The sequence below is a fragment of the Beta vulgaris genome, chromosome 2, assembly GCF_026745355.1.
Source record: "Beta vulgaris subsp. vulgaris cultivar EL10 chromosome 2, EL10.2, whole genome shotgun sequence".
Lineage (NCBI taxonomy): Eukaryota > Viridiplantae > Streptophyta > Magnoliopsida > Caryophyllales > Amaranthaceae > Beta > Beta vulgaris.
Window position 1 is genome coordinate 56,003,827 of NC_079203.1, and position 60,948 is coordinate 56,064,774.

The following is a 60,948-nucleotide window of genomic DNA, read 5'->3' on the forward strand; positions in this document are numbered from 1 at the left end:
GACAATTCTAATAGAATAACAGAAGTGTTACGTGACGTGTATACATTTTCATACACGCCTTTCTAATGATCTTGAAGTTATAGAGAACAAGAGGGGGTAGGATTAGCATAAAGAAGAGCAGCATTGAGAATATAGCCTTATTTCGTTATTCGGTTAGTCCTGCTGTGGGCCTGTGACAAATAAAGTCGCTGCGCAGTGAATATTTTGACAATTTTAATCATCATTTTAAAATATTCTCCCTCGAAGTTTTATTTATCAAAAAAATGAATAATATGACCCAAAAGAGAAAGATTAAGGCTTATTCTTTTAGGTTGAAATGAGTTGAACTGAAATATCGAGACTTGAGAGTAGTTGAAGTTATAGCCGGCAAAATAGACACATAACCGTAACCTACCCAAAACCCGTTCTCACCCAAAAATAACGACCCGAAATAGTACCAAAACCCGTTTTTCACCCCAAAATAACGACCCCAAAACAGAACTGAACCCGATCCGAATTAAAATAGACCTGAATATGAACCGAACATGAATTTACCAGATTCGAAATTAACCCGATAATAATGACAACAACCCGAACCCGACCGAAAAGTTGTTATATTAGTTACTTTTTAAACAAATTTAAGGAAAATATTGTCATGAAATACTATACATGATTTAGCCACTGTCCATTAATTATTTAATTTATTTTCATTAGTCTTATATGTGCTTTATTTATTTGGGAGATTAGAACCCAATCTAACCCGACCCGATTTAACTCGAAATCTCATGGGCCCGACATGAAACCATATCCGAACAAACCCGACCCGAACGTAACTAGAACACAAAGTTGACCCGATTATGACCCGACCCATTTTGAGTCGATCTATATCCGTTTCGTATGATTCGTTTGCCACCTGCCCACCTCTAGTTAAAGTGAATTGAAGTGTACTGAACTAAACTAAAACTGTCCAGAAAAAACATGGCCTAATAGGCCTCTTTGGCTGTTTTTTCTGACAAAAAAGGAAAGAAAGATAAGAGAGTACTTTCTCTTGAATAAAGCCACTGGCCACTGGCAAAAGTAGTGAATGATGGAGAGCAAGAGCAAACATCAAGATTCCATGGCAGGTGAAACTTTAGTGTTTGGTATTCATAAAAGATAAAATTCCCCCTAAACATGTCAAGAAATGATTGTATTGGAACTCCAATTAAGGTGTTTTTTTTTTGCATTGACTAGATAAAATTAAATTTGAATCAATATCGATTATTTGAGCAGTATAGGTGAATTAAAATTTTCAATTCAATTTATAATCATCCAAACGTTTTCATATATACATAAATTGAAAAAATCGAGCATGACTCAAATATTACTTAGTTTATCCCAAATTTTTTCCATATAACAAATGTTAGTATAGCTTGAAGGGTTATAACTTGTGATGTTGTAGACTTCTTGTGATAAAAAGAAGGGTGGTGGACTGCTACTTGTACTCTCATCTGTGTCAAACTGTCAATTTTTGATGTATGACGTCTATTTGTTATGTAAATTCTTGTAAAGTATCATTATTATTTCTTTTAGCAAAAAATACAATATATAAGAAAAATGTTCATGAGCTTCTCCTATTTATGATTGCATTCTAGTTGCTAAACATCATCTTGATATTTCATGAGTTGCATAAAGCCAATTTCAACTTAAGAGACTTGAAAAGCTCGAAGAGACATGAGTTAACTAATCGATATTTACTTATACATATAGGGATTTCAAAAATATTGCAAAAACTTCGTAGTAATACAAGTGTTACGAGTCCAATCATTCCAAGTTCAACCTCAGCTCGATCAACTTATGACTTCTATCATTTTGTTGATGGGCAACCTAAATTTAGAATGGAGATTATGATCTACGTAATAAGTAATTCCATTCAAAAATATAATTCTTTTTACGACTGACAATTGACAAACCATACACAATTGCGACTGCTAAATCCACGCACATTCAATTTTCTCCTCCAAACACCCTCTAATTTTGTCAAAGAAATACCTTAACTACTCTGTGCGGCTATTTATTAATAAAATAATGATTTATTCAATAATTATCACAACTATATCATCCTTGTTCCTTTGTGGTGTTACTCTCCTCATTCCTATTTCCTCAATATGGTTAAGGTGCAATAAAAATGCAATAACCACTAACCATATTAGGCTATTAGCCCACTACTTATCTCGTACGAGCTATAATAATTTAAGATGTAACGCATGATAACTCATTTCATCTATAAATGTCAATTATACATTGTTTACTAATCACAGTAGTAGAACAGAAACCACATGTGCATGCCGACGTGCCATAAATTAACACACATTGACATAGCTTTTCTACCTTATTAATTATAATCAACAGCTTTAAGCAATCATCCATGACGTGAAGTTGTTATGCATTCTTCTTCCTATTTAATAAACATAATATATATCAACAGCGTTGACGTAATTGGTTAAGGATCTCTCGCTTCTTAACTATGGTTTCGGGTTCGAGCTTTGGGTATGGAAAAATTCCCAACTGAAAAAGATGTTGCCTTTCAAGATACCCATGCAAACTCTGGCAGGAGATTAATTCGCTCATCAAAGGTGGTGAGAAACTCCTCGTAATAGGACCATAAAAAATACACACAATATATACATCATTAATGAATATACAAGTATATAAATTGCGTTCACATATATTATTATTGACATTATTTTCGGACATAAGAATGAGAGAATACGAAAGTATGATGGTATTTGACTTAAATATGAGTAATACTGAGTGGTGAAAGATATGGGAACCGGAAACACGTTTACAAAAGCTTCGATCGTGTAGGAATCCACAATGAAGTGATTCAATTGATCAAGATGCATGGGAGATAAGAGGACTCGAATCGCTAACATCCGCCATAGCCCATAGGGTAAACCATCGTCTCTCAGGCCCCCCAACTGACTGATTTTACCGAAGAAATCTCTTATAGACAGTAGTAATAAAATTCGATCCGCTCCTCATAAGGGAGAAACATACACACTACATACGGTCCACATTTACAATTTTAATGCTACATCTCCTTTTCTCCTAAGGAGTCTGACCTGCAAACCTGTTGGCTGGTTATATATGCAAGAGGTGTCAATTTAGTTTAATAGGGTCATTCATCTTACCAATTATAAAAAAATATATAAATCTATACAATTTTATTGCTAAGTTTTATTTGTTTGTTTGTTAAGTTTAATTACAACACTAAAAGAGGACAAACTACCTCCTTACTTTTCAACAATGAAGTAGACAGTGGACCTATATTAGTTGATAGTTGGATCTCAAGATTTATTGGTGAACTTTATTTTCGGTGTTCTCTTTTTGGTACCTGAGAAAGTGAGAATTGAGATCCAGAAAATCTTTTTTATTTTAATGGTACCTTCACGGCTTCACCAAAAGGAAATTATATATCTTATTGATGTGGACAATACTTCGACACCAATGCATATTTTGATAAATTTGATAGAACTGTAGGCAATTTTTAATAAAGAGTAGAAGAGTTCGATCCACTTATAAATTTAAAAAAAATTCCCATAATAAAATTAATTTAAAAATTATAAAAGTAACTCTTCTAACTTATAATGCGAGTAATAACTCAAATATGTAGAGTATTCCAATGGCTATAGTCGGATTTTTTTATTACAACATTTATTTTTCAAAGAGCCTATACGGAAGGATGGGTAAATAAATTCTAAGTAAAGCACCAGGATTCTAACCTTGTTTTAGGGGTGAGAGGTGAATAAACTACCATCCACTCCTCTTAAAGTCACACTTTCAGAGTTCAGACTATTCATAAAGCCTAAGAATGGTAAGTTTGTTATTCATTTGAGAAGCAATACAACAAATTACTTTACATATCTGGAAATTTTAAGGAAAAAATATCTAAAAGATCCTAGAAAGCAGTGGCTGATGTAAGCTCATGAAAGAGGGGTCACTTGAACCCGCTTGAGGGAAAATAATACGAGAAAAAAATATAATATTTTATGTATAAAATATAGATAAAAGTGTTAAATGATAGTAAAAGGAATATCACTCAACTTTATAAAAGAATCTCATGCTACATTAACATTACTTTCTCAAACACTTATTGTTACTGACCCCGTTGCATATAGTTTCTAGATCCACCACTATAATAAAGGATAAGTTTTTATTATAATATGAGTATTGAGATTATAATTTGTAAACATTGACCTTATTTTTTTTTCTAATATAGTACCTTTGTTCTACAATATATGCACCATTTCTCATTTGGACACTATTCATTAACCAACTTTGACAATATACCTCTCATCATAATGTAAGAAAAAATATAGTCAAGTGTAATCTTATTAAATTCATTTCAATTCAAGGATTTCAAATATCAATTTTTTATAATTTTTACTTAAACGCAATTAGAGATGTGAATTTTAGAAAAAATCATGTCGTAATACGTGAAAAGGCAAATGATGCATGTATTGTGAAAACTATGGTAATATTATACAATATTTAATTTAAAAATACTATCACTATTTCTCTTAAATGATATCCAATGTATATTTTGAATAACAACAAAGTTATACTTCCTCCGTTTTTTATTAGATGTTACACTTTTCAAATTACGGACTCCTAGGTAATTTTTGGAGAGGAGAGAGATAGAGAGAATGAAAAACAAAAGGGTCTCATGTGAACATGTGATAGGAGAAAGATAGAGAGAAGTTATTACCCAAAATAAAAGTGTAACATCTAATTTAAAACTTCCTAAAATAGAAAGTGTAACATCTAAAAAGAAACGGAAGAAGTAAAAAAATTCTACTATCTATAATTTTTCAAACATGTAATTATTTCCTAATATTCCTTTATTGTATTTAAAACGGAACGGAGGAAGTATTTATATTTATGGTCATATATAACCAACTATAAAAGTATTTGCGAAGTGGAGTGAGTATAAAAATAGTCAAGTACAAGATTCTTAGGACAGCTGAAAAGTTCTCAATGTGGACCACTAACCTAGTATCTCTGTGGTCCAGATTTGAGGGCCCACCAAAAATTTAGGACCAAAGTAAGCCAGCACACTAGTGGGCCAATCAGCCCGTGAACAAATCTCTATCAGCAAGATTATGGAAAATACGTAGTAGAATTTTTAGTACTGTGATGATGAGAATCACAAAATTCACAATTGTGAGAAGTTTGATGATTGATAATCTTACTTGTATGATGTAGTATTAAATTTTGTTGATGAATATTTTTCTTGAAAATATTGCTAGTATTTTTTTTTTCTACTTGTGATGTCATATATGCATCACATAGTAATAGTGATCATTATATTAACACTTGACATCATTTAGTTTTTATAGATATTGAATTATTCACATAAAATATTGAATTATCCACGTACATATGTGGATATCAGCTTGTTTGGTTGGTAAAATCTAATAAATTATTGATATGATATATTGATATTTCACCTTCTTTGCACTAACAAAAAAGTGAAAATTAAAAGCCGTGAAATAGACCTACTAGTGTTAATAGAAAATTAGTGATAAATCAATACAATAGTATCTTATATGAAGCAATTTAAAGTTAGTTTTCACTCAAGGAATGAGAGAAAAAAAGTAGGGATATGATAAACTTTTCACCCTTATAAACTGCTTAATAGTTACGCAACTCAATTCAGCTTATGTGAGTGTGATGAAATCTTTTCTCAACTCTTTATGTACCAATTAGATCCACTAACAAGAAACTACAAGCCGTGAAATACACAGAAAATTAGTGACAAATCAATACAATAGTCATGCAAATGATGTGTGATACAAACTGATTAACCAAATAGTCATAAAACAATAATCATGCTTATTATACTCATTTCACTAAGTATAACAACTATAAATCCCAAATTAAATGACAATTTGGGGCTGAAATTCCATAATTTATGACTAATCACAAATCTGATTGGATCCCAAATAATCTATATTCTATAGTGTCCTTTAAATTATCTATGTCCTACTACAATTTTGGGTCAGTTTGATAGTAGACAACATCTCCAGTATCACTAACATAATGATCTTTCTTAAAGCTGTTTAAGAGAACATTAATTAAATATAATGGAATAGGTCCAGATTTCTTTGGTTCACGGTAGTACTTCCCAAGAACTGGCTTTGCTGCTTCTGTCTGAAAGATCACATTAAATAATTACCAAATGTCAGAAGAACAAAAACAATGTAAATTGAATAATTGAGTTATGTACTCCCTCTGTTCATATTACTCGCTACACTTCTTAATGCACGGACTCTTAGTCAATTTTTGGAGAAGAGAGAAGTAGAGAGTAAAAAGAAAGTGTAGCAAGTAACGTGAAACTTACCACAATGAAAAATGTAGCGAGTATAATGAAACGGAAGAAATTTTTAAAATGAATATGTACTTACTGCTTCAATTAGATAATAATGTGGAATTTGTGGGAAAAGATGATGAATAACATGAGTGCCAATGTCATGGTGGATGTTGTTTATCCATCCATAATCACGATCAATTGTTGTAAGCCCTCCTCGAAGGTAACTCCATTCCTAAAGAAAGGACATAAAATCAAACTTGTAATTTATACATCCTAATATTAGTATATACTCTTTCCGTCTTCTAATTAGTAATTGTTTCGATTTGATTTTATGTTATTGCAATCATATAACTTCGATTATTGATATATTTAAGATTATAAAAATTGATATTTGGAAAATATACACATCTAAAAACATCCAAAATTTAATAACGTTTGTTATTGTTATATGGAAAAGTCATTTGAAAACAGACTGTACTAAGGGGTCGTCAAATAGAAAACAGACCAAATTAATAAATACTAGCTTCTTTCAAATGGTGCAAAGAATGATGGTTACTAAATGAAATCGCAAACTAAAATTGAAAAAGTTGATGAACGAGGTCTTTTGTCTTATTGTATTCTCATTTATTATACTCTGTTTCTTGTTGTATGTTCGAAATTTGTAGTCATCATGTTTCTTATTTTTTAGGTGTAAAGGATGACGTAAAAAATGTTTATTGAATGAAAGAGAAATCTACGAGGTGAATGAGTTGATTTTGTACTAAGTGTAAAGAATAATTCTATTAACCTGATTATGTTAATCCTGACATCATTTAATATACTACCTCTGTTTTTATTTAGTTGCAACGTTTTGACTTTCACGCTTGCCAATGTACAATTTCAAATCGTTTTATCTCTAATTGTATGTAAGTAAAAATTATAAAAATTTGATATTATGAAAGCTTACATCGAAACGAATCAAACAAGACCTCACATGACTATATTTTGTTTAACATATAAAGCAATAAATGTGGTCAAATAAGAGAACATGAATAGTGCAATTTGTCAAACGTTGCAACTAAAAAAGAACAGGGGTAATATATAGTATTTATAATACAGACTACGACTAGTAAAAAAACCATACTATCCTTTTACATATAATGTTACTCTAATAGATTTAAACAAGAACGTACCTCGCCACGGTACCAAGGAAGTTTGTGATCATCAGGGCCATGGTGATGCAAGTAAGTCACCATGTCCAGCCACATGACAAAGATCTGAAATCAATACATATAATATGTGAACAACAATAAGATAAACCATTTTATTCTGTTTACTCCATTTTATATATTGGTAGATTGAAAAAGAATATCAGAGAACAAATATCAAAACTCACCACATAGGGAATACCATAGAGTTTGAGCAAGTGAACAGGGCCCATAACAAAGCACAAACTCACAAGCAAAGCTGCCATTGCAGACCAACAAAGTGTAGAGATCATAACATCATGTTTTTCATTTGGAGTGAATAAATCACTTTCTGAGTTGAAATGTGAGCCTGCTTTTCCTGGACTTCTTCTCCACTGTAGTACCATTTTTTTATATAAATTGTTAATAATTAAGCTAGTTAATAATAGGTTAAACAAAATAATTATCAAGATAATTTAATTGAAGGCTCACCAGATAAATTGGATATGCAAGCAATGGAAATGGAAAGGTGAACCTTAACTTCTTTGTCATAGTGTCCAAACTATTGTACATTTTTTCGGACAACTGAAATAAAGCGCACAAGAATAAATCAATAATAAAATTCGCAAAAGAATCGAGGGGGAGCTCGATAATAGATTTCGTAAGTTAATTGGATATGATATGATTATTTTGTTTCAGGGTTTTCCCTTTTATCAATTTAGTTGGTTGGCATTTCATTATAGGACGAAAATGAGGTTCACTTTTTAAATCCCAGTCTCCAAGAAAAAACAATTTCGATACCAGACTTATACTAAGTCTTATAATGAAGCGTATGTACAATAGTTAACGAGTTTTTCCTTTTAAGTTATTGTAAGTGCGTCTAGTACAAAAGTAATAGCTAATAGCAATAATAATAACTTGAAAATAGAGTTGACAAGCTTACTGGGTGCCAAGATTCATCATTCTCAACATGACCATGGTTTTGATGATGAGTTCTATGACTAATCCTCCTACATTATCACCAAAAGATTAAAGCTTTCAGTTTAAATCAGACATACTTCCTATGTTTCGTTTTAAATGCAACAAATCAATATTGTATATCTCACAAATAATACTCATTTGTTGCATTTAAAACGACGAAACAGATGAAGTATTATCATTAGCCAACAAATTAAGGCATAAAAAATGGTTTTGCAAGATAATTTCATAAGCAGCAAAAACAACATACCATCCATTATATGGTACAAGAATAAAAGAGTGAAGCAAGTGGCCTACTACACTGTTCAACTTGGGATTATTCGAAAAACTTCCATGCCCACTGCCATTACAACAAAAACAAAAATAACTCACATGTCATGCAGAATCAGAAAAATATCATAGTATTATACTATTAATATTCCTGGCAGCATGAAAATAACATATTATAGATTTCTACTACCAAGCAATAATTCACATTATAAGCACTAAACAAAATGGCATCTTATAGTATATACTCTTTTTAAATTACTAAACGAAATAAAATTTTAATTCATACACTTCCAAAAATGGAACTCCTGTTGCCCCACTCCTAAACCTAGATCCTGATTTAATAAAAAAGTATATATATACATATGTTGTCTATGGGCCGACTATATGAAGTAAAAATCAACGCAATGCTGGTTCGTTATTGTTTTCTGTTTCTAGTCTTCAGTATCTTTAATAACCAAAAACAAATATATATATATATAAAAAAAGTGATTCTAATTTTTATTCTCAGTTTTCAAAATTGACATGTTTACTATAACTATAATTAATCAGTTTGTTATACCCTTTAACTTATATCATATGAGATATGACTTTTATATTTCTTGGCCTCTAGGTGAGTAGCCCTGTGCGAGGGCAGCTCAGAGGCAATTCATCTTATCACGGGTTTTCGAAAGGGGCCTAAAAAAAATCTAACACCAAAAACTGAAAACTCACCGTAATGCTGAACATGATGCCCTTACCAAATCGACGTATGATTTTGTCATAAATACATATAAAATAATACTATTTCAAGAAATATATTCAACATTTATTGCTAAAGTAGCTAAAAAAAAGGTAGTAGAAAAAGTAAAAGAAAAACTCACCAATCATGGCCAAGAACAAAGAGAGCCCAAAACATGGTACCTTGTGAAACCCAATAAAGAGGCCAAAGAAACCAAATGTTGAAGAAAGAAGCACAAGTAGCCAATGTAAAAACAACAACAATATCTTTAACAACATAACTTATGGATTTCCAAGGGTTTTTCACCCAACAATGTTTTGGAATTGCATTTCTAATATCTGCTATTTTGAATGGTGGAGGAGAACCTGGATTAAACTCCTTAATCTCATTAACATTGTTGTTATTATTATTATTATCATCAACATTGTTGTGTTCTTTAACAAGTGTTGAGGATGATTTGCGGCCATTGAGCATCTTCACTCTTTGAACCGCCATTTGATAATAATAAAAGTAGTTATGAGAGTGGGGAGAAAAGGGAGAGATTTTTGATTCTTTGGAATAAAAACTCTACAAATGTTAATAGTAGTATGGCATTTTATACTAGTAGTGTACTGGTAGTGCTAACTTGTTGCCCTGTTGTATATTGTGAAGCCCTACCTTATTTATTATTGTATATAGATATATAAGTACGGAGCTCGAGACATTTGTTCAGGCTTCCTTACTTGATAGGATGGTGAGTTCATTCGTCGTATATCTGGGTGTATCATTTGTGTCTTACATTTAAGATTATTTTTTGCTCATTTGGAATAATTAATTATCCTTTTAATATATTTTACTCATTTTTGGATTATTTCAAATGAAAAATGAGAAAAAAAAAATAGTCTTGGATATAGAGATGGCAACTAGTGAGAGCTGGGTGGGCCAGGATGAGATTTCACGACCTAGGATCGGACCGTGAAATTTTGGACGAGCTAGTCCATGAGTTGAAAAATCTTGGCCAACGCCAATCTGTTGTTGGTTTTCACAGTTCGGGGAATGATTATGGTGATTCGTGGGCCTAGTGAACTGGACCGGCTAGCGATGCGGAATGAGAATTTTTTTATTTTTTTTTTTCAAAATTATATATTGTTATATAAAACCTTTAAAATTAATTAAACTATATATAATTATTAATATTAATGAATAATTTCATTATTTTTAATTTGATTGAATTATAATATATGCAATTTGATCAAAATATATACAATTTGAGTAAAAAATATACACAATTTGGATAATTATTTGGTTGGACTGGTCCGATTCATGGGCTAGTAGCGGACATTCGTGGGTTGAGTTCAAAAAATTCGGCCCAAGATCAACCCACCAATTTCACGGTTCGATGCGAGTTGACCCAGGCTTTTATTGGGCTCGACCCACACGGGCCACGAGATGGGCTGGGCTAGATTGGCCCGTATTGTTGGTCATCTCTACTTAAATGTAACATGTTCATGGTACACGCAAATGTATGATAAAAATTGTAAAAAGATGATCTCTTCTAATGATTTGGTTCTCCTTTTAACGTTGATAAAAGAAAAACTTGGGTAGGCATCGTAGCTTTAGACGTACGGTCTGTGGTCAAATTCTACCAAGCATATAAATGTGATTTGGGAGGGAGATTATTTTCCTTATCACATTTATTAAGATGTACCTTTTTTTTTTTGAAAAATATTAAGATGTACCTTCATTTTACTTAGACTAGTACTCCCTCTGTTTTTTTTTATCATTCCTACTTTGACTTTGCACGTTTGCCAATGCACGTTTTAAAACTTAAATATCTTTCATTATATATTAGTAAAAATTATAACTATTGAATATTAATAAAGTACTAATTGAGACGAATCAAACAAGATCCCACATGACTATGTTTTTTCTTATAAATTGAGAATATTTGAGAAGATTCTCTCTATGCATGAATAGTGTCAAGATTCTAAGTGAGAAAGATAAAAAAAAACAGAGGGAGTACTATTTTATTCGAAACGATCGATTTTCTTCCCTATGTTGAAAATACAAGCCAAGAAATTAATTGTGACCTTTTATTGGTGGTTCTCTTTTTGAAGATATACTTTGTATCATTTTTTAAATTTCAAAAACATGTTTATGAAGTGCAATTTCATTTTTCAAATATTTTATGTCAATTTATAGACTTATTACTATTTTATATGAATTGATTTTCATCCTTTTCCCCCTATCCCACCTCATCTATCAATAATCTCAAAAAGTTTAAAAGACCACAAAATATTTCTTCATAGTTTGTTTAATCCGATTAAATTATATATGTGAGAGGTACATTTCCAAAAGTTGAATATACATGGCAAGTAATTTCTAACTAATAAATGCCACAAATTTGGTCATGTTTCAAAAATTATACTCCCTCCGTCCCAAAATATAGTTCCCATTTCCCTTTTTTCACGATAATTTATGCAAGTAGTTACTAAGAGGAATAATAAATATATTTTGTTTATTCAAATAAATGTTGTATGGGAAAAGATGATTTTAGGAGAGAGAATAGAGAGTAATTGGTGAAAGAGCATTAATTGTAACATTTTGGTTGAATAAACAAAGGAAAAAACAAAATTCAATAAGCAAATAAATGATGGGACACGGTTTTTCTAGACAAATTATGGAAAAATGTGGAACTAAATATAGAAATGGGAACTAAGTTTTGGGACACCCAAAATGGAAATGGGAACTATATTTTGGGACGGAGGGAGTATATAACTTTTTTTTTACGGGTGGCTCTCTGGCCTCTCTATTAAATACAACACAATTATATTCTCCTAAAAGATAATAACAAATTAGGAAAATATATTCACAATATTTCCTTAATAGCCACAAGTATTGGCGTGCACAAACCGGTTCAGACGGGAGATTCCGGTCCCCGATCCGCTGAATATCATGATTCTGGTTCACCGGTCCGGTCCGATCCAAACCCGAAAAATTCCGATTGGACCGGAATTTCTATTATTTTAGTAAAAAAAAGTTTATATGTTAAAAAAAATTAAAAGGTAGAAAGTTAGAAACTTAAAAACTTACTATTTATTCTTTTTATATATATAATTTATAAATATATTTAAATAAAATAAAAATATATTTTTTTTTTGAAAAAAAAATCCGGTCGAAGAGGTCTAGGACCGGACCAATCCGAAATTTTTCTGGTTTGATCTCGGTCCAAAAAATGCCGGATTCCGATTCACCGGTCCAGCCGATTCCAATCTGGACTGGTCCTGGACCGATGCATACCCTTACAAGAAGTATTCCATGTCACAAATATACGAGTAACACTTAGAATCTTGGGCACGTACTCTATCGAATTATCGATTAATCGATGGGTGGTTCTTATTTTTGATCCTCTGAAGATATACTAATAGCCAAAAAAATTCAGCAAAAAAAGTTAACATGTAAAACATAGTGATGTCATTGCCTAAATTAACTTGAGTGGATCCAAGATGCATCATTATCATTGGTTGGTAAGACAAAATTGTTCAGGCACACTACATGTGCATCAGATTTGCCATGTATATTTACCATCTACTAGTAAATTACTCCAGCAGGCACCAACTATATACTTGAATCTTGGGTACGTACGAATACGATGCACACTTTTCTCAATTCATCAAATCAGTTAAAGAGTTCAATTTTCAAATTGTGTTCTGTAGGAACAGTTTATGTAACACGTAACTTGTCATTCTTGACAATGTTACATGTCATTCTTAAAAAGTTCTCCTAACAAAATTTTAATTAAAAGATTCAACTTCACATCTGTATAGTATAGTAAGTCACCTACTAAAAAATTGATATCATTTCAAAGATAACGAGAGTGAAAAAAACAACTAATATAAGCAATCTTTGGGGTTAGATCAAACAAAGCCGAAAAAATAAAGGACCACAAGTTACAAAATGTACAGTTTCTTTTCTACGAATATATACTATATAAAGATAATGAGATTAAAAAAACAACGAAGACAAGCAACCTTTTGTGTTAGATCAAACAAAGCCGAAAAAACAAAGGACCACAAGTCACAAAATGCACAGTTTTTTTCTAAGAATATAGACTATAGTCTATACATCTAGATAGCATTGTTGGAATACAAGCCCATGTCGGAGAGAGTTTGACCATAAACAAGGTTTGTAGGGTTTCATCCTAAAACCAATTGGTGACAGGTGGAGTAACCCACCAATCTATATATTAGTCATTCTCTCTTAATTCTTCAATGTGGGACAACTTTTACTAACTCACATGTGGGTTATACTCTTAACCAATATTATAGTCGTGCAAGTTTCTTCGGAGACAAAGTTATAGGTTAATCCCCCAAAGAAGTAAAACAATAAGCTCGCTTTTATTTTGCTTGGTTTAACCCCCGCCCAAATAGTCTTGCATGATAGTAATAGTGAACCATGATATATTGATAGAATATAGATCTATTCCATGAGCCTCAACCACCAGCTTAAACTTTTGGTATGTCAAAAATATGATAAATTGATGATGTGAATCACATACAACTTGGGGATTGTGAATGTGGACGGTTTTATGATCTTGTTTTGATCTTCTTAGCTTTATCTCATACAATGTAGATCAACCATAGAGTTCATTCTTAGTTTTGATCATTTAATAAATAAAACTTATATTGTACAGTAAGATGTAATGCACCTAAATAAGATGAAGGGGACTCACTTGAGCGGAAAATATGAGGAATTCCTCAAATGAGTCGCATGAGGTTTGATTCATAGACCTCGAAAATAAGAAATAGGAAGCCATATCAGTACTCCACCACCTCAACCTCAATACACTTACGTGTATCGGTGTATATGATATGAATTGCATCCCGAAAATAATGAAGTGGGACTACATAGGCTAATTTTCCAGCAAACAGGTAAACGATGGCAACAACTTGATAAATAGGCACTAATTCTTCTCAGTTATTCAACAATAAAGTTGTTATCCATTTGGCTTTTTCATAATACAGTAGCTAATAGTTCTCTACAAGAAAATTCAAAGATGCGTCACATAGTACGTGACATAGGAACATCATGCATATATCATTGGTTGGTTAGATACAAACTTATATAGGTACAAGCTCATAAAAATTGACATTTATTATCTCTACCATTTTCCTTTTGAACAACAGTACGAAAATACAAAGATACCCATCTCTAGCTTAGCTATACTTGCTAAGTTGCTACTTGCTAGTTCGCGGGAACCATTACTAGACAGAAAACGGGTTAGTTGGTGCCTGCAGCGAACCGCCGGATCTTCAACAATCACCGGCAAGCCTGGCGGCTGGCAGCGAATGAGGAAGGTTCTTCGGGAAAGAAGATTCTAAATAGGAACAACAAAAGAAAAGGGAACGAGTACTTTATTAGTACAAGTTTCTCTACCTTAATCAACTAAAACCTCCCGTGAATTTCAATAAAAAACAGCAATTAGCGGCTTGCACCACACAACTTTACGAAAAAACCTATCTACTCAGAGTATAATCCATCCACTCAAGATAGACATTGGTAATTAGTGGAATTCAACTTAGTAGTGTTAGTAATTATTTATTTAATTGCTAATATCTTATGGGTAGCTTACCTAGTGAATAGATTATAGATGTATTAATCTTCCTACTTTATCAATAATAGTCTTAAATGAGCCAAAGCAGAGTAAGCTTTAATTGAGAAATGCATATACATAACAGATTTGTGCAATTAAGGCATATTCCGCCCAACTTATTTTCAGTTCAGTTTAGTTCAATTCAGTTGCAATCAATTCAACTCAATTGCAATCAATCTAGTCCAACACCAATTATCATTTCTCTTAGTTATAATTTAATTCATTTCATTTCAATTCAATTTAGTTGCAATCATTTCAGTTCAATTTAATTCAATTGCTTTATATCGAAAAGAACATACCCTTAGCCTAACTTGACTTGACGTTGCGAGTATGATGCGTTCTTTTCTCAATCTGACGAATCAAAATAGATCAAACATACTTCAAAACTCCTCCACAAACAAGAGACCACAAGACAACAAAAGGACCAGTTCAGTAGCCAACATAAAATCAGCAATAATCTATATTCTATACAATAGACTTGTAAATTATGTGATACATATTGATTAAGACACAAGTAAAACAATAGATATGCTTGTACTCATAATGATAATTATAATTTTGCCTAATATCTAAACTCCCCCCTCTTCCCCATATTTTCATATCGTGATTTCAGTACAAACATGATATAATTTGATCTATTCGCGCGCTACGCCCTCCTCTCCATTACTTGGGACATTGGAGGGCAAGCTAAGAATCGATGAAGCCCAAATGACAATTTGCATAGTAGGGCTAATACTAAATAAAGTATGATCAAACACAAATCTATTTGGATCCTTACTGCTTGTGATTCCAATATATTTACTAGGTTCATTATGATCTCGATCAAGAAAGGATCCGAAAGAATTACTCTATCTGTAGTTCTTTGAAGAACTTGTCAGACTACAGATCTGGGTCTGTTTGATAGTAGACAACATCCCCAGTGTCGCTAACAAAATGATCTTTCTTAAAGCTGTTTAAGAGAACACCAAGCAAGTAGAATGGAAGAGGTCCCGATTTCTTTGGTTCGCGGTAGTACTTCCCAAGAACAGGCTTTGCTGCCTCTGTCTGCAAGATCATATTAATTCAGACATGTCAGATAAACAAAATGATGAAGCAAAAAAATTGAGCTGATTGAGCTTGTATGATATGAATACTTACTGCTTCAATTAGATGATAATGTGGAATTTGTGGGAAAAGATGATGAATGACATGAGTACCGATATCATGGTGGATGTTGTTTATCCATCCATAATCACGGTCAAGCGTTGTAAGCCCTCCTCGAAGGTAACTCCATTCCTAGTGAAATCAAAGAGGCAGACAAATCAAACTTGTGAATTGAACATCTTATATAATGCATAAAAAACTACATCCTACATCTTTGATAGAAATATTTCAACAAAAACTTCTATACAACAGGTGTATTTATCTACAACAGTGTTTCGTCATCCCAAACTACAATATCACCAGTGTAACAAAGTTATCTCATGTAATTTGAAGTGATTAAGCGGATTGAATATTACAAACTTGACCTACTGTTCAACAATATCGAGCTCTAGAAGTAAATGAGAGAGTTAAACGGATAACATACCTCACCACGGTACCAAGGGAGCTTGTCATCATGACCATGGTGATGCAAGTAAGTCACCAAGTCCAACCACATGACAAAGATCTGAAATGAATAGCAATTGTGTAAATAGCAAGAAGACTAATTCAACATATTCATTTACTAGACCATCTTTTTGGGTAATAACAAGAAGAATAATTCAATTACTCAAACTCACCACATAGGGGATACCGTAGAGCTTGAGCAACTGAATAGGTCCCATGACAAAAGATAAACCCACAAGTGATGCCACCATTGCTGACCAACAAGCTGTGGAGGTTATAACATCTTTCTTTTCATTTGGAGTGAAAAGATCACTATTTGGATCATAATGTGAACCTGATTTTCCGGGACTTCGTGTCCACTGCAGCAAGATTGATCACAAAATAAGTAAACACAACATTTTTTTTACCTGAAATTTAACACAAAATATAGTTGAATTGAAGCTCACCAGATAAATTGGGTATGCAAGCAAGGGAAATGGAATGGTGAATCTTAACTTCTTTGACAAAAAGTCCATACCATTGTATAACTTTTCAGACAACTGCAATACAAAGAAAACAATGAATTAATGATAAATTCCCCATAAACTAGCAATAAATTGAAGTTAGAGTGTAAAAAAAAAGGCTTACTGGGTGCCATGATTCATCATTTTCAACATGTCCATGATTTTGATGATGAGTCCTGTGACTAATTCTCCTATATTATCACCAAAAAAGGTTTAAACTTTCAGTTTTAGACTAATTATCATCATATAATTCATCATTAAACAACAAAATTCAGTCACCAAAAATTCTAAAAGATAAGTTCACTCCTATATTATCACCAAAAATGTTCAAACTTTCAATTTTAGACTAATTATAATCATATAATTCATCATTATACAACAAAATTCAGTCACCAAAAATTCTAAAAGATAAGTTCACTCCTATATTATCACCAAAAATGTTCAAACTTTCAGTTTTAGACTAATTATCATAATCTAATTCATCATTATACAACAAAATTCAGTCACTAAAAATTTTAAAAGATAAGTTCACTCCTATATTATCACCAAAAAGGTTCAAACTTTCAGTTTTAGACTAATTAACATAATCTAATTCATCATTATACAACAAAATTCAGTCACCAAAAATTCTAAAAGAGAAGTTCACTCCTATATATCACCAAAAATTCTAAAAGATAAGTTCACTCCTATATATCACCAAAAATGTTCAAACTTTTCAGTTTTAGACTAATTATCATAATCTAATTCATCAATATACAACAAAATTCAGTCACCAAAAATTCTAAAAGATAAGTTCACTCCTATTTATCACCAAAAAGGTTCAAACTTCCAGTTTTAGACTAATAACCATCATATAATTCATCATTATACAACAAAATTCAGTCACCAAAATTTCTCAAAAACAAGTTCATAAGCAATAAAATCAACATACCACCCATGATATGGAACAAGGATTGAAGAATGCAGCAAGTGACCAGCTACACTGTTTAACTTGGGATCATTGGAAAAACTTCCATGTCCACTGCCATAAAAACAACAAAAAAAATTAGAATCTCAAAGTAACCCCTATTACAAGCAAGAAACAAAATGACATGTCATACCATTCTTACTAACTATATTATTTGCAACGATTAGACATCTTTCCTCTCTACTTTATGTCATCGTTGCACATAATAAAAAACGAAAAAAAATCCTTAAAATTGCAAAAAAAAAAAAAAAAAAAGTTACCATCTTTAATGAGAAAACTCACCAATCATGACCAAGAACAAATAGTGCCCAAAACATAGTACCCTGAGCAATCCAATATAGAGGCCAAACAATCCAATTATTGAAATAAGCAGCAGTAACAGCCAAACCAAAAACAATTGCAACATCTCTAACAACATAACTCATAGATCTCCAAGGGTTTTTCACCCAACAATGCTTAGGAATTGCATTTTTAATATCAGCTAATTTAAATGGAGGTGGTGCACCTGGGTTAAATTCATCAACTCCATTAATATTTTCTTCAATTGAAGGTGTGGGGGCCACCCTTGAAGGTGCACTAACCTTAACCTCCCACTTTCTCTCTCTAGAATTAGTAGAAAAAGAAGATTTTGAGCAACAAGAAATTGATTTCAGATCTGAAAAAACAGGGGAAAAAACAGGGGAAGTTTTAATTTTTAAGGGATTTGAGTAAAACCAAGTTCTTGGTTTTGGGTAAATTTTTGGGAGAGGTCTTAAACCACATTCTGAAAGTACCCAACTAGCCATTATTGAAAATTCTCAAGTTTTTTCTTTCTGGGTATTTGTGAAAAACTCTCCAACAAAAAAAAAAAGGAGAGTTTTTAAGGGTTTTTGAAGAGATAGAAAAAATTAGGGTTAAATTGAAAGAATGAGATTTTATCGAGTTTTTGGGTGGATTGAAGAGATAACACAAGAATAACTCTCCACCACAATAATACAATATTGTTGATGAGAGAGGATTCTTCTTGTTATCTCTCTTTCTCTCTCTAAGAAAGATCAAGTTGTTTTAGGTCTTCTATACTTGTGTTGTTGTACTTGTTTGTTGTTTCTACTTTGTATGTTGTCTTCTTTGTTTCACCTTTCTAATGGAGTTATTTATAGGTTTAATTTACATGTGTGTATGAATTCTATGTTTTATGTTTGATAAACTAAAGGAAAATTTCCTCAAAAAAAAAACTAAAGGAAAAAAATGTGAAGTTCTCTGTTTCTGTGCTTAGAGGATATTTCCAGTTGATTTCCAGCAAATGTTTAAAGTGGCCGGAAGAACAAAGTGTGTGCTTTTGTGGGTCATCCGCTATTCAAGGATTGACCTACTTATGAGGGTTTTGTATAAAAAAATAGAAAGGGAAAACCTGTTTTTCGTATTAGTTACTATGTCTAATTTTAGTAAAGAATGAGGTTGATTCAGGTTTAGGGGTGTTTGGTAAGATTAATGGAAACGAAATGGAAAGGATTTTGATAAGGAGGAGAAATGGAAATAATAACCGTTACCTTTAATAGTTGTTTGGTATCCTAGTGGAATGGAAACAATTGAGAGATTTATGATTGAGGAAGGAAACGTGATTTGTTTCCACTAGTTTGATAAGGGTAACAAATGGGGGGATTATGTTTCCCTCCGGTAATGGTATTTGTTACTTAACACTCATACCAAACAATTAGAAATGGAAACGCTTATTTGAATCTGTTTCCTACATCAAAAGTTTTCATACCAAACACCCTAGAGGTGAGTAACTGTTTGAGATAAGAATTTGACATCCTAGGAATGAGGAGTAACGTATTTCTAATTGTTATAACTTATCGTAGAAGATTTTGGAATGAAACTTGTGGAAAATAAGAATTTCGCCAAGCAATCAGTCACATATCGAGGTGATCATAGGTCGGGCCGGATTTTGGTTAAAAAAATGTCCCGTTTCGGGCCAAAGCCACGGGTAAGGTACGAGCCAAAAAAATCCACTCCAAAACCAGTTATTTCGGGCGAGACAGAAATTTCGACTGTTTTTCCGAATCTAGGTTGTCCGTAGCCTAGAATTTTTGCCCAAAAAATCGAGCCAGGTCGGGCCTGATCGTGGGCCAAAAAGTTGTGCCCAAAACCCACCCATTTTCGGGTTGGGCCAGGCTCACCTTGATCATCTCTATTCTTATATAAGATCGTCTTACCATGGTCTATGGTAAGACGTGGGTAATTTGATGTTTAAAAGGGTCGCTTATATAGCATAAGTGGCCCTTTAAAACATAAATTGACTCATCATCTTAGAGTGACCCTTTTAAGTTACAAAGTGACCTTTTTAGCTTATAGGGAACAAAGTGAGATGAACTTACACTGATTTTATAGTAAGGCGGTTTTATGCAAGGCTTACTATTTGCAAAGAGTGTAACAAATATAGAGTGTTGTGTTGTAACTTGTAAGTTACAACATATAGAAAGTTTTAAGTTTTACTCTTTATGTTTTATCTTATAAGATGCCTTATTTTGCTTTTGAAAAACTAATTTATGGCTAATAATCAAGTCTAATCATGATAGATCAAGTCTACATAGTTCAATTCTTGATATAATCATGTCAAGAGAATGCACCATCAACTGCTTTTAGAGCAACTCCAATGGTAGAGCAAAATGAAAATTGGCTTAGAGTGCCACATAGATTTTTCTAGCTAATTTCAATTTAAGCCAAAAGTCCCCCGATGGTTAGCCAATATGAGTAGGTCCCACATGAAGTAAGATAGTCTTTTTTTAAGAAAAGAGTAGAGACATTGTTCACCAAAATTCCCACATGGGCCCACAATTTTTGCTCAAGCCAATTGGCTTAGTTAAGCTACATTGGCTAGCAAATGAAATTCTAGCTACTCACTCCAATGGTTAGGCTAATTGCTTAACTTTTTATTTATTTGCTAGCAAGTCCCTAATATTCACCATTAGTAGTCAATCCCTTCCGTTGCTTACCCACCAATTGCTTTCAGCCGCCTCTTTTTTTGTGGTTTTTTATAAAGAAGGTTTCTTGTTAAATCCCAAGTCTTTCTATTGCTTTCTTTATTTGTTTTACGATTCCGCGAAAATTTTCTTAAAAAATACAAACTACAATTCACCTCCTTTCATAGTGTTCCTCTTAAGAATAATACTAATAATAAAAAAAATCACAAATATCTTTCTCCTTCCGTTATGCTAAGTTGCCAACAGTATAAACACACACATATATGTAATATAAATTATAATTGGGACTAATTTGACAAAAATTGATATTTGATTTTTGTTTTAATAGTTGAAAACAAAATTAAAACTGATGCTATAAAAAGCTTTACTACTGAGTCATACGCAAACTTCCTTACTTACATGCTCCGGTTTGATGTAACATTTTTTTTTTTGAAAGACGGTTTGATGTAACATTGATATAAAGAATAAAGGAAAAATTGCCTCACTATATGAGTATATTCCATCTACTAATGTTTTTTTTTTTTAACAGCGAGAAAACAACCGGAAAGAGGCAGAGAAGGAAAAAGAAAATCTATAACTAAAAGGAAAATAGAGCAAAAACGTAAACCATGCGACACCCGGATCCTCAACCGAAATCCATTTGATGTTGTCGACACCAGAGAGCTAATTGTTATTACCACATTGAGCAACCATATATCTTTTCTTATAAAGGATTGAGATTATATACATATACTTTGAAAAAACCACCTTTTTATTTTTAATTTGTTTTAAAAAAAATAATAATTTCCATCTAAGAAATTTACAAATTATCAGAATATTTATTTATATAGCAATTAGCATATATTGAAACCTTGAAGATCAAATTCCCTATTTCCAATTGTCATGACCAATGATCGTTCATGTGTTGTTAAAATTCAAAATAGCTATAATTTGAGTTAATTTATTTTTTAAAACTTTAATTTATGCTACAAAGTAGCAATTATTCATGGAATGTTTACATTGGTAAAAGACAATTTTTGAGTTAAATAATTATACTTAACAAAAAGTCTATATATTTTTTTATTGGTGAATACGTAACAAAATATTTAGAGGCCAACAACAAAGGAAGACCCACCAAAGTTGTAAAGTGTGGACAAAGGATTTTAATAACTGAACATAAAACGTTTGGAAGAGGATATTTTCTCTTGGCAGACATAATTTGTGGCCAACGGTAATTGACTATGATGAATTGTGGAATTTTAAGAACCCATGATTTCATTGGTGTGAAAGACAGCTTAATATGGTGGCTGACTCCGCTGAGAGTTTTTCATCCATACGAGCCACAAATGCATACAAAATACAAAAAGGGAGAAATTCGAACCTGTTATTTATCGTTTACAGTAGCTTAATCTTAATTTTTAATTACTAGGTCAATACATCATTGATGACTCGGCTGAGAGTTGAAACTCTGTTATGTGCTACTTCTTTTTTTCTTTTTTGGGCCCCATTGGAATGCTATGGTAGATGAAAAACTCCGTCAGAACGGAACCTCTCGCAAGTTAATCTTGTCTGAGTTGCGGTCAAACATTTTGAGAGTGGAGGGATGGTAAGGGAAATCTGTCTTCTAAAGTGCTTTGTCGAGTTGCGACCAAACATTAAGAAGGATCAAACCTCAAAGGTTCTTTCCTTACTACAAGACCAAGCTGAACTTAGCGTTTATTTTTTATTTTATTGTGTAACACATAATAAGTACTCAATTATGATTTTTTATTTTGATTCATATAAGTCACAAAAACAGTACAAAGTATAAAAGAAGGACGAAGATTCAAACCTATGACCTATCGTTCACAACACCACTTAATTATGATTATGACCACACGGACACACCTAAATGCAGTATTTTTCTAAAAAGCGGATCCACTATATAGTGGGAAAGTGTGGACGTGGTCAAAATGGGTTCATTCACACATTTTTCATATTTTTGAGCATGTTCCATTTTTGTTGCGTGCTTTTATTTTTACTTCAATTCTTCATAATTATACTTACCTCAGCCCCTTGATTTTTTTCTTAGATATGTCTATTAAAAAATATAGTAAAATATAATTGTATTTTATAATTTATGTATAAATTTAGATATTAGAGGGAAAAAAAAATTGAATTATGTGTAATTAAACAAAAACAGATTATATTGAATATATGTACCTTTTCGAAATAGACTTTGGTGACTCTAGATTGGAATTTCGGACATCTAAACTCTAATGCATTTGAAAGAATGAAAATGAAATATCCATAACTGAAAATTCTCTATTCTGCCATCAACAAAAATTTCCGATATTGACATTAATTAATCTATGTTTATGCACATATTTGATATTTCATAGTTTAGTCTATTTTTGTATATATACTTTTTACTTCTATCTATTTATGATTGATGATTTATAATTTTTTTATTAGTGTGTCATATCTAAATAATTATCATGGATAATTATTTTTATTAGCATTTTTCAAACTAACCGGTTTTTCCGGTCCGCATAAGAATAATCCGATTTTAGACCGAACTGTATCGGAAAATCGGATTCCAAAAATTTGAGGATCGGGGACCGGAACGGCAGCCACCGGTCCGGTCCGGTTCCGGGTTTTTGCCGGTACATGACCTTCCATTTCTAAATGGTTTTCACAACCCAACGTGCAATTGTGCATAGCATAAGAATCAAGTAATTGGACTCTTCACTCTACCGAACACTATCGCTTTCTCAAAGGGAAAAAAAAAAAAAAACAAGCAGGAAAGCTTATGAAGCAAGCCCCATGTGGTGCACATCTGATCTGCTATTTTCACAAGTGAAATAGTAATCGCCACTAATATGAAAGCATGGTTTTTGCCTTCCTTGATCGAGCTCTTTGTTTAATGAAGGATATGAAACTTGCTTGCATCAATTATAGCCTAAGATTACGTACTATTGAGATCTAATGAGGGTAAGGGGTGGCCGTTGAGGAAGCTTAGTTCAGACCTAAGATTACGTGGTACTATGTGAGATGGTGCCTCACGTAGAGGTGGAAAAAGTTCGGTGTACGATTTGGATTTAGGCTTATTCAATATGATTCGAACAAATCAAAATCCGAACAATTAGAGGTTGAGTCCAAACCAATCCAACCCGGATATCTAGTCACTAGATCGAATTTGATACGAATTATCCATTTTTTGTTAAAATTTGTTGTTTCGATGAAATAAATTTACCATGAGCGTCAAAATAAAGTTTTAAAGTGGATCGCCCTAGGGTGCAAGAAGCACACAACGTAGCTAGATCTTGTGTTTTAAATATGTTGAATTGTTCTCTTTAGTTTGTGTATTCTCTCATTGTCAAAAAAAAAAAGTGTTAGATAATATAATTAATCTATACAATTCCATAAAAGTTCATTAATATATAACAACTAATAATTCATCACAACAAAAAGGTTCAACAACATCATAACAACATGCTCAACTACACAGGAGGTTCAACTTTACAGCAGCAAGTTAGGGTAACTTTTAGAGGATGGGAAAGACTTCTAGATCATCTAGGCTTTAAATAAAAACAGTCAAGCCCAATCATTTGAAAAATATAGGATCTATTTACTATTACATCATTGAATTTTTGGATTCAATCACCCTCAATCCAATCAAATTCGCAAATTTAAGTTTTCAAAAAACTCAATGCGGATCGAGTCCGAACATAATTTCAGTCCAATCCGAATTACTAATTTGGTTTAGATTGGATTAGATTTCGAGTTTTATCCAAATAACTTTCACCCCTACCCACAACAACGAGCATGTAAGTAAACCTTGGATTAAACTGGATTCCAGTTTTTATACGAATAATTTTATACTTCTTTATGTATAGAATAGAATCAACATTTCGGGCATTGTTATTTTAAGATGAAATTTGCTAAACTAAACTAAATTGAATATAATTTTGTTGAATTGAACTACAGTAAAATTAAATTTGTTGAAATGAATGAAACTAAAGTGAAACAATTGAAAAATTAAATACAATGTAATAGAATTATTATCATTAATATTATTATGATGAATACTCCTAATAAGGATGTTATGAATAATAATAATACTAAATATATTAGTAATGATAATTATGATAATAATAATTATAATAATAACAAATATATTAATTATGATAATATCAATAATAATAATAATAATAATAATAATAATAAATTAATAATATGTTGAACTGAAATGTGTTGAAGTAAAATGCACCGAAATTAATTTGATTTAATTGAAATTAATTTTGCTGAATTGAAATTAATTTTGTTAAATTGATTTGAATAAATTATGCTGAAATTAAACTCAATATTCAAGAATTTGTATTAACGCTTCTTTATACATTTGTGTTAGAATTAGATTGTTAAAACTTTTGCTTCGCAAACGCATATTTTTTTTCAAATTTAATGATAGAAATCAACATGAAAAAACCACTTTTTTTTTTAGGGAATGAAAAAAACACTTTTTTTAAGGGAATGAAAAAAAATCACTTTTAGATTGAGTTTTTTTTATCAAATTAATTTAAGATTTGATTTGTTTAAGGACTAATTAATTATGACTGAGCCAGAATTTACATAGGTCATATCGAAGTTTTAATTAACTTAGAACAAAGAGAGAAGACACTAGAACAAATTGCGTAAATTTTGAGAGGTTTTGTATGGATAAGTGATGAGTAACAATAAGCTAGAATAAAGTATGAACCTTAATACTTTATTATTATGTTTTTCTAAAAAATTAAGACAAAGAGGATGTCATTTATCTCAAATAGATTAATGTTTGATCAACTTTTCCTACTCTCAAATTTGGCCTTTTTTGGTTTTGTTTTGGGTAAATAGTTGAAGTAATTACTCCTAAATGGGAACAAGGAGTAGGCGTGCTTGACCTTACACAATACATATAATAATCAGACACTTTCCAAACCTTAATTGACCACGACTAATTTTCAACTGGTTGACTCTGAATATCATACACTAATGACTAATGTTTTTATTATTATTCTTTGGGTTTCAACGATAAGACGTACGATTTAACATAGTCAGCTCTTGCAACTGAAACAAAGAAAACCAATTACATTTCAGCTCAAGTAATTAACTTTTAACTCCACTAGCATATTAGAAAAAAGAAAGTGATTAACTTTTAACTAGGGCAATTTCTTGTTAAGCTCAAATATTACTCACACAATAACTATATAGTATATAACTAGTTATTAGGCTCGGGATATGTTTCGGATAAGGAAAAAAATTCTTTTATTAATATTGTACTTTAAAATGTTAACATTTAATAAAACTTGATCTAGTGGTTATAACTTTATTATATGAACTTGAGGTCACGAGATCAAATCTTATATTATGTAATTTCTAATTTTTTTATTGTATATGGATTACATAAAATAAAAGACAGCGCCATGTGGCACCGTTCCTTGCTTAGGAACGCCTTTTTAATATATTTATTTACTAGTATTTGGGCCCGAGCATTGCCTTGGGTTGGTATTGTGTTTCCAAACTTGATATGTATTTTTTTTCATTCCCACTAAAATATATTAAGGAACATTCAACATTTAAAAGAGCAAATATAATAATGTGGGCACTTAAAGGATGATTAAAAGTTGGTTGAGATGAAAATTGTGTCATGTTATAATAGCAAGAGGTCACAGGTTCAAATCTTGTTGCAAGCTAATTTTACTTTTGGTAATCGACATAACTTAAACTATTTACTGTATTCAAAAAGTGGTATGTTATCTTCTTAATATTGAATTGAATAGTTGCCTAATTGAGGTTGAGGGGTGAAATAGTGGTATCGCTTCCCATATGTTATTAATGAGGTATAGGGATCAAAACGCATAGGACTCATATGAGTAATTTTTCATAAACCCCTCTCAAGTGAGTCCCCTTCATCTTACAAAAAAAAGCCTAATTTTAAATTAAAATTAGATGGTGTCATATAAGGCCGACTCTTTCTGCATATATGTCACAATTATTTTGTTTCTATCTCTATGCTTTCTTTAATTCCACAATCTCCATCAGCATCTTAATTACTTATTTTAGAATAAATGATGTATGGTAATATTAAATGGTAAAGCATTAAAGCTCCTATAATACACAAAAGTTTACGTATTATAAATTCGTACATGCATGAGACGTTACAATATACTTCCTCCGTTCTTTTAATATTACAGTAATTACTATTTTGGTAGTTTCACATCTATTGCAACAATTCCAATTTTGGTATAAAAAGCAACTTTAATTGACAATATTGCCCTTACTTTATCTTATTAAAATCATCATTAATTACTCACTTTGCCTTAAAAATTATTTTTATTTTCTAAGGATGATTTCTCTCCTACTCTAGTTAATTAAAGAGTTACTTTTATGCTAAACTACTCATTTGTTCAAAATCCTTAAAAAATGTGTCCAAACACATTGTTGTAATAGAAAAAGAACGGAGGTAGTATTAGTTTGGCTAAATTTTAATCGGATTGAGTCATCTTTAGTTTTAACTACTTATAACCTTCAATTTTTGGTTCTTTTTTGGACTTCTCCGGGCCTGGTCATATTTTCTCCCGAAACATTCCTAGGAATGTCGAAGTGACTTGTGATGTTGCGCGGGTGTTTGACACCATTTGTGTTGCCTCGAAAAGCCTCTGAACACCCCATTTGTTCATTTCTCGTGAAATCCAAAATTGTCTCGAAATGAATGTAAAGGCATCCATATATTCGTTCCAATCCACATGACTCCTTTCGAATGACCTCCCATGTCCCTGGGAGGCATCCCGTGGCGTTCGGATCTCGGGCACCGGGAAAGTCCGAAAGCGTGTATTAACCTTGAATTTTGTCTTTTTTGGGACATTTTTGGGTTTCTCCGGGCCTGGTCATATTTGCTCCCGAAACGTTCCTAGGAAAGCCAACGTGATTTGTAACGTTTCGCATGTGCTTGGCACCATTTGTCTTGCCTCGAAAAGCCTCCAAACACCCCATTTGTTCAGTTCTCGTGAAGCCTAAAGCTGTCTCGAAATGAACATAAAAGCATTCACATGTTTGTTCCAAGCCACATGGCTCCTTTCCAATGACCTTCCATGTCCCTAGGAGGCATCTCGTGGCGTTTGGAGCTCCGACTCTGGAAAACTCCGAAAGCGTGTATTATAACCTTCAATTTTTGCTGTTTTTGGGACATTTTCGGACTTCTCGGGGTCTGGTTATATTTTCTCCAGAAACATCCCTAGGAAAGTCGACGCGACTTGTAACCTTGCGCGGGTGCTTGGCACAATTTGTGTTGCTTCAAAAGGCCTCTAAACACTCATTTGTTCATTTCTCGTGAAACTTAAAACTATCTCGAAATGAACGTAAAGGCATCCACATATTCGTTCCAAGCCACATGACTCCTTTCCAATGACCTCCCATGTCCCTAGGAGGTATCTCGTGGTATTCGAAGATCGGGCCCCAAAAAACTCCGAAAGCATGTATTATAACCTTCAATTTTGACTGTTTTTAAGACATTTTTGAACTTCTCCGGGCCTGATCATATTTTCTCCTGAAACATTCCTAGGAGTGCTGACGTGACTTGTAATGTTGTGCGGGTACTTGGAGTGCCATTTGTATTGCCTCGAAAGCCTTTGAATACCCCATTTGTTCATTTCTCGTGAAACTCAAAATTGTCTCGAAATGAATATAAAGGCATCCACATATTCGTTCCAAGCCACATGACTCTTTTTCGATGACCTCCCATGTCCATAGGAGATATCCCGTGGCGTCCGTAGTTCGGGCCCTGGGAAACTCCGAAAGCGTGTGTTATAACCATCAATTTTTGCTGTTTTTGGGACATTTTTGGACTTTTCCGGGCCTAGTCATATTTTCTCCCGAAATGTTCCTAGAAAAGCCGATGTGACTTGTTACTTTGCGGGTGCTTAGCACCATTTGTGTTGCCTCGAAAAAGCCTCTGATTACCCCATTTGTTCATTTCTCGTAAAGCCCGAAATCTGTTATAGTTTTTTTTATCACTGACAAAAGATGTACTTCCTTCATTTAGAAATAGTTGCACCATTTCCATTCTGTGCACTATTCACATCTTACATTTAGATTGTCTTTGGTGATTTATATTTTAGAAAAAACATAGTCATGTAGGGTCTTGTTAGATTTGTCTCGATGTAATCCTTTTTAATATAAACTTTTTGTAATTTTTACTTATTGATAATTAAAGATATTAATGGTTGATATCATACATCGACATGCGTGAAAGTTAGAAATGGTGCAACTATTTTTTTTTTTTTTTTAATGGAGGAAGTATATAATAGGACATAAACTATAGAGTTAGCTAAGAGATTTTTAGTTGGGAAAATATCATTTTGTGACTGAAGATTATTGAGGCAGGAAACTCGCTGATCTTTCAAAGAAAATTTGTCCTCTCAAGTTTCGAAAATTGGAAACATGATCTTCATGAGAGTTTATATGCTAATTAAAGTTATAGACTTTTTTAATGTTTATTGAGTTACACATCCTTACTTCCACTTTTGTAGTTCTGTAAGTGAAATTTTCTTTTTTCATAATGCAAAGCGATGGCCTCCGGGTTTAATTTTACCAAGAGAGTTGATTCTGTGGTGGCTTCTTATTGTATTATTTCTTTTCCTAGATGGTAATTTAAATTTTTATTGTGGACACTTAAAGCACGATTAGAAGTTGGTTGAGATGGTAATTGTGTCATATTATAATAGCAAGAGGTCACGGGTTCAAATCTTGTTGCAAGCTAATTTTACTTTTGTTAATCGACATGACTTATGTACACATTGGACAATCCTAGTGGAGTAACAGAGATGACACTTGACGTGTATACATTGACATACACACCTTTTAATATATTTGTATAGATTTATATAGATTAGAGTGAGAATTTTATCTAAGGAAGTATACTATGTTATTGGATAGGAATTGAGATCGGCTTAAGTAGTGAGCTTTCTTATCTTCCCTCGCAAGGCATATGGTTCAATTCCTATCCCAAGTATTTGATTGGGATTTAAGGAGGAGAGGGTTGGCGGAGTCTCTGGCTTGTAATGAGTTTTTGGGCGAGGACCTTGTGCGAGAGCAAAATAGAGGATTTTTTCTTACCCACTTGTTTAAAAAAACTGCGTTATTAGATTGAGAATAAAAAAAATTTATGAAAATTCGATAGAAAAACTTTAGATGTTAATTTCATTCACACACCAAGGAAGTATACTACATTGGGTTGAGAATTATATCTAAGAATTCCATTTCTAATACATGTGGGATTTAACCAGGGTTAAATCTCATCAAACACAATTTAAAAAAAATTTCCCTTATCCTCCTTAAGACGTGGCTTCATCTTATCAAACTTAAAATGAATAAAAATAAAATAATCAATCCAAACATACAATTTGTCTAGTTCACACCCAACACAACACAACACAAAACAAAACACACACAAATGAAATCCTAATTCACACCCAACACAACACAACACACACAAATGAAATCCTAATAGTATAATCTTGTAAAACTTTCTTAATTGACAAAGAAGTTATTGTATCACTTGTTAGTTGTCCTTTAACACGATATGTATAATTTTTGATAGATTACGGCTATCAAGTTAAACACCGTCCAATGAGGTCAAAAAGCTCTTGAGTTGGTGCACTCACATATAAATTAATAAGTTATGACATACAAAATCCAATAAGATGTTGATGTTGTATTAAATAATTTCAAACGCAAAACTATAGTACAACTATTTCAGTCCTTTAATATGAATCATATGATATTCCTTTCAAGATTCAAAATGACTACCACTTTTACGTCAACATATGCCCTCCAATTGCAATCAGCAAATTTGTATTGAATGAGAACATGTACTAAAAATCCAGAGATAGAAGTATAAAACAATATGTAAAATTTCATTTTTCTTTTGTGGAGAGCAGAAAATTAAAAGAAATTATATATTCTCTCCGTTCTTTAAAGATGGTCTCATTGAACATTTTGTTTTGTTTTCTTATTTATTGGATAGGAGAAAAAATTAGAGCTATAGTGATCATATTATGAAACAATTATTTAAAGACATTAAAACAATAGGACAATCTTAAAACGACGAAGAGAGTAATCATTTGTTTATAAGTTAGGTCGGCTTAGCCTACTCGTCGCATCATGCAAAGAATCTTGCATGCTAGCATGGTCTTTTTGTGGAAACACTACATAGATCTCACTCACATTTTAGTGCTCATTTGATTTCATACAGGAAATGCAAATTCTTTGGAATTTTGTTTTCCCATGTAATTATATTTCTTAGGAACTGCTAAATGTTGTTTGGTGATTCGTGGACAGTGAAAGTTCCCATAAAAATTTCCACTTACTAGGTCTCCCAAGGTAAGTAATTTCCCCCATTTGGTGTAAAGTGAAACTTCCTAGGAATTTCTACTTCCCATGATTTAGTCAACCAAACAACATCAAGAAATTTCAATTCATAGGAATTTTAACTTCCTATGTTAAACAATGTCAACGAAACAAGCACAATTTACTCCGACTCACATAATCTTGTTGCTCAACTTCGAGAACGTTATCTGGCAATACTTTCACTTGGTGCTTAATTCACAAAGTCGATCATTCTCAAGTCCAACAATTTCAAGCCAATGATGTGGTCATTAATTGTTGCGCTAAGTTTAGCGTGGAATACATTCTGTCAAGAACAAGTCTCAGATTAACCCAGAAAATTAGGTTCGTGGAAAAACACAGGCCAAGCCTAAGAGTAGTTAGATGTTATTAAGATTTGTAATTTAGTATCATAGTAATTGCCCAAACCCAAAAGATGAGCTTATAAAATTTAGATTCTTTTTCCTCCAAAACTGAAACTCCAGATATTCAGTAATATATCATAGATATACCCAATAGCCAATGACATATTACTAATATAAAATTGGGCATATAATGAATTAATGACCCCTTTAGTATCACTATTGATTTTCGATATTTGATTTGAAGATTTTGAAAGTCATATGAATATGATATGGGTTGTATAATGAACGTAAAATTAGTCATATGCATACTAATTTGGTTATTTTAGAAGCTGACAACAAAAAATCCGATTATGCTTTTTCAGTTTACAAAAAAAAAAACAAGATAAAAACAAGCACGACGAATTTATGCGGAAAAAAAAACTGTGAAAAAAGCCATTGTTTATAAGAAGGAAAACTGTACATGGTTACAGTGTTTTATGTCAGCCAGTTTTCATAGCGACCTTATATAGGAGGTATAAATGTATAATGCATACAAATTAAGGTACTGATCGGTGTACACTGGTTTCAGTACGATATACAATTTAGATACATGGTAACATATTAAGCCATCTAGACTGATGTAGATGCAACATTAAGTTTCAATACATGATTAGGTATCAAAACCAATAATTAGTTAGAACGAGATCACCTGAATTGAACAGATAAGTTTGGAAGTTGAATGTCATGAGTTAACCTTGCTCCTTCAAAAAGATCGATTGCTTATAGGTCAGCACATAATCATCGAAACTATTTGCTCATAATTGCCACCACTTGCGACTTTCCATCCTCTTTGCCAGCTCTTTGGCCATGGAGGAAAAGTTCTCTGCATTATTTCTTAGCTCTTCACTGTTCTGGTCGATCCTCTGAAAAGTTGCATGGAGAATACATTATGGAAACTTGGATGACAAAGAAGAAATAGAGATAAGTATGGGATGATAATGAATTTGAAGAGGCTTTTCGTAAGAAAGCAAGAAGCAAATTTGAGGTACGTAAAGCTACAACCTCAGAGCTCCAGCGCCAAAATCTGGTTTTGTGCAGTTCTACCAAAGAAGGATTCTTAAAGTTCAGACAACACCTAATTCTATCAGAAAACATTAAGAGAAGAATTGAAATATAGTTGCGAAGGAAATAATCTCCTTGAAAAGTGGTTTTTCCGTTGTTTGGTTTGTATAGGATGGAGAATAGCTTTTCTAAAGGTGGAATATAGTTTCCCCAAGGATAGAAAATAGTTATGTTTTTAAATAGAAGAATTGACACATTTTCCTCCCTATTCCTTAGACCTTACCTTCTTTTTCTTCTCCCATCCATCGTGCCCTCTCCATTTTCAGTTCTCCTTTTCTCTCTAACCATTCTTATAAGGAACCAAAGTTACCAGACCAAAAAAATAAACTAATCTACAATTGTGTTATTACTTGGAAATAATTTTCATGGGAAAAATTTTCCATTCAAAATTCTGTCAACCCAAACAGAGCATAATAACCGTCTTCTGCTAGTTTTTCGCTTTGGCACTTCCATACCCACTTTTAATATACAAATCATACAAGTTCAACATAAAATTACCATACCTCAAGTTTTTCTTGCCTTTCTAGAAGCTTGTTTTTTGCTTCTGATGCAGCAGAAGCAGCGGAAGCTGTAGCTGAGGATGTATCCTGTTGAGAAGGTTGTGTGAGAAATTTTGTTTCTCTCGAAGGAAAAAGAAATTATCGAAAATCTACTCCAGTCTATACCTCAGCCTTTCTGTATTTGGCCTTGATTTCCTCAATTGTTCTCTGTTTCGGTTTCGTTTCTGAGGTTCCACCTTCAAATAGCTTTTTCCTTTCTTGACTCTTGTCTGCATGTGTAAAGTCACAAGGTACGTAGGGAATAGCTTCAATAAACTTACATGCAAAAAACTAGTCACAAATTCCATGACATACCTTTTCCAACTTCACCTTTGTGGGCTATCGGCGAAACGTGCAAAGGTCCATCAATTTCTATATCATCTGGTTTAATAGAGGGAAAACAAACTCAGAAAATAGGAGGAAGGATCGGAGGAGCAAGAAGACAAAGAGAGCTGGACTGACCAATGTTAAGATCCACAGCTTTTCCAACATCTTTAGGAACCGCAGAAGCCTCTGTTTTAGGACTTGAAAATACTTTATCTAAAGCTGAGAGTAGAGATTTTGGCCCCCCCATAGGATCTCTACTCTGAGCTTCTTGACTCGCTCTTAAGCCCTTCATTATTCCGCCAAAAAATCCCGGAGAAGTTTCCTGCTATATGATGATGCAAACACAACCATGAACCAAGAATGAAACAAAAAGTCTTTCTGGCAAGACACTACTCAGAGGAGAGTTAGAAGAGTAAGCATTGGTTAAAGGTTTAATGAAATATTTATTCACGAAGTTCCATAGATAAATCTAGAGTAAGCATTGGTTAAAGGAGCCTATAATAAGTTAAATAGTTGCTATTTCACATTTGATGATTCCAATTGACAGCCATTTGAATCCCTCGTAAGTTTTTGGGAAGCAGGGAACACCTGGTTAAGAAACATGTTTCTGAAAACAGAAGCTACAGTACCTTATTTTTCTTCTGATCTGGAGACAAGCTCAGATCTAAAGCAGCTGCGAGGGCCTCGTCATACAGACATGGTAAAGATTGTGGGACTCTAGCATCAAAGAAAGGGAAAAAGAACTGTAAGGAATGCGCCTTAAGTCTCAAATGCACACCAACTCTTAGGAGTTTAGAAGAGGACGTGGATGAGAGGGCTAGGCGCATAGTAAAGACCTGTAATCGTTTTCAGAAGCCAAAAGAGACAGAACTACAAATTCACATCCATTTACCTGTATAAGAAGGGATTAAAAAAAAGAAGAATAAAGTTACTAATCACATCTATGAATCGATAAGACTCGAGACAAATTGATGAAGGTGGAAAAAAGTTACTAATAAGTAATAACATGCAGATTGGCAACCACAAGTACAAACACACAAATCCTAGGACGACAAATTCACTGTTGAAATGCATAGGTTAGAAAAATTTGTCAAATCTTAGTTAAAACAAAAAATAAAAAATGAATAAAAAACGCAAGCTGTTGCAGTCTGCATTGTAACTTGAATATTGAAATTATAGTGATCTTGGTCAGTTAGCTGTAAATCTGACCATTGTCACTATCATATTTATTTGAATAGTATGTGTAGCATGTGTGAACATCTTCCATATTTAGCTTGCTGCGGAAGGGGGATACCCTACAAACTTGTTCCTTCAATATATAACTCGGACAGGAAGGGGGAGATCCTATAAAATTTTCATCCTGCAATGACATCTTTTCCTCCACTCTGCCAGGCTAAATAGCACAAGTCAACATAAAAGAGAGACAAACATGCGTATATCTATGGAAAATGAGGACCTACAAGGAGGCAACACCTTTAATTACATGAGTATAAAAACCTTTATTACTCGTCATATTCCATTTACAGTCCTCCAAACATACTTTGGACTCTATCCTCTTGATTATTAATTGGTCCAACAACATCACAGCCATTAAATTTGATACCCGGCTTATTGTACATTTGAAAACCAGTAATTGTTAATTGAGATGAAAAAGTGGTATGAAACTTCAAGAAACTCTAGATGATGCAATCTATATTCATCACTTTTCAGGTCCTGGGTTTAGGTAGCCAAACTGTTTCTGGTTAGATAAACATTTGATTCCATTAAAACACTAGTGATGTCCCACCACAGATTTTGTTCCAAACTTTTTCAAAATAGGTGTGCTAATTTTTCAGGTGAAGTTTGCATGCATCGAATGATGTAAACACCCGGTTGAGTTAACTTGGTTGGAACGTAAAAAAAATGTATAGCATCCTAATACTTCATAACCAATTATTTCAAGGTTCCATTCCACTTCCACAGTTCCACCTGAGCAGAACCATAGTTGCAGCTTCTAGAAGTTTCAGAAGCATATATCTCCATAAAAAGAGAGAGCAGATCAGTATAAATAAAAAAAGATCCTTGTATATTTAGAAAAGCTTCTTTTTCCCTTAGCCAGCTACAAAGAAAATGCATCAAGTCGTGAGCTGATTCTACCTGCGGTCGCCGGTCAGTTCCCAGTTCCCAGTTCCCACAAATTTTAATAGTAACATACAGTAAATTTTCTAATGCAAATTATGTACAGATTATAAGGAAGAAAGAAAGGGTCGCACCAAACTTATCTGACCCCTTTCTGTGCAACTCAGAGTTTTATCCATGTTGGTCCTGAAATTCCATCGCATAATGGACAGTAAAGACACCTCGCCCAAGACTTCAAGGTTTGGCAAAGACCTGTATGCAAAATATTGACCACCGCAATATATCACTTTCATTTCTGATCAAAATAAAGTCATAATCGAGATTGCATGATCAAAAGAAATATGGTGCATTAAGATACAAACACTGATCATATATTTGCTTCTTAAATTATGTCAGGTGCACAATAAGTTTGAACTTAACCCAGAGATCTACATAAGAAATTTCAATTAACTAAGAGTAATTACCAATTCTCTAAAGAAAACGTGTCTGCAGACTGTAACTCAGTATAGTATCTAGACGGAAATTGAAGAATCAAAGCAACTAATACCACCTGTCCCAGAAAGGTTTTCCCAACCTCAAGAAGAAAAGATCCCATGATAACATTTTTTTACTAATGTAAACTATTTATAAGTTGACCATCCAAAATATGTGTTGTTCAATGTTAACTTTGGTTATCAGAATACCAATATTAGCTAGAATTGCCGATAACCATGTCACTCTTTAACACAAATTTACAAGATTTTTATTTTATGGCATAGACATTAGACATGTAGCATTTATGCCAGTAGAAGAATGCAATTATCTTTACGAAAGTAGTGGGAAGAATTGCGTTTAGTGCAAGAGCCACCTAATCTCAATAGAGCCAGTCTGATAAAATACAAGCAGCCGATGCTCCTCCTCGTCTGTCTTGAAAGTGGTTGTCCAGCAGCTGGTTTTTAGAAGATGAACCTCACAGATGGATTCAACATGCCCCTGTTCATTACCAACACAGTCATTAAGAGGAGGTATGGAGAGAGGATGAGAGAGGGAGAGAGGGAGAGAGAGAGAGATATGAAAAGGAAATAAGAATAAGGGAAGAACCTGAATCACAGAGTTTAGAGAACACAAAAGTAATGCATCTGTGCAACAAAGTAAAATCAGCAAGTCGGTTGAGCTCTGCACAAAGTCCGTTGATTGGTCAACTCCATCAGATTTCCCCTCAGAGTAACCACTAACTTGTGCAGGTTCAGCTTTTTCCTTGTTCTCCTGGGACCAGAACCGCTGACTTTTTCCACCAGAGACTTCAGTGATGCACTTATTACCCTCTGCAATAACCATGTCGCTATAAGTATCGAGATAAACCTTCAGAAGAACAAAGTAACGTCTGGTATCAAAAGTACAACTTGCCTAGAATGTACATGGAAATTGCAGTTGACTCATTATGCTGTTTGGATACAGAGCCAATCACATTTCCATTGGAGGTATCCAGAACAGCAATATGCAAATTACTTGTCAAGGCAAATATAAGCTCTTTTCCAGATTCTGTCTTCCCATGAGGTACGGAGTGATCCGAGCTGGCAGCCAAGCCATAAGTTTCTAGAGATATTGCCGGCGAAATTGAGACAACATGGGAATTTGGGCTGGAAAGAGTGTCTAAGACATATAAGACTGACAGTGAACTTAAATTCAGCATTGCAACCTGAAAGGGAGCACAAATGCCTGAATCTCAACAAACACAATTTGTCAAGTTTCTACTTGATCAAGAATATATGAAAGGAATTCAGCAGCACAGTTCATTCAGAGAATGCAGTCACCTGTCCACTCATGTATCCAACAGCAAGTCTGGCTCCAAGACTTGTGTATCTCAAGGTGCACACAGGAGACGTACTTAAAGTAAACACAGCTGAGAAATGAGATCCACTTTCTGGATTGAAATCGCAAACTTCAAACAACACACAGAAAAATCAGTAAGTTTGATGTTGATCGAAACAAGATATGGGAAACATTTGCAAGAAACAAAAATACCAAGATCGGATGACTTAAAGTGGCATGAGGGTGCTTACCAAGATTGGTAGACTTAAAGTGGCATGAGGGTGCTTAAGGGAAATACAACCCTCTCTATAGTCACTCTTTTTTCAGAATCGTGAGCGTAGCATATTCTTTCAAGTTCTTATTAACTAATTCTCATAAAATTCAGTAAAGATGTGGGTTATATAATATTCAGGAAATGTTTTGAGGATGAATATTGTCTGCTCAATTAATTCTCCAGTATGTGAGGAAGTTACTTACAGGACAGCTCGCTTTCCATGAGATTCATCACTTACAACAATATTGACACAAACCAAGTTTTGCATGATTTTCATCAGCTTATAGTACCCATAATAAAAGTCATTACAAGTCTAAATTGCTCAAGGACAAACTCATCTCACGTTACGTAAGGAATCTAATATTGTGCTTGGATAGGGGAATTCGGATGGAGGCGAAGGGATTCATCGGATACTAATTGCTGATGTAGCACACTAGCAAATGCCCAAGGAACGAAATCAGCACCTTTCCCTTGGTTGGATATAAAATGGAGAAGGGAATGGGAAGGTATCATTTTCCATCCCCTCTAAATAAATTAAAATTCTCCCAATGTTGGAAAGATTTAGGGAGAATATGGCAAACTAACTCTTCCTGACCCTACCTTTCCTTCCCCTTTCCTCTCCTTCCCTTCCCTGCATCATTCCTCCATAATTGCTATCCAAACAAACTGTAAAAATTGTAAATTTCATATCTTAGCTGTAAAAGATTTCTGCTCAGGACTGTGAATATTTTCTGTGGGATCCTTATTTATTCGCAACTAATAGGAAGAGACACACAACTCTTGCAACTATAAGACTTAAAACATCAACCTATTTTGGTCATCAACAATGTTTGTGCTTTTTCACTTTGATTAAGCTTAAAGGGAAAATATTCTACTTTTATGCTCGTTGCTCGCTAAAAGATCATAATTTATATATCCCTCAGTGATCCACATCCTACCAAACAGCTTCTTTTCTCACAAGGATTTTATCAATTTGAAAGATTGTGAAAATGATTGATGTATTATAAATTCAAAGCAATAGATTAATAATTTGAACTAAATGAGAGAAAATATGGAATTAGGTAATAATGGAGAAAGAATTGCTTCAGGCCACACCTTCACTTTTGGTTCCTGACACAACATGCAACTTGGTTTCATTGCAATTGTTAGTAAGATTATGGAGGTGAACCTGTATAACCCATCAAATGGATAGAGTCACTTAAATAGCTCCAAAAAGTAAACAAAAATCAAAGGACTTGCATTTTTACCGTGCCACAGTCATTGCCAATTGCTATATATAGAGTTTCAGAAGAGAAGTCCAAAGCAGAAACTGATCCTTTTGCACCAGCTTTTGTGATACCTCTGACCTACAATCATCACATTGTATGATAAGAAGCAGCCAAACACTTTATCATCAATGTCATTAGCAAGTTAGTATGATATATCTCATAAGATTGAGTAATACTTTCGGAAAATATACAAACCTCGGGATCTAAAACAAAAATAGGTGACAGTATGGGATATGTTGCATCCCAAATTCGAACAGTACCATCTTGGTATCCAGCTATGTAGAGTCTTTCAACTTTTCTCTCTCCATGAAGTGACAGATGACAAGGAACTCCACCATTCAAAGGCCACTTTGTACTCTTATCACTTGGTAGATATGTTTCTTGCAGCTTCACAGTTATAACATGTTAGAAACATGGCATTATTTTTTAATAGAATCCATAAGAAGCAACATTTGTAAAAAAAAAAAAAAAAAAAGATTGAGGAAAGTCCATTTATATGAGAAATTCACCATACCTCTGATAAAGCTGCAGAACACTTAGTATTAAGTATCGCAATGAACCTTCCAACAGTCAAGTAAGGTTCAGCCGTCGGTACAACACTTCTGTAATGGAGAGGAATGGTACAAGATTTATCACTCCCAGAATGTAATCCCAGCAAGCAAGAATTGTCATAATATTGCAGCTGCCCAGGACTGGTCAATAAAAATAATGAGGTGGTCCTCGTATCGTCTAGAACACTATAATCTTGAAGCAAAATCATATCTGCAAAAGAACCTTGAAGGGTGACATTTGTTCGGACAACATTCTTCAAAGCATCTCTAGTAGGAGACCAATCAAAACTCAACATCTGGAAAAATCATACAGCAGATCAATATCATGTCAATATTCTGCACTGAACTTCCATACACGCACAGATACTACAGTTCATATACACAAGAAGATAGGTTCCCAGATAGGCAGATAGTCTACAGAAAACAGAGCATGCATGACAACAGAACTAACATCCCAACAAAAAAGTTCCAGAAAAGGAAAAAAGGAGAAAGACCCTAAGGAAGAAACAATTATTGTATACAGAAAACTTTTTAAAGAAAATAAAAATCAAAACCATGTGCTCATAGCATCTTGAGAGATCAAATCTATGTGCTCATAGCATATTTAGAAACCAAAAGTAAACATCAATCAGGTGACTAGTCAAGGCTACCAATCTCCCACCTATGGAAGTTATGTTACCAGCAGAAAAATCAGTACTGTTAGGCCCTAGATTAGAAAACAAATGAGTAGCATTTACTGCTGAGGAGATATTGAACCATCAAAGATTAATCAACCGAAGATAATACCCAAAATAAGGTGTCCCCACAATTGATTTCTCCTCTCCGATTCAGGACCAATATGCAAAAATAATTTCAATAAATGGTGCAGAAAAGATATGGACTAAATTGTGCTGTAATTGCAGGTCCCAACAACTAGATTCCCCACAATTGATTTCTCCTCTCCGATTCAGGACCAAGATGCAAAAATAATTTCAATAAATGGTGCCGAAAAGATTATGGACTAAATTGTGCTGTAATTGCAGGTCCCAAAAATTAGATTTTCCAAGTGTACATAGGGTTCTGAGAAAACATAATAAGAAAATGGCATATGATATCAATTATCAACTACTAACACGACAATCAGACTAGCTGGGTGAAGTTAGAAACAGACCGTCAGAACTTCAGCAGATCCCATCTCATCACCACCATAGATGAAGAGTTGACCACCATAATCATCATGTACACCTCTTGCTGACCAATGTAAAACAATCACAGGAAATCTTTTCTCTGCTGATGACAATTGAATCTTGACCATATTATTAGCTGGATTTCCAGGTTTGTGGTCATTGCCCATTGCAACATCAGACAATTTCCACAACAAGATATCCCCATCCACATAGCCAACAGCCAGAATCGATCCATCTGAAGACGCCCAACAAACAGAGATAATTTCTTTATCCCCTTGTTCGCCGCACAATACTTGATCCTTTATTTCATTGCTCCTAATGGCTGATGTATTCAAATGTCCATCGTTTACCGGATGATTATTCCGTCCTCTAACATAAACCAGCTGATCTTTAGCGATATCCCACAGAACAATAACTCCATTATCATATGCAAACAGCAATCTGCAAGAAAAAATTACGATGTAACAAATGATAACATACAGTAAAGCAAAAAACAAAAAAGGCTAAATACATTAATGCCACTATGCCAGAGTGTATTATGAAAGATTATGTACAGAAAAATTAAGAATAATTGAAACGTTCATAACAAATCTGGCCTTCTATTTCAGATGTCTCACAATCCATGTTCAATTTCCTTTTCCAACACAAAAGAAATCTCTCTCTAGTCATTCTTCAAAAAGCTTCATCCAGTCCCAAAAAGAGAGGGATTGAATAGCAGATTACTGATAAGCAGTAAGACATTCCCTTTAAAGCCCTTCCTCTCCTAATTAAGAGGTAACCCTTGGGGAGGGGGGTGGAAGGGAGCGAGATTTGGGAAAAGAGCAGTGTATTAAGACAAACTAAGAAATAATATATTTACAACTAAAAAATGTCTCTCATGAGCAGAAAAAGGATCTCCAACTTATCATCTTACCTATTTCCACCAGAACAAGGCTGAGGAAGAATTCCAACAACAGATGGATCATTACGCAGTGGAATCTCAGCAACCTCTGCAAGCTCAACACGAGAAGTAATTTGTATCACAGCTTACCATGTAATCATGTATAAAAGAGCAATGAATTATTTAAATGAGCAAAACATGTATACTCCTAGTGACACTGAGGGCTGAAAAGTCACATTTATTCTATTAATTTCTTCAAATCATTTCTCAAGTACAAAATGACACAGACCAATCAACAGATCACAAACCAATAAGATATTCAAAGGATTATACATAATAATTATGTGTAGAACAACAAAAAAAATAAAATCAGTATGAATACTGCCATAGGCGTTATCAAGGGAGGTTCAGATGTGCAAAGCCTCACCCTACGAGTACAAGCCAGTAAGGCGGTAATAAATAAGCGCTTAATGAAGGGGCCAATTATTTTGTCCTGGAAGGTATTAGAAAGACTTACGTATTATGACAGGTGACAGAAACCAAGGACTTTGATTACTGGAGACTGGAGTTCAACTTGTTACAAACACAAAGAGAGACGAAAATGGAAAAACCACTTATCTAATGCATTAAGAAGAGAAAGATAGACTATGAAACAGAGAGAAGACTTTACAGTCAATTGACTGACATTAATCAGTATCACAGAACACATTAGAGCTCCGAATTAATGTCTCAACTACTTTTAGTCGCATCTGATTAACAAATTAACATTTTCATTGCATCAACAGCCCTCTTGAAAAACTAGAGCAACTTTGCCCAGCTCTCTACTTGACACTAGCTTACGTGCAGACATCTAAATCATGAAAGTCGGAGGACAAACCCGTCAAGAGAAAGTGGCTTGAAACTCGAACAACGCATCAAAAGAAATGAGGATCAGATACAAATTAAATAAAAAATAGCTCCAGTCTCTTTGAACTCCCCAAGTTATGGGTCCACACAGGAACATCATGCTACAACAGGAATCTGTCGGAACTCTTACTGTTGGAACTGTTTACCAGGATGTACCCATTTCATGGACTCATACTCTGGCAACAAAAAGAACATAGCCCATTGAAGCAACGTTTTTCTATATAGAGATATATATGCACATTAAGAAAATTTGATGCACCAGTAAGTTGATTGTAGTAGACTAGCTTGGGGGGTACTTTTGGTAATACACACTATATTATGTTAGCTTGGGGAGGAAGGCAGCTTGTTAGTTAGAGGAGATAGCAGCAACTCTATGTACATAGAGGAGATTAGGGAGAGAAGAAATCGGAGAATTATTGAGAAGTTATTTAGCTTGTTTAGTTAACTTCGGGAGAGTGTCCAGTCTCTCGAATACTTGGCAATTATCTTTATATTTTCTGTATTTTCTCTCTTGATAATATAAATCATCATCTTCATTTCTTAAACTTATCTGCTAGATTTCCAGATCATTAAACTGATGCCATGTATAGATACAGAGTCATGAAGCACGTGTATGGAAAAAGAATAAGAGAGGGATGACTATTGATGAAGAAGAAAAACAGAACGAATTTAGAAATATGTCCCTACCAAAAACTGAATGAGCTGTGATACTATATTGCTGTCGCATAATCTTCCTGTCCTCAATATCATACTTTACAACAGAGACTAATCCACAATCATCTCCAAGATACCTGCATTATAGTATTTGAGAAACCATGCTCAGATCAGAAAAGTTTTATAAAGTCTAAATTTAACCCGTAAAAAATACAGGGACTATTAGGTTTTTGAGTACATACATATAGTTTGTTTCTTGGATAACAGAAAATGCAGTTATATTTGATTCCCATTGAAATAAGGAGGCTATAAATCTGTGCTCAAGATCCCACACCTGCCAAAAACCAATTAGTGCTGAATCAGTGGATATGTCTTAATTTATTATAGAATGGGAATATTAATACTGAGTTTGGCCTCTAGACAATCAAATGGAACAAAATTACTTTCATAGATGAATCTTCTGTGATGTGAAAAATCCGTACCTGAATATCATTTTCATTTGAAACGGCGACTAGAAGACCTTGATTATGCAGAAACTGATTTAATACAAAATGAAAGAAAGATAATAAGTAATAATATGAAGCCCACAAAAGTCAATTATCTGACCACTTTGAAATTCTATTAATCGGGTTAAGGTGCTGCATGAATTTTTTTGCTACTTCAAACAGCAAACATAAAGGAGAATTGCCAACATAACAGAATCAAAAAGTAGGAAAATTATACTTGAGATATTTCCAATATCAGAATTCTACATACAAATATGGGTAAGGTATACGCATTGCTATGCCACAAATACAAAATCAACATGGTAGAAGGCATGCAGCATCCTCAAGGAAGGTTATAAAATAAACTGGCATATTACACAGTAATTAAACACAAAGAGATGGACTTGTACCAGAAAAAGTGAGGCTACTAATAAGAAATGTTTGAATCAAGACTCAAGAATAGGAAGGGAATCTAAAATTTTTATAACAAGCATCTAACATATATTCTGCGAAACTTAGTTTCCAAAAATCATAGAATTTAAGGGAAAAGAAAATAATATGCGCCACATATTAGGTTACCTCTAAGTTTTTGAAAGGAATTTCCTTAGGAGATGTCAAAAGGCCTTCTATATTGTCGCTGCCAATAATTTTAATCCTTCCATCTCTGTTACAAGCATACAAAACATTATAACCCGTAATATTAAGGTGTATGTATCAATGTCTTGAATCTGGAATAAAAGAAGCTAATCTGGTGAATACTAAGAGGACAAATATATACAGATAAATCAATTAGAAAAAGAAGATTCATTGAAATACTAGGTTCTGATTCTTTCTCAAGCTTAAGAAAATATCTGCCAAAACCTGTCAAAACTAGAGTGTTGTAAACTACACAGACTAGTAATTTTGTTCTCAATAACGTTGAAACGATCATTATATATACATGTGTACTCATAAGTGATACATTAGGATTAACCGTTCATAGAAAGCATATTGATATGGTAGTAGTACACTGATAACACAGATTAGCAAAACGACGACAGAGTTCAACTTACAAAGTTCCAATTGCCAAAAGCTGCTGAATGGGATCGTAAGCAAGACAGGAAGCCGTAGAAGGGATTCCATAGTGAGCAATAACTTGTGGGTCTAAGTCAATCAGACCTTTATTGTTCTGTGAGTCACTCTGTTATCCAAGATAGAAAAATGATTATAAAATGAATCACAAGCCCTTTACAGTTCACTTAGCTGATTTATTATCCAAAATTCACAATACGTGTAAAATGAAAGAAGATTTGTGATCCTTGAAAACCAAAGTTACCACGTACCAGATGAAACCACTAACAATTTTTGCAACGTGAATGTATAACAATATATCTTTTCAAGAAGACTAACTGCTTCTAAAAAATTAACTGTATCCCTACCAAAGAAGTTCTTCTTTCACCATACAAAAGATTGCACTTTTACTGACTGCTAATGACAGTCCAGCAGAACTTGCCCATCTCCTAAATTGTCCACATATTTCCGACTAGCCAATCGTACAACAGAACTAAAACACAATTAGAGTATTATAACCAAAAAAATCACATAAACCTCATCAAACGCAAAGCAGACTTAACACTTTGTAATCCAATATATACTAAATATTATTGCATTTATAAGAGTATAAGCTGTTTCCTAATCCAATAGAGAACGATGGTCATTCCTCAATTTCGGACAACTCGGCACCACACCCCAAACAGCCCTTAATTCCTCAATTGATACTCCCAACTATCAGACATTTTAACATACTTCCTCCTCTCTAAAATAACTGAAACACTTACCATTTTAGGTCGTTTCAAAATAATAAAACGTTACTGTTTTGGTATTTTCTTCTCTATGTCTCTCTCCTTTTCACATGGGTCTCTATTTTTTCTCTCTATCACTCTCCTCTCCTCAATACCCGTGTCAATCCCCTATGTTTCATTTAAAACAGAACGGAGGAAGCATATACAAAGTTCCTACCACATTTGACAAGTTACATCAAAATAAACCCCTTAATTTGCTGAATAGACAATAGAATCAAGTAACAGAGACATTTGCCAATGTAGAGCTGAACAAAACCAGCATCAAAAATTCATCTAATTATCTTAGATTTAGAATACCCATCAAAAATTGAGGGTTTTTTCTAAAAAAAAAAATAACATTTTCAAGAAGAAACTCCGGAATTAACTTTCCCCACCCTTCAAAATAACGAATTTTGGGAATAAACATTGAACAATTTCAAACCCTAATAATCAAATACAGCAAACAAGAAATCCCCTTAAAATTTAAATTTTATGAAGCTCAAACATAAACAAAATCAAAAACAAAAAAAGTGACCTGAGATTGCTTGTTGAAGAGTTTGGCGAGCATTGCGAAATTGAATACCAAGAACTTCTGACCTAATTTCCCTAGCTATAAATCAAAATTGCGTAAATATTTATGTATGTTACACAATGAATTATAATTATGGGTATGTGATCAAGGTTTAAATCCAAATGATTGTTGTTGATAAGAAGAAATTACGTACAAGAAGAAAGAATTTATATGTGGGTAAATTTACACAAAAAAAGTTGGATGAAATTGAGAGCTTTGTATAAAATTGGAAGTTGTGATAGAAGAAGAACAATCCCCTTTAGAAATTAGATTGATGGGTGTGTTTTTCTGTGTTGTAGTGTTTTGAGAGAGACGAAAGCAGGTAAATTCGTTGAAGTGTTTTGGGTGACTGGGTCCATCAAATCATCCCAGGATTTCTTTAATACTGTAAATAATAGGTAATTTTTTTTTATGTTTAAGGTTAGGTCTTGAGACATTTATGAACTTTGTCCGGAGGAAGAGTTGGTAGCTCAGTTAAGTATCATCCCAAATTCTAAGAAAATGTAGATAATTTTTTTTTTTTTTGAGGAACCTAATAGATATTATTATTAAAGGTTATATAAACAAATACTATATAAAAAAACCAAAATATGGCTTGTTTATAGAATATTATCATGTTTTTTTTGTCTTAGGGTTTGTTCTTTCCAGCTTATTTTCAGCTCAGCTCAGTTCAGTTCAGTTCAATTTAGTTCAGCTCAATTCAGTTCAATTCAGTTCAACTCAGCTCCATTTTTTTATAACCATTTTGTTAAATATTATTATTATGTTGGTCTAATTTATTTTACTAATTATTCTTCTTCTTCCCCTTCTTCTTCTTCTTCTTCTTATTATTATTATTATTATTATTATATCTATATATTATTTTGTTTATTATAGCTTTACTCATTATTATTACTATTATTATTAGGAGAAACATGGTTTAGGTCAAAAGCACAAATAAACTCACGTTTTTTAGCCCATAAACCAATCAAATCGCGTCAAAACGAATTATGATGCAATTTTGCACGGTCCGACCCAATCATTATTTTTATTACTAAATATTATTATATTATCAAATCTAATTATTAAAATAGTAATATTAATTTACTTCTTAGATATTTTTGTTATTATATAATCATTTCCCTCAAAAAAAAAAGTATTAATTATCATCATCAAGTATTAATATATTAATACAAATAATATAAAATAATAATTATTAATTATCATTATTATCATTAATTATGATTATTATTATTATTAATTTATGATTATTAATATTATTTATTTATAACTATCATTTAAAAATATCCAAAAATACAATTATTATTATTCATTATTAATTATTCATTATTATTACTTATCATTATAATAATTATTTAATATTCATATTATTATTTTTTAAATATTAATTATATATTTATTACATTCAATCTAATTCAATTCAGTTTAATTCAATTCAATACAATACAGTTCAGTTCAGATCAGATCAGTTTAGTTCAGCTCAGTTTAGTTCAGTTGTTTTATGCCGAAGAGAACAGACCCTTAGTCTTTTTTTAGGTAAAAGAAAAGGGTTAGGGGACCCTCTGCACGATGAAAGCTCCAACTTTATCATTTACAAGAATGAAGTGAATAGTAGAGTGAGTACAATACTACAATCATCTATATTGACTGAATATCAACTAGGTGATCAACACTGGCAATCCAATCTGCTTTGTTTGCTTCTCGATAAACGTGACGAATAGCCCATGAAGTGAAGGAAAAAAAAGAGGACTTGAACATCTTGGATGATATGAGCAATCTGTCAAGGGGAGACCAAATACCTTTTGTTGGAATAATCGGTTCGCAAAGGCAGAAAAATAAGCTTTCAAATACTGTGCCGTGATAGGAGATCACTGACTTGAAAGCGATTACGGCCCGACACTGGTGGTTATCGAGCTTGGCCGGAATGCTCCCCAAGGTTAACACAGTAGCTCAGAATGCCACCACTAGCAAACTAAGCTTTAGAGAATAGCACGAAAACCCAGGAAGAGAGAAGAGAAGAGAAGAGAAAGAGTGTTTTTTGTTTTGTGTCTCTGACTGAACAGAATGGCTCTGATTTTATAGGGAAGAATCAAGCCAAAAAACGGATAGTAATCAAGACAGAAATCAATGGGCGGATAATTAGGGATTGCCATGAATACTGTAACGGTAAAACGTTACAGAATTCCAACGGCCACATACGCGTAGCTCCCGGGTCCAAAACTTTAGTTAAGTTAAGTTTATTCCCCAAAGCCCAAAGCCCAAAGCCCAAGGCCCAAGGCCCATGGCCCATGGCCCATGGCCCATGGCCCTGGCCCGGTCCGGGCGGGCGGCGCGCGTGTGTGATAGCAAGCCCAAACCCAACATATCATCCAACCACAAAAGCATCTCTAGTCACAACTCAATAGATGGAAGGAGAGAGGAAGTATATAAACATGAGAAAACTCCCTCCCACAAGCAATGTGGGACAAACAAGAAAATGAGCCAAGGCTTTTCCAAGCCTTAACTCCTACAATCCCCCACAAAGGCTCAGAAAAGCAAAAGAAATTCCTGGGTAAGGAAAGGAAAGTACTTAAGCACCAATATCTTTCGATTTGAATTGATGCATAGTGAAATGAGGCAACAACTTACTATCTAGTGAGTGAATTACTCTTGAACTCACCAGAGTTCCGTTGAGACCCCCACAACACATACCTACCTTAAGATCGTGCAATCTCCGCGATACATCACAAGCGCTTTATAGCCATGCGCATTCCTTGGGTCTAATAAGTGCTCTAGAAAGACAGCCCAGTCTTTCATAGAAGGCGGCTTAACCTCCACACTTACGTAGGTAGTCCATCAAGTGTTTCTCAATAACACCACCCCGAAGGGATATGGAACTATTAAGAGCAAAATGCTCAACCTCTCAATGTATATCCATCAAGTGCGTCTCAGAAGCACCACCAATAGGCTATGGATAAAAGCACTACCATGTGTCATAGGGATGGGAAATGTAGTGCAAGTTAAGATTTCATGGCTTCGTTTGACCACAAACGGGTATCCACCATAAGATCTCAACTAATGGGCTTTAGCCCCATCCCCCTCGACGACTCTAGGACAACTCTCCTAGATAACCCCTTAGTAAAGGGGTCTGCAAGATTTCTTTCGGACCTCACATAGTCCAAAGAAATCACCCCATTTTTCAGGAGTTGTTTGACGACTCCATGTCTGATCCGTATGTGTCTCTTCTTACCATTGTAGACACTGTTCTTAGCAACACCAATGGCTGCTTGAGAATCACAATGAAGAGAGACAGGTGAACTCTGTCCACCCCATAAGGAACATCAGACAACAAGTTTCTCAACCATTCAGCTTCTTGCCCTGCCAACTCGAGGGCAATGAACTCAGACTCCATGGTGGAACGTGCTATACAAGTCTGTTTCGAAGACTTCCACGATATAGCACCACCACCAAGGGTAAACACATAGCCACTAGTTGAACTGATCTCATCATTACCAGATACCCAGTTTGCATCACAAAATCCTTCAAGAACAGCAGGAAATTTAGAATAGTGCAAACAAAAATCAACAGTTCCTTTTAGGTATCTGAGAAGACGATGAAGGCACTCCAGTGTTCATTACTAGGGTTATGTGTATATCTACTAAGTCTACTCACTGCATAAGCTATGTCAGGTCGAGTACAGTTCATGAGGTACATCAAACTACCTATGATTTTCGCATATTCACTTTGAGAGACACTTTCACCTAAGTTCTTGGTCAAATGAATACTAGAATCATAGGGAGAACTCACTGGAACAACATCAAAGGAATTAAACTTTTTAAGCACCTTTTCCACATAATGAGACTGGCTAAGGGAAATGCGACCGGAGACTCTCTTAAGTCTGACTCCTAAAATCACATCAGCTTCCCCCAAATCTTTCATCTCAAATTTTGAAGACAAGAAAAGTTTAGTATCATTAACCACCTTTAAGTTGTTACCAAAAATCAGCATGTCATCCACATAAAGACATATAATCACACAATCTGATCCTATCAATTTTGAATAAACACAAGAATCAGAATTGTTTACAATGAAACCATTTGACACCACAGTACTATCAAATTTTTCATACCATTGTTTTGGTGCTTGTTTGAGACCATATAAGGACTTCCTCAATTTGCACACTTTATCTTCTTGACCTAACACCACGAAACCCTCAGGTTGAGACATGTAAATCTCCTCCTCTAAGTCACCATTCAGGAAAGCAGTCTTAACATCCATCTGATGTATAACTAAGTCATGAATAGCAGCAAGAGCAAGCAGGGTCCTAATAGTGGCTATCTTAGTCACAGGAGAATAAGTGTCAAAGTAATCTAGTCCTTTCCTCTGAGTGAAGCCCCTGATGACAAGCCTAGCTTTAAACCTCTCGATAGTTCCATCAGGTCTCAATTCTTTTTAAAGATCCATTTACTATCTATGGTCTTTGATCCCTTAGGTAAGTCAGTCAACTCCCAAGTAGAGTTAGACACTATGGAATCTAACTCGCTCTTAATGGCCTCTTTCCAAAAACTGGCATCCACAGATCTCATTGCCTCATCAAAGGTCTTTGGGTCCTCTTCTATCATGAAAGCATAAACTAGTTCATCACTCAACAAGTCAACACAAGAACTTTCAGATAGAAAAGCAGTAACAAAATCAGAACCAAAGTCTTTTGCTACTCTAGGTCTCTTACTTCTCCTAGGCTCATCTACGACAGAGGAACTACTAGCATGCATGTCAACTGAACTACTACTCAAAGTCAAATCAGCAGGAGTATACAAGTAGGTAGAACATCATGCGTAGAACAAGTAGATAAATCAACAGCAGGAGAAGAACAAGAAGGCACAGATGCAACATCACCTTTTTTCAAAGGAAAACATGTTCAAAAAACTCAGCATCTCTGTACTCACAGATAGACCTATCACTCAAAGACATGAATCTATATGCAGCATGAGCATAACCAATGAATACAGCATCAAAAGTCTTAGGTCCTATGTTTGACTTTTTATAGTCAGGAAGCCCAACTTTGGCTAGACACCCCCACACTCTAGAAAACTCAAGTTTGGAGGATAACCCTTCCATAGCTCATAAGGGGTCTTATCTAATCTTTTGTGAGGAACTCGGTTAAGAACATGACAAGCTGAAAGAACAGCTTCCCCCCACATTTCATCAGGCAACCCAGAACTTACAAGCATAGCATTCATCATATTTTTCAAGGACCTATTTTTCCTTTCAGCTATACCATTTTGTTGGGGTACATAAGGAGCACTAAGTTCATGAATGATTCCCAATTTCTCACAATGGTCATTCCAAGAGAAGTTCTCATATTCTCTACCCCTATCAGACCTAACCCTCTTGATTTTCCTATCAAGTTGGTTTTCTACCTCGGCTTATACTTCAAAAAAGCTTCCCCTGCCTCACTTTTGGTCTTAAGAAGGTATAACTTAGTGAACCTCGAGTAATCATCAACAAAGGAAATATACCAGAATTTTCCTCCTCTACTTCTAGTGTTCTGAAAGTCAGCTAAGTCTGTATGAACCAATTCTAGAAGTTGGGTGGTCCTTTGAGTCACAGTTTTGCAAGGTTTCTTGGTAAATTTTGCTTCAACACAAATAGGACACTTAGAAAACTCGGTTGAGGACAGATTAGGAATCAATTCTAAGGTCCTTAGTCTCTTAATAGAAGCAACATTCACATGTCCTAATCTACCGTGCCATAAATTTAAAGACTCAGCAATATAAGCAGAACCACAAACAGTTTTATTAATAGCAGATACAAAAAGCAACATTTAAAATAAACAAACCCCCACTCAGATACCCTTTCCCCACAAATTCCCCCCACGAGTCATTACAACCTTGTCAGCCTCAAAAACAATTTTCAAACCAGCTTTGTTTAACAAGGCACCAGACACTAGGTTACGACGCATAGTAGGAACATACAAGACATTTGAAAGGAGAGGGTTTTTCCAGAGGTAAGTTTTAGAGTGACCTTTCCATGTCCAAGCACTCCAGCAGTTGCTGCGTTCCCCATGTAGACGCACTCACCTTCTGTTGCATCCTGGAAGTCATGGAGCAGCTCCTTGTTCGAACAGAAATGCCTTGAAGCCCCGGTGTCCAAATCCAGTCAGAACGATTTTCGACCAGATTTGCTTCAACAACCACAGCAGCAATAATTCATCCGAAACAGCAAGGTTAGCTTGAGGAGTTCTTTTTGGACAGAACCTTGGCGTTGAGGGCATTGGTAAGCCTTATGATCAGGCTTTCCACACACATAGCATACAAAAGTCTTCTTTTGAATCTTACCACTTGGTTTGTTCACTTTTCCTTGCTTCTTACCCTTGTTGAACACTTCTTACCCTTACCCTTGAACTTGTCAGAACCTGGCGCAGCAGCAGATTCCACCAGATTGGCTTTGGTAACATTGACAAGAACCGAGTCCTGATTATCCTTGATTCGGTTGGCCTCTTCGATCCTCATGTGACTGATTAGATCCTGAAGAGACAGGAACTCTTTCCTATGTTTCAGATTGTTACGGAACTCCCTCCAGGAGGGAGGAAACTTTTCCAGCAGAACATTGGCCTGAAAAACCTCACAAATTTTCATGTCCTCATTTAAAACATCAGCACACAGATTCTCATAGACATGAACTTGGTCCATGACAGGTTTGTCATCAACCATTTGGAAAGCCAGCCACTTTCCTACAACGTATTTCTGTTTCCCAGCATCATCAGCCCCATATTTTTTCTCAAGGGCCTCCCAAATCAGTTTGGATGACTTATGAACCATGAACAAATCAAACAAATTATTAGTCATCAGATTAAGGAGATGGAAACGAACTGTTTTATTATCTTTTTCATATTTCAGAATTTTATCCTCATTCTGTTTAATGACAGCAGCAGAAGGAGAATTTGAATCAGCAGTAGCCGTAATGGCAGTGGGACAGTCACTGAACAAGACATAGTCAATATCCAGTTGCTCGAAAAACATAAGAAGTTTTTGAGCCCAGCGTTTGTAGTTATTTCCATCAAGGGACTCAAGTTTGGACAGGTGAGCCATTGATTTGGTTGAACTTTCTGCCATTGCAAATATTAATAATCGCTTTCAAATTGTTGGAATAATCGGTTCGCAAAGGCAGAAAATAAGCTTTCAAATACTGTGCCGTGATAGGAGATCACTGACTTGAAACGATTACGGCCCGACACTGGTGGTTATCGACTTGGCCGGAATGCTCCCCAAGGTTAACACAGTAGCTCAGAATGCCACCACTAGCAAACTAAGCTTTAGAGAATAGCACGAAAACCCAGGAAGAGAGAAGAGAAGAGAAGAGAGAAGAGTGTTTTTTGTTTTGTGTCTCTGACTGAACAGAATGGCTCTGATTTTATAGGGAAGAATCAAGCCAAAAAACGGATAGTAATCAAGACAGAAATCAATGGGCGGATAATTAGGGATTGCCATGAATACTGTAACGGTAAAACGTTACAGAATTCCAACGGCCACATACGCGTAGCTCCCGGGTCCAAAACTTTAGTTAAGTTAAGTTTATTCCCCAAAGCCCAAAGCCCAAAGCCCAAGGCCCAAGGCCCAAGGCCCATGGCCCGGTCCGGGCGGGCGGCGCGCGTGTGTGATAGCAAGCCCAAACCCAACATATCATCCAACCACAAAAGCATCTCTAGTCACAACTCAATAGATGGAAGGAGAGAGGAAGTATATAAACATGAGAAAACTCCCTCCCACAAGCAATGTGGGACAAACAAGAAAATGAGCCAAGGCTTTTCCAAGCCTTAACTCCTACACCTTTGATTGAGCTGATAACCATTAGATTATCACCCTCTATCTTAAGGTGCCTAAATATAGTTTTGGACGTTGAGGCAGACCCTTTTTTGAAGGGCAGTAGCCTTGATAATGAATACTAACGAAGAGCCAATGTTGAAAGTTGCAATTGTGTGGAGGTGTCCATCAACATCTCTGACAATAATACCAGTTGATGCATAACTAACGCGAACCGAACCTTTAAAGTTGAGTTTGAAAAAAAGAATGGAAGGTGGCTCCCAAACAAATGATTGAAGTAAGGGCTTAAACACTAAATATTGTTAGGGAAGATGAAAAAGCTTACCACTTAAATCAATCCTAATCATTCAAAAATGAGAAATATTAAAACTATGTATCAGGACGTATAAGAAAAAGAAAAATACAAAGCAGTATATAACAATCGACTTATATAAATTTAAATTTCCTTCGATAGAATTGAATAGAAAACCAAAAAATTAACAATCTTGGCACACTACACATGAAAATGTTAATAATCGAGAATGGTCCGGAACTAAAAACTAGTTCTCCTCAAGAGGAGTGAGTGGAAAATCAAAAGGTTGGCACTAAACAAACACAACTATACATCTAATTTCTAAACCATCAGACAGCAGTAAAAGGAAGAAGGAAGGACATGTTTATGCTCTCAGTAAGCAGTAGAGGGTTTAATACTACTACTACTTGCAACAAGTTCTTCCCTTTCTTCACTTCACTCTCTCTCTCCTCCTCAACTTTATCTCTCATGGCATTCAACACAAACTCTCCTTCACCTTCTCCTTCTAGGGTTTCCCCCTTCTCAAGTGGGTCCCCCATTAACGCGCCTCTAAAGCGTGTGGGTACCCACAATGGTAGTTTCCATTGCGATGAAGCTCTTGGTTGCTTCATGATTCGCCTTTCCAACAAATTCTATGGTGCTGAGATTGTTCGAACCCGCGACCCCCAGGTATTGTTGAATGTTGATAAAAAAGAAACTTAGAATGTATGGGTTTCACAATAACTTATTGTATACTAGAAACTATATGATATAGTAAGTTTTCATTGATATAGTCAGTTTTTGTATGATATAATCAGTTTTTGTATGATATAGTTTGTTTTTGGATGATATAATCACTTTTTATATAGACATGTGATATAGTTAATTTTGGTATGATATATTAATATAGTCGGTTTTTTCTAATATAGTCAGTTTTCATTGATATAGTTAGTTTTTGTTTGATTTAATCACTTTTTACATTGCATATGATATAGTCAATTTCTGTGATATAGTCAATGTTCGTATGATATAGTGGTTCTTTTTGCTAATATAGTTAATTTTTGTGTACCGGAGTTAGTTTGGGTGCACGATGAATTATTATGAACTCGGTCCATACAAGATCTTTGATTGTTGATATTGGAAATGAAATTTTAACCTATAGTTTTTATACAGGTTTTGGAGACATTAGATAGTCATTGCGTATGATATAGTCAATTTTGTGATATAGTCAATTTTCGTATGATACAGGTTTTACATAGTCATTGCGAATGATATAGTTGATTTTCGTATGACATAGTTGTTTTTTTTCCTAATATAGTTAGTTTCTGTGTAACAGAGTTTGTACAATAAATTATTATGAACCCGATCGATACAAGATGTTTGATTGTTGATATTGGAAATGAAATATAAACCTATAGTTTTTATACAGGTTTTGGAGACATTAGATGCAGTGTTAGATGTTGGGGGAGTGTATGATCCAAGCAGGGATAGATATGATCATCATCAAAAGGGTTTTGCTGAGGTTTTTGGCCATGGCTTTACTACTAAGCTTAGTAGTGCTGGTCTTGTTTATAAGGTAATGTGTATTTATGATTGGACTGACCCAAATGATTATTTTTTTCCTAGTATATATATGTGAGCAGTTGAAATTATGGATTGAATTTCCATTTTTTGAAGTGTTTTTTTTTTTTTTCTTTTGGGAAGGAAGTTCATCTGATTAATGTATTTGATTGGTGTAGCATTTTGGGATGGAGATAATTGCGAAGGAGTTGGTGCGTGATGAAGGGCACCCGGATGTATTTCGGTTGTTTATTGCTGTTTATAGGAACTTTATGGAGGTTTGTTTTGGCATTACTTCTAGTTTGATACTTTTATTACTTGCAACTTGAATGGTTAAGGGTTTGTAAATAATGTGAGACCCGTCTTGCACTCGAAGTTTTATAGATGTAGGGAATATGGATAATATGTTTTGATTGTTGGTCATTTGTTGAGGTGAGGAACTAGGAGGTTTGTGACAAATGAAAGAACTTTCACTATGGTAATTGGGTGCGTAAATCATGGATTTCTTTAGCATCACTACTCATTTCTCTTTTTGGCTTGCTCTTAATTTTGTTCTTTAGAAGTCCTCTCTTTAGTACTTGATTCTTCCTAGAAGTATTATTCCATTATGTTTATTTGTCATATAGTAGTACTAGTTATGTGTTTGGAAGAGAGCTTCTTTATCATTTTACTATGTGTAATAAGTGCTAGGTTACACTCCACATTGTATCTTATGTTGGTCGAAATTCGGAGGGTCAGATTATGTGGCTCTAGGTGCTCGACTGCTTGGCTGTTTTATGAATGAAATAGAAGAAATGTACTAGGTACCTTGTGATGAGGACCTCTTTTCCTTTTAATGAGCATTAACTTGGTTTATGACTGACTTTGAGCTCGCAAGTTTTGGTTGGGTCATTGCTTTTGCTTCAGTATCTCTTACTAGCTTAGATAGTATTCTGTTGTTGAAGCTTATCATGATTGTTGCAGGCCATTGATGCAATTGATAATGGAATTAATCAGTATGACACTGATTTGCCGCCAAGATATGTCAACAACACCGGGTTGTCTTCAAGAGTTGGAAAACTGAATTTGGATTGGACAGAACCTGATCAATCAGCTGAAAAGGAGAATGAAGCCTTTGAGAGAGCAATGAATCTAGCTGGTGGCGAGTTTTTGGATGTGAGATTCTTGTCATGTAATTCACCCTTTTTAAATGCTTAGTTTACAACTGTTTACTCGTTTTATGTCCAATTTCGATCTGTCACAAACATTGAACATCTTTTGGTTCTCAGAACCTCCGTCATCTTGCAAAATCATGGCTTCCAGCTCGATCAATTGTTGTGGAGTGTCTTTCTGCAAGAAAAGAAGTTGACCCTAGCGGAGAGATCATGGTCTTGGATAGATTTTGTCCTGTAAGTAGTAGAAATTTTTTTCTTTATCATTTGTCTATTGCACATAGTTTGCTCTTGGTGATAATGTTGCTGATTCATGAGTACATCCATGTTGCTGATTCATGAGTATATCCACGTTTGGATTAGTAGATAGCAGCTCTAGTCTTCACTACTTTGGTCCCTTTTTTAACACTGTGTATGCCTCTCCAATTCTCCTTTTATTGGTGTTTCGGGGGGGGGGGGGGTTCTATTGCTTGCTTGAACTTATCATTCAGATTTTAATCTTGATCATCGAGATTGGGGATCATTAGATTCATTTTTTAAGATTAAGGGTGCGTTCTATTCAACTTATTGGACCTGAACTTATTGGAACTTATCTGAACTGAACTTATTGAACCTGAACTGAACTTATTGGAACTTATTAAACCTGATTGGACCTGATTCAACTTATTGGACCTGATTGAACCTGATTGGAACTTATTAGACCTGATTGAACCTGATTGACCTTATTAGACCTTATTGAAACTTATTGACCCTGATTGAAACTTATTAGACCTTATTGGACCTGATTGAAACTTATTAGACCTTATTGGACCTGATTGAAATTTATTTGACCTTATTAGACAAAAATATTGACCATGAATAACATAAATATTACCACTAATGTAAATACTACCCTTCAAAATTTTTTATGGAATAATTATTATTATAATTCGTCCTTTAAAAAATAATGATTATTAATTATCTCTTATGATAATTAATTTAACAAAAAATTACTATTTATATATTTGCCTATACATAACTTTCATCACTAATATATCTAATAGTGTTGTTTTAATTTTATAAAATACTAGTAGAAAATCAAAAAATTAATTATTATTATTATTATTATTATTAACCTTAATTATTTGACCATAATTATAATATTATTCAATAGCAATTTGAATAATCAAATAATAGACAATAATACAAGTATAATACTATACATTGTGGTACTTTAATAAAAAATTCTAATAATAACATAATCAGCTAATAGTAATATGAATAATAAAGTAATAGACATAATACAAATAAATTATAAAATAATAGACATAATACAAATAAATAATAAAATAATAGACATAATACAAATAAATAATAAAATAATAGACACTAATACAAGTATAATACTATATGATCATTGTGGTACTTTAATTGAAATTCTAATAATAACATAATCCGCTAATAGTGATATGAAATTATGAATAACAAAATAGTGGACAATAATACAAATATTTATTAAACATTGACTATTTGGACCTTATTGGACCTTATTAGACCTGATTGGAACTTATTGGACCTTATTAGACCTGATTGGAACTTATTGCACCTGATTGGAACTTATTGGAACTTATTAGACCTTATTGGAACTTATTGCACTTATTAGACCTTATTGCAACTTATCTGAACTTATCTGAACTTATCTGAACTTATCTGAACTTATTGGACCTGAAACTTAATTTTTTAAGTTGAACAGAACGCACCCTAAGAGGAAGTCCATAGCCCTCTATTGCACAATATTTAGGGAGTTAGAATCCCTGGACCTGGAGAGGGAAGAGGTGAGTAGGCTCCCCACCTTAATTTCCTGTTCTAATGGGGAAGTGACCACTTACACCAGACTTATTATTATGATGGAAGACGACCACCTTGGCATCTGACCAATTTTTTTTTGTATTGGTGGTTTATTTTACATTAATTGCTTTTGTGGAGTATTTCCTGAACTTCCATGTGTTGTCCTTTTACCTAAGAATTTTACCTTTTTAGAGCACCTGCACTATGTTGTAGTGGAAGCACTAATACCATGCCTTTGCTTAAGATGTCAAGCATTCATGTACCTGTTAAAGACACTGCAATTCCACAGTGGACAATGGGAATTGCATGCAATGTCATTCCTGTCAAAGGATATTCTGTTGATCTTGATTATGAGTTGCTGATCAACTTTGTAAGCCTACTTGGGTGATCCTTGATACCGTAGAAAGAGTTTGGGAATTCTTACATATAATACTATAGAGATGCATTAGATCGTGAAAAAAGAGGATTTGATTGAGTATCGAGGAGCCAAAGATCATTGGCGCCAAGCATGAGGGAATGCTAAACGTTTGGTAATTTCTCCTCCGACCAGGATAAAAGATCCCATTGAAGCAGCCAACCCTGTACATATTGTATGTACATCTGGTCGCACATTTCCACTTATTAAGGGCTATCAATTGCCATAACTTAACACTGGTTGCAAATACTTCAGTGGTTCATTATTAGAAATTGAGTTGTATAAAACTAGGATTTTCCATTTGATGTGGTGCTTTACCTTGCAGTGGAAGCTTCATCTTTTTGAGCTTGAGCAGGAGATGAAGATTGATCCTCCTGTCAAATATGTCCTTTATCAGGTATCCCAGATTCACCATCTCTCTAAGAAATTATCTGACAACTACTCTATCCTTTGACTTCCATCAAGGTCTTGTTCACATCCTGTTTACAAAATATTCAGTTTAAATCAGTGAAAATTAGTTATCATTTGCAAAAATCAGTTTTAGTCAGTAAATGGCAGAAGAGAAAAATACTAGAGATTCAGCAAATTTCAGTTTATATCAGTAAAGATAGTTTGTCAGTAAAAATAATCTCAGATCAGTTGATATCGGGTGAAATGAAGGAGTCCTAAAACGTTGCTTTCTTTTGTGCGATGCTAAGTTGGAGAGTGGTTTCTATTTGAATTTCAAATGTTGTCGATGAAAATTGCCTTTCCTAGTTTACATCAGGGTTATGTCAATACTTTAATTTAGTCTGGCTCACATTGCTTCATAATACCATTTCTATTTCGTAGGATGACAGGAGCAAACATTGGAGAGTACAGGCTGTGGCAGTAAGCCCTGATAGATTCGAGAGCAGGAAGCCTCTTCCAGAACCATGGAGAGGTATGAGAGATGATGACTTGTCCAAGGGTTCAGGCATCCCTGGTGGTGTTTTTGTCCACATGAGCGGATTTATTGGTGGAAATGTTACTTACGAGGGTGCTCTCGCCATGGCAAAAGCGGCTTTAAAGTTTTGAGCTTGAAGACAGTGTTTCTTGCAAAATGAGGTAGATGGTGATCTGAGAGACTACTATTTTACTAGTTTTTATGAGATCCTTTTTTTCAGAAGAAAATTCCCATTATGAGTTGGGTTTAATTTTAGAGTTGCACTTTTTTTAGATCCTAACATTGTTGTGTCAACAGGCAACTGTCTCTAGCACTCGTATAGGGTCGTAGATTGTCAGGGGAATTGTTTGGATGAATTGCATTTATTGGAAGTACTACAGTTTGAGAGAAATACGATATCTTACTTGATTCCAGTTTCGTGCTTGAAGGCGTTTTGGGTTATGGACTTGTTGCAGGTAGTGAACTGGTGGGGGTGGGGTGTAATTTTGGAGTTTTAGTAGAGGGGAAAAGCTAATTAAATAGGAATGTTGCGACTAAATTGAGACATATCCGGAAAAGAAATTTGTAGAAAGTAAATTGAGCCAGATTACTAGGATACCCTTACCGGAAGAATGATGTTTTGTGTGTGCTAGGCTACTAGCTATATGAGCGGAATTATGAGTTTCTAGCTGATGAGTGTCTAT

At 34.2% G+C, this 60,948-nt stretch overlaps 5 protein-coding genes across 7 annotated transcripts; 1 reads left to right on the forward strand and 4 right to left on the reverse strand.

Annotated features, from left to right (window-relative positions):
* Window positions 1-5,832: 5,832 nt before the first annotated feature.
* LOC104903266 (omega-3 fatty acid desaturase, chloroplastic) lies at window positions 5,833-14,222 on the reverse strand. Of its 2 annotated transcripts, none has more exons than XM_057392833.1 (8): window positions 14,178-14,222; window positions 8,729-8,818; window positions 8,444-8,510; window positions 7,993-8,085; window positions 7,710-7,895; window positions 7,507-7,590; window positions 6,429-6,566; window positions 5,833-6,174 (listed from the first exon to the last, which is right to left on the reverse strand). In XM_057392833.1, exons 4-8 carry the CDS (start codon window positions 8,071-8,073, stop codon window positions 6,010-6,012), a joined length of 654 nt encoding a protein of 217 aa, XP_057248816.1. In that variant the 5' UTR covers window positions 8,074-8,085; window positions 8,444-8,510; window positions 8,729-8,818; window positions 14,178-14,222; the 3' UTR covers window positions 5,833-6,009. The 2 variants fall into 2 exon arrangements, with proteins under 2 accessions (XP_057248816.1, XP_010689586.2); XM_010691284.4 differs by lacking the exon at window positions 14,178-14,222 and adding an exon at window positions 9,609-11,166.
* A 1,320-nt stretch (window positions 14,223-15,542) lies between these two features.
* On the reverse strand, window positions 15,543-19,359 carry LOC104903256 (omega-3 fatty acid desaturase, chloroplastic). Its single transcript, XM_010691272.4, has 8 exons — window positions 18,438-19,359; window positions 18,120-18,209; window positions 17,313-17,379; window positions 17,132-17,224; window positions 16,859-17,044; window positions 16,666-16,746; window positions 16,236-16,373; window positions 15,543-16,142 (listed from the first exon to the last, which is right to left on the reverse strand). Exons 1-8 carry the CDS (start codon window positions 18,938-18,940, stop codon window positions 15,978-15,980), a joined length of 1,323 nt encoding a protein of 440 aa, XP_010689574.1. The 5' UTR covers window positions 18,941-19,359; the 3' UTR covers window positions 15,543-15,977.
* A 12,925-nt stretch (window positions 19,360-32,284) lies between these two features.
* On the reverse strand, window positions 32,285-46,702 carry LOC104903240 (uncharacterized). Of its 2 annotated transcripts, none has more exons than XM_010691260.4 (24): window positions 46,279-46,702; window positions 44,976-45,103; window positions 44,503-44,587; window positions 43,921-43,974; window positions 43,681-43,772; window positions 43,472-43,575; window positions 41,912-41,987; window positions 40,983-41,439; window positions 39,796-40,128; window positions 39,477-39,668; window positions 39,261-39,359; window positions 39,109-39,181; window positions 37,742-37,869; window positions 37,335-37,626; window positions 37,029-37,252; window positions 36,796-36,920; window positions 36,083-36,200; window positions 34,667-34,722; window positions 34,460-34,547; window positions 33,966-34,152; window positions 33,819-33,884; window positions 33,630-33,733; window positions 33,468-33,551; window positions 32,285-32,765 (listed from the first exon to the last, which is right to left on the reverse strand). In XM_010691260.4, the coding sequence occupies exons 1-24, from the start codon at window positions 46,309-46,311 to the stop codon at window positions 32,658-32,660; spliced, it is 3,306 nt and encodes a 1,101-aa protein (XP_010689562.1). In that variant the 5' UTR covers window positions 46,312-46,702; the 3' UTR covers window positions 32,285-32,657. The 2 variants fall into 2 exon arrangements, with proteins under 2 accessions (XP_010689562.1, XP_010689554.1); XM_010691252.4 differs by having other exon boundaries at window positions 33,966-34,155.
* Window positions 46,703-51,211: 4,509 nt separating this feature from the next.
* LOC130590422 (uncharacterized) lies at window positions 51,212-53,515 on the reverse strand. Its single transcript, XM_057392834.1, has 2 exons — window positions 52,546-53,515; window positions 51,212-51,549 (listed from the first exon to the last, which is right to left on the reverse strand). The coding sequence occupies exon 1, from the start codon at window positions 53,406-53,408 to the stop codon at window positions 52,644-52,646; it is 765 nt and encodes a 254-aa protein (XP_057248817.1). The 5' UTR covers window positions 53,409-53,515; the 3' UTR covers window positions 51,212-51,549; window positions 52,546-52,643.
* Window positions 53,516-54,706: 1,191 nt separating this feature from the next.
* Window positions 54,707-60,678, forward strand: LOC104903233 (uncharacterized). Its single transcript, XM_010691242.4, has 7 exons — window positions 54,707-55,077; window positions 55,817-55,963; window positions 56,127-56,225; window positions 56,911-57,102; window positions 57,216-57,335; window positions 59,666-59,737; window positions 60,172-60,678. The coding sequence occupies exons 1-7, from the start codon at window positions 54,769-54,771 to the stop codon at window positions 60,394-60,396; spliced, it is 1,164 nt and encodes a 387-aa protein (XP_010689544.1). The 5' UTR covers window positions 54,707-54,768; the 3' UTR covers window positions 60,397-60,678.
* The last annotated feature ends 270 nt before the right edge of the window (window positions 60,679-60,948 follow it).

Coding starts and splice junctions, on each gene's coding strand:
- LOC104903266 (XM_010691284.4), bottom strand. CDS start 9,961: ATGGCGGTTCAAAGAGTGAAGATGCTCAATGGCCGCAAATCATCCTCA. Junction 8,819..9,608: donor TTTGTTCTTGGCCATGATTG/GTGAGTTTTTCT, acceptor TTGTAATGGCAG/TGGGCATGGAAGTTTTTCGA. Junction 8,511..8,728: donor CTTGTACCATATAATGGATG/GTATGTTGTTTT, acceptor GTGATAATGTAG/GAGGATTAGTCATAGAACTC.
- LOC104903256 (XM_010691272.4), bottom strand. CDS start 18,940: ATGGCTAGTTGGGTACTTTCAGAATGTGGTTTAAGACCTCTCCCAAAA. Junction 17,380..18,119: donor CTTGTTCCATATCATGGGTG/GTATGTTGATTT, acceptor GTGATAATATAG/GAGAATTAGTCACAGGACTC. Junction 16,143..16,235: donor ATTATCATCTAATTGAAGCA/GTAAGTATTCAT, acceptor ATGATCTTGCAG/ACAGAGGCAGCAAAGCCTGT.
- LOC104903240 (XM_010691252.4), bottom strand. CDS start 46,311: ATGCTCGCCAAACTCTTCAACAAGCAATCTCAG. Junction 43,773..43,920: donor CAAATGAAAATGATATTCAG/GTACGGATTTTT, acceptor GGTTTTTGGCAG/GTGTGGGATCTTGAGCACAG. Junction 34,548..34,666: donor GCTTCTGAAAACGATTACAG/GTCTTTACTATG, acceptor CTTTGATGCTAG/AGTCCCACAATCTTTACCAT.
- LOC130590422 (XM_057392834.1), bottom strand. CDS start 53,408: ATGGCAGAAAGTTCAACCAAATCAATGGCTCACCTGTCCAAACTTGAG.
- LOC104903233 (XM_010691242.4), top strand. CDS start 54,769: ATGTTTATGCTCTCAGTAAGCAGTAGAGGGTTTAATACTACTACTACT. Junction 57,336..59,665: donor TCTTGGATAGATTTTGTCCT/GTAAGTAGTAGA, acceptor TTTACCTTGCAG/TGGAAGCTTCATCTTTTTGA. Junction 59,738..60,171: donor TCAAATATGTCCTTTATCAG/GTATCCCAGATT, acceptor TCTATTTCGTAG/GATGACAGGAGCAAACATTG.